This window comes from Pelobates fuscus, chromosome 5 (genome assembly GCF_036172605.1).
Source record: "Pelobates fuscus isolate aPelFus1 chromosome 5, aPelFus1.pri, whole genome shotgun sequence".
Classification (NCBI taxonomy): Eukaryota; Metazoa; Chordata; class Amphibia; order Anura; family Pelobatidae; genus Pelobates; species Pelobates fuscus.
In genome coordinates, this window is record NC_086321.1 from 84,853,828 (window position 1) to 84,925,916 (window position 72,089).

At 40.3% G+C, this 72,089-nt stretch overlaps 1 protein-coding gene across 2 annotated transcripts; it reads right to left on the reverse strand.

Annotated features, from left to right (window-relative positions):
- Positions 1-21,170: 21,170 nt before the first annotated feature.
- LOC134612509 (granzyme A-like) lies at positions 21,171-34,733 on the reverse strand. 2 transcript variants are annotated; one of them, XM_063456888.1, is made up of 5 exons: positions 34,668-34,733; positions 28,700-28,841; positions 27,030-27,171; positions 24,082-24,351; positions 21,171-21,451 (listed from the first exon to the last, which is right to left on the reverse strand). In XM_063456888.1, the coding sequence occupies exons 1-5, from the start codon at positions 34,717-34,719 to the stop codon at positions 21,299-21,301; spliced, it is 759 nt and encodes a 252-aa protein (XP_063312958.1). In that variant the 5' UTR covers positions 34,720-34,733; the 3' UTR covers positions 21,171-21,298. The 2 variants fall into 2 exon arrangements, with proteins under 2 accessions (XP_063312958.1, XP_063312959.1); XM_063456889.1 differs by lacking the exon at positions 34,668-34,733 and adding an exon at positions 29,177-29,430.
- Between the last annotated feature and the right edge of the window lie 37,356 nt (positions 34,734-72,089).

The window sequence follows — 72,089 nt, forward strand, 5'->3', positions numbered from 1 at the left end:
TTTCCAACAGCCGATGTCCAGTTGTCTAAAGGACTGTTTTCCTAATTTATTGCCACAAGGATCTGTCACGCTTCACCTACATTAAAACAAAATATATGAGCAGCATCAATACAATGTCTTACATCATCTACAACTAAATTGTATTATTATTATACAGTTTAACATTGAATTACATGCACTCCAAAACATTCTCATTTCTTCTAATGAGATCTACCATCTTGTGTTCATTGCATTTATGCCATGTGATGTTGTATAATCTTTAAATGTCCTTTATATCAAAATATCTTTCTACACATTTCAATTTTCAAAATTCTTTACTAACCATACTCCCCTTTTAAACTGTTTAATAATCTGGAGGTATAACCTAAACATATGTCATATATTATCGACAAACATTGTTTCACACTATACTTTAGCAATAGTAGCCACCAACGGTACTTAGTCGTCAACGCTGTGGAACTAATTTCAGACACTCCAACATGCAGTTCAGACATGCCAGGAGAGCACTAATTGGGGTAAAGACACTATGGACTGTGGGGAGCAATCGCTCAGTAAGAGCAAGGGGGAGTCCCTTTTATTCACGTACAGGAACTTCCAAAGGTTCACTGGCTGAAATGCATTTTTCTCATGGAACTATTTTAGGCATTAACCACGTTTATGGCTGGTCAAAACTTTACTATTTGGACAACTTGATCAGGGGCATGGGAATTTAAGACATGTTGGGTTCCTGTATAATTTGAATATATTTTGTGGTACTTTTTATGTTTTTATGTTTGGTCCTCTGTAACTGGGAGTTAATTGATTTATCCGGCTTTGACTCGATTATCTCCCAGACCCAGAGAACTCTGTATCATCCAATTTCTGGAGAGGGATAGAGAGATTCACTTTTCAGCGCCTTGTTCCAGAGTTCCAGTTCGTGAAGGATTCAGTGGAAAAGGTCCTTGTCAGTACTAGAGCTCGGGGGTTTATTTAATGAAATAAAAACTGTTTTTAGCACACATAGTAAGCAAGATAAGTTGTCTTAACTGTAATTTACCTATGAGCTTGAAGTGACTCTTATACTGCTTTACAGGTTTGGTCAAGTTTATTTAGTTGCTCACCTTATAAATGTCAATCTAAAAATATACTTCCTAATACTATACTGTTTACTAAGGATAGAGTATATGTATAGAGTAATATATATTATCCAATTGTATTTTTTTTAAATTCTTTATTTTGTAGGTTTTTAGAAGTTTTTAAGTTTACATTGTAAACAAGCCATCATCATGTACCATGATTAATTGGAATCTGTACCGTACTTATCCATTTTGTGCTATTTTTTGCTGTAAACTTTACGGCAACAAATCGCACAAAATAGGTAAGTACAGTACAGATTCCAATTAATCATGGTACATGATAATGGCTTGTTTACAGTGAGGTGTGTTACAGTGCAGTCCATGATGGGAATCGGAAATGAAGTGTAACTGCAGCCTCTCAAGAATTAACAAAATAGGAGAGAGAAAAGATAGAGAAGACAATACAATGTCAAAACTGGGTGACCTTTATATAACAACCTTTGGAAGCGTGGGAAGGTGGGAGATCAGTAATTAAGATTATGTAGCACAGTAACAATGTTTTTGGGTGGTAATCAGTATTTTTAATTAAATACATCGTGCAACTTCCTAAGCATCGTGTATTCCAGGGAGTGGTAGAGAAAAAGCTAAGGAAAAAAAAGGTTAAGGAGAAGGAAATCCAGGTATTGATGACCTAAGCCTAAATCTCGTGTGTCATCTGACCAGTAGTGTGAGGGGTGGGGCTTATTGTTTTTAGTTTGTGTCATAGGGTGTAATGATATTGATGTTACAAAGTTTTGGAGTCCAGTAGTCAGATCAGCAATGTTTTCTGCCAGAGGTAGCCACTCGTTACCCAGGTGGTTGAGCCCCTGAGCCTTGAGTGGCCTTCTGGTCTTAAGCAGAGATGGGAGACTGGAACAGAGAGATGATAATCGTAGTGAGGCAAGCCGAGGTCAGTTGGAAGGAGAAGCAGCAAAGTCAAAACGGTCCAAAATCAGCAACAGGTAGGATAAACAGGAACAAGCTTGATTAGAGAGTACAGGAACCACAATAATCTGGCAAAGGTACAGAGACAGGAAGTTTTATAGGCCAAGAACCAGACACATGACCAGACACAGCTGAAGAGACTTGTCACTGATACCAATGCTTGTAGAGTCAAGGTTACCAGATCTCAGGTACATTTGCAAAAGGCAGGCTGGTGTACTGGTAAGGAAGAGGTTTAGCAGCATGTAAACCAGGGTTTGAAACCCAGCAGAGTCAGTTCCTCACATAGGGTTGCAACACATGTTTTTGGGTTACTGTGAAGTGTAGTTGGATGTAGGTTTGAGGTGTGTTTGTCTCCAATTTTCTTTTCATCATCAACTTGGTTTAATTTAAAATTTATTTTGAATTAACTTTCAGTGCCAAGCAAAAAACATTTTATTGGATAACCTATATAGGCCTCAATGTAATATTGTTGGATACGCTTTCCAAATGATTTAATATTTTTAGATAACTTTTAAAATGATTTAATATATTTTTTAAAAAAGTCTCTGCTTATTGATACATTTTTAAATATGCAATATATTTTTTTTATATTTAAATGTGTTGAAAAAACCAGTTTAAAAGTTTATCCAAAAATATTAAATGATTTGGAAAGCTTATCCAATGATATTACATTGTGGCCAAAGTGTTTTATAAATGCATTCAAACTCATTAATGAGCTGGGTTTGTGGAAACTGGTTCATGTCATTTGATAAAAAAAATCTGGGTCTAATAGACTTTGTACAGTACTTTTGGGTTGTTTGCAAACAAAATCAATAACACAAGGTAGATTATTACACGGCATACTACAGAGTTTTGTGATAGTGGATCCAGTGAAAATGACCAATATTTTATGGCTGCAGAGAATATAAAATACACCTATATCATAAACACATTTTGTGAGCAGGGAATAGTACCACTGCTGTCTTATACACAACGTGTTACCATGTTTCCAATTAAGGTGTTGAAGGGCTGAAGTCGGATTTTCATCTAAGTTATTACTAGTTAATTTGAAAAAAAATTCAGAAACCCATGACCACATTGGTTTAACTATAGGACACGTCCACCAAATATGTATATATGTTCCAACAAAAGAACCACATCTCCAACAAGTATCCTGTACATGTGGAAACATCTTTGATATTCTAGACGGGGTGTAATACCATTTATATACCAATTTAAAATGACATTCAACCAAATTCAAACTGTGAACGTGCTTTGTCATATTGGATAATGAAGTGCACCATTTATTTTCTGTAATTACTATATCTAGTTCATTTTCCCAAAGCTCTATAAGTTTACAAGGGGTTTGATTTAACTCATCCAACAGAGAATTGGCAACTGATGTAATTTTTTTAACAGTTCTATAACAAAAAATAGTTTCTAGATATTAAGAGATTGGGGATATATTTTCAAAAATAGAAATATCTAGATAATGTTTAATACGTAAATAAGTAAAGATTTATCTCGGTGGTAATTGTCTACCAATTACCTACCATAATTTCAGAAATGTTATCTATGCCGTGATTAATCCATCTAGATAGTGATAAGTCATCTACATTCTGTTCGATTATGGCAAGAGAACAAGTCCTTGGTATAGTAGATTTTATTTGGGCAAAAAAATTTGTATTGCCCTGTAATTCCTTCCAAATAAGATATTGCAATTTATTAGGCAAGACAGACTGTGCTTCAAGTATATACCAAGGTTCGTCAACATATTGTGGATCTTGTAAATGATAAATGTGTCTTATCATAATTGCATAGTAAATAGAGGTAATGTTGGGAAAATTTAGACCTCCCTTTGAATAATTTTTAGACAGAGTTCTAAAACTAAGCCTCGTTTTTTTGTTTTTCCAAATAAACCTCGAAAAACAACGATTGGATCATGGTTAGCCAGATCTTAAGAATCTTAAGGGGTACCATAGAGAAAAAATAAGACCATTGGGGTAATATATAAGAATTAATAATAATTCTCCCTATCCAGGTTGTCTCCATATTTTTCCATTTTTGTAACTTATAATTAATATCTTTAAGCAGTCTCAAAACATTTTTCTCTACTGTATCTCCAATATACATCGGTACGACGATCCCGAGATATATTAATTCCGTATTAGTCCAAATAAAATTATATCTATGAGATAGTCTATCGATCACAGTATCTTGTATATTGTTATACATAGCAACAGATTTGGAAATATTCAGCTTAAAATTAGAGATTGCACTATAAGTGTCAATTTCTTGTATAAGGAAGGGCAGAGATAACTCCAGCGAAGTAAGTGAAATTAGAGCATCATCCGCATGTAGTGATATTTATATATATATTTATATTTCGTAGGGAAACCCTTAATATTTGGATTGTTCCTTATGCTAATAGCGACAGGTTCTAACGTCAGAATGTATGGAAGCGGGGATAAAGGACACCCTTGTCTAGTACCATTTCCAAGAGAGAACCATCCTGCAAATCCAGCCCTTTAGGCCAAAGGCCTGTAACACTTCCTCTAAATATCCCCACCCAAACCTGTCGAATGCCTTCTCGGCATCCAAGGACAGGGTTAGGAGGGGAATATCATTTCTATGGGCCATATCTAGTATGTCCAATACTCTTCTGGTGTTATTTGAGGCCGACCGACCAGGGACAAACCCAATTTGATCTGGATGGATCAATTTAAAATAACTCTTTTTAATCTATCAGCTATAATTGCAGAATAAATCTTCATATCAACATTTATTAGAGCTATAGGTCTGTAATTTATTGGGTCAGTAGGGTCCTTGTTAATTTTTAAAATAGGTATGATAATAGACTGAAGAAGTTCTTTGGGAAATTAATTATTGTCCACTATTTCATTAAACATGTCCCTTAGAGGGTTCACTAATACAGACTTCATATGTTTATAAAATGCATTTGTATAGCCATCAGGGCCGGGGGTTTTATTCCAAGATAATTTTTCAATTTGTATTGAACTTCCTCACAGGTAAAAGGTGTATTCATAAGGGCTAATTCTTGTGACAAATGTTTTGGAAACTGAATATTATCGAGGTATTTTTGGATATCTATCTGTTGAGGGGTATACTTAAGATTATACAGTTGCTCATAAAACTGGTTGAATTTTTTGCCAATTTGTGATGGGGTGGTATATATATTTTGACTGTCTATTAATTTTTCTACCCTATTTCTAGCTTGATGGATTTGTAATCTTTTTGTTAGGTTTTTAGAAGCTCTATTTCCCATATGGTAATGGTTTAATTTTAATTTATTTATATTTATTTTAATTCTCTGTTCTTCTTTAAGATGAATTTTATTTTGTATTTCTTTTAGTAAAGCTCTTGATTCCAGAGAAAGTTGTTTTTATTTAAATTAGAGAGCCTATAAAATTCTATATACAATCCGATAGGGACTGCCCATTATTTTTCTTATAAATATGCCCAATTTTAATTAAATAGCCTCTGGTCACAGCTTTTTGTGTACACCAATTAATCACATTAATCCACAAGTATCTTGTGGATGATTTTCTTCAAAAAAATATGTTAATAAATTCATTAGTTCCCCTCTATTCTTTTCATCTTCCATTAATACATCGTTAAGTCGCCAAGTGGTAGTTCCAGGAGAGAAAGTGCCCCCTATTTCCATTCTAATGAAGCTATGATCAGCCCAGAGATTTTCCTTTATTTTAACTGTTTGAAAAAAGTTTTAGTGAGTTTGCATTGGTTAAACATAAATCAATCCTTGAATATGATCCATGGATGTGTGAAAAATGAGTGTAATCTCTCTCCAAGGGGTAAAAAGTACGCCATACATCAAAAAGATTGTGCAATTTACATATTGTACTCAATCTTTTGGCTTGTTTATATACTCTTTTATCTATGCCCAATACGGGAGATTGTTTATCCATATTTGGCTTTAATACGCAGTTAAAATCTCCTGCAATGATCAGTATTCCCTTGGAAATTTTAGCAACCTTGGACATTATCTTGGAAAAAGTAGTCATTGGATATACATTAGGTAGATATAAATTGACCAAAGTATAAATCTTATTATCAATACTACAAACCAAAATAATATATCTAGCCTCCTTATCCCGTTCACAATAAACAATGTCCAATTTAAGATCATTTCTAAATATAATAGCAACACCTCTTTTTTTCTATCTACTAGTGAGGCGTGAAAAAATCATTGGATAAATGATTGAAAAAACCAGTTTAAGTGTTGAAAAAACCAGTTTAAAAGTTTATCCAAAAATATTAAATGATTTGGAAAGCTTATCCAATGATATTACATTGTGGCCAAAGTGTTTTATAAATGCATTCAAACTCATTAATGAGCTGGGTTTGTGGAAACTGGTTCATGTCATTTGATAAAAAAAATCTGGGTCTAATAGACTTTGTACAGTACTTTTGGGTTGTTTGCAAACAAAATCAATAACACAAGGTAGATTATTACACGGCATACTACAGAGTTTTGTGATAGTGGATCCAGTGAAAATGACCAATATTTTATGGCTGCAGAGAATATAAAATACACCTATATCATAAACACATTTTGTGAGCAGGGAATAGTACCACTGCTGTCTTATACACAACGTGTTACCATGTTTCCAATTAAGGTGTTGAAGGGCTGAAGTCGGATTTCCATTCTAATGAAGCTATGATCAGCCCAGAGATTTTCCTTTATTTTAACTGTTTGAAAAAAGTTTTAGTGAGTTTGCATTGGTTAAACATAAATCAATCCTTGAATATGATCCATGGATGTGTGAAAAATGAGTGTAATCTCTCTCCAAGGGGTAAAAAGTACGCCATACATCAAAAAGATTGTGCAATTTACATATTGTACTCAATCTTTTGGCTTGTTTATATACTCTTTTATCTATGCCCAATACGGGAGATTGTTTATCCATATTTGGCTTTAATACGCAGTTAAAATCTCCTGCAATGATCAGTATTCCCTTGGAAATTTTAGCAACCTTGGACATTATCTTGGAAAAAGTAGTCATTGGATATACATTAGGTAGATATAAATTGACCAAAGTATAAATCTTATTATCAATACTACAAACCAAAATAATATATCTAGCCTCCTTATCCCGTTCACAATAAACAATGTCCAATTTAAGATCATTTCTAAATATAATAGCAACACCTCTTTTTTTCTATCTACTAGTGAGGCGTGAAAAAATCATTGGATATTGAGCCCCTCCCCACTTTTGTTGAGAATCTCTAAGCCAGTGAGATTCTTGAATAAATGCAACTTGAATTTTCTCTTGGATTAAGGAATGATACAACCTATTTCTCTTATTGGTCGTATTTAACCCCTGGACATTAGAACACATGCATTTTAACATATATACAATTCAAAATTTGACTGCCCACCTATCTCACTCTGAAAAACACACAAACAACATATAAAATATACAATTCGGAGTGGCCAGACCACTAAGGGTTTAGCACACCCAGAAAAAACAACATACCGTCGGAAACTAATTCCAATGTATCCGTTAGAGTGCATAGTGCTCTCCAAAAAAAAATTTGTGTAACTACATCTAGAGGGGAAACCTCTGCGGGGCATCAAAATGGCATCTCGCCATTAGAAATAAAAACATATATATATATATATATATGTATATATATTACATTATTTATTATTTATCCCATACTCTATTATGTAGGATTATTTTTTTCCAGGGAGTAAGAGTATGGTTTTATTTATATTCACCCTATAGAGTTTATGCATAATTAAACAGGGTTATTTACTATACTGTTAACTGTCAGGTATTCCAAGTAAATTCAAAGTAAATGCAACATAGAAGAGTCAAAATAGCCAAACTAGAAAAATCAGTTATGCTTTCAGTTTGTCTATCTACAATTAGAAATTCACTTTAAATTCACTTTGGTGAACATGAAAAGGTCTCTCAAGAACTTTCACAAATTTTCCTGACTGCAAAGTTGATGGTGCATACAGATCCATGAGCCAACTCTAAGCTTTGAGAGTAGCTTAGTACTAAAATGATTTGTGGGATAAGAGTCTTTTATTGGTTAGAGTAGAGTCTGCCTGTAGCTACATGGGTTGGGGAAAATACTATAGGAATATTGCCATGCTGTTATAAGTAGAGTTATTAATTAAATTGTTTATGGGGAATATACGTATTAGCATTAATGGGATATTTACTATATTAAAGGCACATTATCACAGTCAGCATACAACAGAGATGAAATGATACATTAATAGAAAAAATTAATATAGAAAATAAATTATCATTAATAATAAGAAGGTATCACAAACAATGTAATGAGGTGTTATCATTTCATACAAAATATTTATGTTGGGGTGGTTACAAATCACATAATAATTTATATGTAGGGGTCATATATTATATAGAGGGCTGTAAATCATAGTCACACAATTTTAAGCACAAATATTATACTCTATAGAGTTAAGAAGTATAGGTAATTAATTACATAATGGGAGTAACTATGGTCACGTATCAAAAAATGTTTGCGTATAGATTATGGTAATTAGACATGTGCAATTCGTTTCGGTCCGAATTAAAATTCGGACGAATTTCGGTTAATTCGGACATTCGGGTGCTTCCGAATGTCAGAATAGTTGAATTGCCGAAGTGGCGAATTGTCGAAGTCCCGAAGTGCCGAAATTACCGAATTTCCGAAGTGTAGTAGTGTCGAAGTGCCGAATTGCTGAAGTGCCAAAGTTGCCGAAGTTCCGAGGTGTCAAAGTGCCGAAGTTCCGAAGCACAGTATTGCTTAAGTACTAATATACTTACCCAGTGAAAGAAGAAGAATGTTACATTGTATACAATTTCAAATAAGAAGTATACAAACATAGACAAGATTTAACTGTAAGCGTTTGCAACACTTACAACAATCAAGTAACATACATTCATATAAAATGTAAGTTACTTAGCCAGTCAGTGTAATTACAGGAATGAATAAGTAGATAACTCTCTAATTCCCACGGTATTATGGAGCTATCTACTAAAAGGCTGAAAGACCTAAATTGGTCTTTCAGCCAAATTTACTAATACTAAGTAAAGATTACTTAGTATTAGTAAATTATGCCCCTACTTGCTATACCGAGGGTGGGTGGGGGGTGGGTGGGGGCTCTAAATACAAATGGGGGGATCTAATGTCCTCCCCCCTGGCCCTAACCCCTGAATGGTGGGTGGGGGCCCTAAACAAAAATAAGGGGGGACCTAATGTCCTCCCCCTTGGCCCCCACCCCTGAGTGGTGGGTGGGGGCCCTAAACTAGAATAAAGGGGGGACCTAATGTCCTCCCCCCTGGCCCCCACCCCTGAATGGTGGGTGGGGGCCCTAAACAAAAATAAGGGGGGACCTAATGTCCTCCCCCTTGGCCCCCACCCCTGAGTGGTGGGTGGGGGCCCTAAACTAGAATAAAGGGGGACCTAATGTCCTCCCCCTGGCCCCTACCCCTGAGCGGTGGGTGGGGGCCCTAAATACATATTTAACCCCCCTCCCTCCAGGTGACTAGGGGTCCCCAAACCCCTAGTCACCCCCTCAACCAAAAAAATAAACTCCTACCTACCCCCCTCACCCTAAAAATAATGAGGGGGGACCTTTAATTAATACATGTAAAAATAAAAATAAACTTACCATGCAATGTTTTCTTTCTTCTAAAATCTTCTTTTTTTTCAGCCCCAAAAAAGGGCAAATAAAAATCCATAATAATCGACGCAATAAAAAAAAATGAGTGCAAAAAAAAAATAATCCATCTTCACCCATGGAGGGCTCCGAGCAGACTGAGTTCTGCAGGGCAGGGGAAGGCTTATAAAGCCTTGCCCCGCCCTGCAATTAGGCTCAGAGCACTCTGATTGGTGGGTTTAAGCCATCCAATCAGAGTGCTCTGACAGGTAAATTAAGAGACTGACAGGTAAGTCTCTACATTTACCTGTCACAGCACTCTGGTTGGTTGGTTTGAAATCCACCAATCAGAGTGCTCTGTGTCATTTTACACAGTGTGGGAAAGTTCTTTGGCCGGTGGGGAGGACAATAGGTCCTCCCCCCTTTTTTACTTTAGGGCCCCCACCCGCTCAGCGAGGGGGGATCCTTTTTTTTTTTTTAACAGTGAGCAGCCACAGGCTGCTCACTGTTTAATAGACATGCCCCTACTCGCGGTATAGCGAGTAGGGGCACAATTTACTAATACTAAGTCATTTTTACTTAGTATTAGTAAATTTGGCTGAAAGACCAATTTAGGTCTTTCAGCCTTTTGGTAGATAACTCCCTAATACCGTGGGAATTAGGGAGTTATCTACCAAGCGGCTGCAACAAAAGTCCCAAAATGCCGGAGTTCCGAAGTTGCCGAACTTCCGAAGTTGCCGAACTTCCGAAGTTGCCGAACTTCCGAAGTTGCCGAACTTCCGAAGTTGCCGAACTTCCGAAGTTGCCGAACTTCCGAAGTTGCCGAACTTCCGAAGTTGCCGAACTTCCGAAGTTGCCGAAGAGCCGAAGTTGCCGAAGTATCTAAGATCCGAAGTTCCGAAGTGCCGAAGTGCCGAAGTGCCGAAGTGCCGAAGTGCCGAAGTGCCGAAGTGCTGAAGTGCCGAAGTTCCGAAGTGTCGAAGTGCCGAATTGCCAAAGTCCCGAATTGATTAAGTCCCGAATTTCGGAATGCTGAACCAAGCCGAATATTTTCCCCATGCACATGCCTAATGGTAATATATGTAAAGGCAATGTACAAGTATACATAGTGGGAAGATTAGGGTAAAATAAAAAAAAAGTCAAATATATTTTTAATCAGCATAGGGTAATAGTATATATATATATACATATATTTGTGGTCGGAAATATATTAGTAATATACATAAATCGGGTTAATACAAAGTTGGTTGGGGTGTGCCCTAACCAACGTACGGGTAGGCCTGTAATAAAAGAGGGCCCACCAAGAGTAAAGGTGTTAATAAAGGTATTAAAATAAAGCAAATGGGGTGAGGTGGGTGGGATCACCTGAACGAGAACAGCCCAGGTAAGAGGGTAGTGGGAGTTTTTATAGCATAAGATAGATTCAAACTCCTCCCACAAATACAGGCCTATGGCCTTAAAACATGTGCTCGGAAACATATTAGTAATATACGTAAGTTGGGTTAATACAAAGTTGGTTGGGGTGTGCCGTAACCAACGTACGGGTAGGTCTGTAATAAAAGAGGGTAAAAAGTTATCAAAGAAGAACACACATTATTGCATCATATTTAAAAGGCCAAACATTTAAAAGCTTTCCTCATTTCTTTCCGGGATGAGGTATGTACTGATTGTAAACTGAGGATTACCATCTACCCATTTTTTTAAGGATATATACTGGAGTATCAGTGCTGAAAGTGGCTGGAGCTGCCCCTATTCTAAATAAATAACCCGAAAAAGAGTATGGGTTGAAACCCAATCTTAAGAGAAGTGTTCTAGTGTAGAATATGAACTTAGCAGTAGTCAGAGAGATTCCTGGAAGTGAGAGAAGTGGTGAATTGTGTGTGACATGACTGTATGTGGGTAAGGAGGCATCAAGTATTTTAACTGGGCACCACTTGTTCTCGGTGGAAAAAAGTGGTATAGCGGATGGATGAGTCATTTGGTTTGTTTTAGAGGTTAGTAGAGAGAGTATATTTTGATCACGATGTTTAGTGATATCAGATATTTTTAATCTAGAGATGATGTCTGTCTGCCTAGCTACTGTAAACTCTCGGGTCTAAAAACCATAGAAAGCCATATAACAAGTGGTTTTAATTACTTGATCTGTGGGACTGTGGAATAGCGGAATTCTGGATGGGAACCTGTCTGATGTGGGGATTGAGAGCATGATGGTGAGAAAGAGGGGAAAATAATTAGAGACATTCCAGGAAACAAGAAAATGTTGCCACATTCATAAATCAGCTAAGGCAGGGGGTCGAGGAGAACGGTCACATAATCAGACAAGCCGGGAAGTAGAAAAAGAAGCCTTGAAATGAATGCCCCTCTGAGCGGGATGATTCGCATGGCAAAATTGAGTGACCCAAGTAAGAACTGAAGCTCCCTACATGAACCAGCCTGCAGGAAATGGTCCACTTCCTCACTAATGTGTGCCAGCTTTTCCTCTGAAAGGCTTGAAGGCTGAAAAATGACTGTGTCCAAGGTTTTGCCCAGGAACACCAACCTAGTGGAGGGGCTAAGAGTCTTATCAGGTGAAATAGGCAGTAGTGCTGAAAATACTTGAGGTGTCTGTGTACCAGTTTCTACCAGGAGAAAGTTGTTGAGGTACTGAATCACCATGGGACATCGAACAACATTGAGAAGCAGCCAGCAGAGTGTTTTTGTGAAGATATTGAACAGTTTTGGACTGCCACTAGAAGCAAAGGTAACTCTAGTGTAAGTAATAATTATCCGTCCACTTTACACCATGAATATGCCATAGGGACGGGTAAATTGGTAGCAGCTTGAAAGCTTTTGAGATGTCAGTTTTGCTAAGCCAAGCGTGCTTACCTGCGTGTAAAATGGCCTGGATGGCGTAGTTGATGGTGGCGTAATGGAGGAAAAATTCTTCAGCAGGAATGAGAGAGTTAATGCTTGGTGTGTGTGAAGAACGAGGAGCTGAAAGATCAATGATCAGCCTTTATATTTGAACATTTGTGAGTCTAAACACCGATGGGATTAGTGCGCCAAGTTTTAAAAGGTGAATGAGAAATGAACCTAAGACAAAACCTAGATGGACTTATTTGTTCAGTAGAGCATCTACAGTTAAGGGATTGGAATAGGGTGATAATAATTAATTGGGGCATTCCAGTGTGCCTGAGGGAAGTGCCACGAGACCTGTATGAAAACCAATTGAAAATACAGAAACCAAGAATTCCACCAAGTGGGGTGAGGGGTGGAAGCGTAAGTGATAGCTTAGATTGGCCTGATTAACCTCCATAAGTCATTTCTTGGGAAAGAACTTGGAGTGGCACATTGAGTTTGCATGTGCCCTGAAACATATAGAGCAGTTGTGCAACAATCTACAGGCACTGTAATTGCAGGTACCAGCATTAAAATTGTTGCACACCTGTGCTTTTTCCAAGAAAACTAGGGGTCTGCCCAACTTGTCCTTCTGACCCCAATCTTGACCCACGGAGGAAAGGAGAGTGGTACATGCAGGGGTGGTGGATATGGATGGGCCAGCCTCGCATGGGCAAAAGTTGAGGGAATGGGAGGAGGATGAACAAACTGCACAAGCTGGGGGCTTCAAGCCGGCAAAATGCCTGCAGAACAGCTTAATATCCAGTCAGTTTGAATGTTAAACTGGGTTAGAGCTGCCGCGGCTTTAGCTGACACCGACTTGTGATAGTCATAAAGAGAAAAGCCCCCATACTTGTACCCTAAATGCACCAACTTGTGTAAGTAGACATCCAGTTCCTCTCGCCTCTGGGGATACACGGAACATTAGATGTCTCTGTAGAGACCAAAGGTGAGTACGAGCTCGGGGATTGATCCCTCGCTTGAGGGCCCCTGACAAATCCCCGTAGTTATAAGTCCTGTTCTCTACAATGTCCTGCTAAGCAATCAGTAGAGATCCAGAGTCTGATCTCGGGAGGGGCACTTGTAGATTATTTAAAGAAATAATCCATGCACAATAACCACTACAGCTCTGTGTAGTGGTTATGGTGCCAGGAGTGTCGGGACTCCCTCCCAGAGTAAGTAGTCAAACCATTTAAGAACAGTTTAACAACTTACCTGGGGTCTGCTGGGATGGGGGGGCAGTGTGTGAATGTGTATGGTGTGTGGGGGGGCAGTGTGTGTATGGGGGGCTGTGTATGTGTGTGTGCGGCAATGTGTGTATGAGGGGCAGTGTATGTGTGTGTCGGGGCAGTGTGTGAATGGGGGGCTGTGTATGTGTGTATGGGGCAATGTGTGTTTGAGGGGCAATGTATGTGTGTGTGGGGGACAGTGTGTGTATGGGGGGCAATGTGTGTGGGGGGCAGTGTATGTGTGTGTGTGGGGCAGTGTGTGAATGTGTGGTGAGGAGGGTGTTTTTTTTTTCATTTATTTATTTTTAAATACAAATTAATTTATGTCCCCTTCCCTTCTTACCTTTACTGAGGAAGGAGGGGGGACATTTCTCCATCCCTGGTGGTCCGGTGGGGAATCCCTGGTGGTCCCAGTGGTGAGAGTGAACTCAAGCCCGTAGCTCCAGGGCTAGAGTTCACTCTCGTGAGATCCGTAGCGTTGCCATGGTAACCACGGCAACACTCCATGCTCGCGAGAGAAGGACCCAGAGGAGCTGCAGGCTGAGCTCCCGGGTCCTCTCTCACTCCCTCCCCTGCCGGTCAGTGAAGGCACATTGCAGGGCTGGCGCTTGGACAGTGCTTGGACAGTGCCAGCAGAATTGCCCCCCCCACCGGATCCGTCAATGTCCTGATGAAGGTGGGGATTAAATGTGCGAATGTGACAATATGAGATGTGGAGTGTGGAGGGAATGAGAGAAACTGTGCTCAAGCTATTTTGTGAGATTGCCACCGTGGGGGTAGTAACCACTGCAGGACTTGCTGCAGTGGACTAGGGAATAGGGTGAGCTATTTCAAGTAATGTCAGCTGATCGCTTATGACCTGCATGGAGGCAATCAATATGGACATCCTGAACTGCACTTTCCCCATGCCGTCAAACCTTCTTCCCTGAGAACTCGTACTGGGTCTGGGGTCATTGTACTGAGTGGATTGGAGCTAAAAGAGTTCCGCCTTCCTTTCACTGGCAGGGAAGAGGAGGCACCTCCTGCACAGCATGGGTATAGTCCATGACCTCAAGGACCCGGGAGTGGCAGGGGTTAGTGACTCAGTAGGGGAACTAGGGCAAAAGGGAGTGCAGGGCCTAGCTGGAGTTTCAGGAAGAGGCAGGTCATCTTAATGATCAGAGGCTTGAGACATGCTAAAATGAATAAAATAAACAATCAATGACCCATACCACAGATTACCGACTTATAGAACAGGCTGGCTGATATAGTGCTGTTAGGCGAAGAATTATTTTCTACCCCGTGATAGGTGAGACCCTGCTAATTGAGAGGCTCTAGCTAGGATTTGGCACGATGGGAACGTGGCCACCGAAATGTTGTGGCAGGTTGTTGGCCTCTCGGTGATGTTAAGAGAATCAATACGTATGGCCGTGATAGGTGACTTCTAACTAATTAACACCCTAAAGAAGGGCCTGTGAGACAATAACTATAACATGGGGTTGTGTGGGTAAGCCTCTGGTATGAGGCAGGTTGTCTGGCCTTGCTAGTGTGAGACCAAAATGAGTGAGAAAAGGGAAGGTTAGCACCTGAAACCTATAAGTCAGCTCACTTTCCCTAGGCGTGGGCTTGACTATTATGAAGCGTAATGTGTGAGGATAAGACACGAACCTTTAAATAAATAACGTAGCCTAGTGACAAGAAAAGGATAAATACAGGGAGTATACACCTATAAAAAGAAAATACTTAATTATTGAGGGGTAAGTAAAATAGAAAGTAAAAAGGAGGCAATAGGACAATTCACCTACCAAAAAGGTGTCAGAAGTATGCTTCTCCTAGGAAGCAGGAAAATATTTTGAATAGAGATCTATGAGGAAAAGTAAAACGTATACATATGAGTATAATGATAATACGGGGGATAATAATAAAATATATATTAAGGGAGCTGGAAATACCTGTGAGAAACTGAAATACACTGTTCCTATAATATCAGGAAAGTGCTGCCATTCGCATGAACGAACACATGGGAAATCTTGTCGCAGGCGGCGGTATTCGGACGTCGAGTGCATGGAACTAAAATCCGACTGACTATCTTGCGAACACCGCTGAACATGCACCACCGCCTGCTTCTTTTCTAGACGAGCAAAGTGAGCGCTCTTCGGGCAAAATGTTCAAACAAACGTAAAGAACATTCGCTCACTGAAACCAGAACCGAACATTCATTTGTATGAATAGAGGAACTCCCGAACAGAGACCGGCCACAGCCTATTTCACTCTGGAGCTCTTTTGGGCTCCGACCATGTGGCTGGTCGGTCAAAACTTTACCAGGATGGCCTTCCCATTCCACTAAATGGATCTGAGCGCTATTTGGACAACTTGGGCACTCGGATCCGGGCTATCCGGTGATATAGGACTTGTGGGGATTCCTGGAAAAACTGAATGTGTTTTGGCGTGTTTTTTGTGTGGGTCCCTGAAACTGAGAGTTACCGGTCTTGTACTCAATTATCTCCCAGACACAGGGAGTCCAGGGATGAGTTTATGTTGAACTGTATGGAGACGCCCTGCTGGGGGTCTGTGTATAAATTGCCCCATTAAACCAGTTCACTCCCAGCATTAAGTCTCGGCTAATGTCTGTGGGGAAAAGCTATAATCACACAGCGTTGCTATAATCACTCAGCAGCTATATAATCACTGAAGTCGGCACAGTAGAGATTCAGAGATGGGGAAAAGGACACTCTTGGCGGCGATACCCATGTCCCTATCTGGTTGGCCGCCACATAAAGTCACTAACGACCTAATCGCCGGTTAATCCAAAGGCCACTACTCCATACCAAGTCTTATTGACTTCTTTGCTGCCTTTGATACTGTTGATCATGTTCTCTTTCTTCAAACTCTTCAATCATTCGGTCTCTGTGACACTGGAGGATTTCCTCCTATTTCTCCCAATGCTCATTCAGTGTCTCCTATTCTAATGATACCTACTACCTTTGTCCTGTCTTGGTTGGAGTCCCCCAAACCTGTCCTTGGTCCCCTTCTATTTTCTCTTTATACTGCCTCTCTTGGCAACTTATTACCTCATTTGAATTCCACTACCACCTGTACACCGACGACACCCAGACATATCTCTCCTACCCGGACCTTTCCCATGACATCCGGTAATGTGTCACTGCTTGCTTTTCTTCCATCTCTGACTGGTTGTCCTCCCATTTTCTGAAACTCAATCTCTAAAACGGAGCTTGTCTTTCCTCCTCCTAATACTGATCCTCCTCTTTCTCCCTCCCTTCAAGTTAGTGGTACCCACATCTGCCCATCCATGCAAGCGCTGTCTTGGCATTATACTTGATTTTGGCCTCACCCCTGAGCCTCATATCCAGTCTGTTACCAAATCCTGTAGATTTCACCTTAAAAACATTGCCCACATCCGCCCCTTTCTTACACAAGATGCTACTAAGGAGCTTGTCTCACATGGATTGTTGTAACCCTCTCCTAGTTGGTCTTCCCAGAAGCCATATTGCCCCACTACAGTCTGTAATGAATGCTGCCGCCACACTGGTTTTCCTCTCCAGCTTTTCCTCTCACACCTTATCCCTCTGTCAGTCCTTACATTAACTTCCAGTATCAAATAGGAGTCAATTCAAAGTACTAATCCATACCTATAAAGTACTGAACAATTCTAGCCCCTCATATATCTCTTCTCTGATCCATAAGTATGCCCCTTCTCAGTCTCTCCTCTCTGCCCATGATATTCTCCTATCCACTGCTCGCACCTGTACGGCTAACTCATGCTTGCAGGACTTCTTGTGGGCGGCTCCCTTCCTGTGGATTAGCCTGCCCATCACCATCAGATTCTACCCTAGTCTTCAATCATTTAAAAAGTGCTATAAAACCCATCTCTTTAGGTAAGCTTATGGCCTCCAAGAGTAACCTCTACTTCACATACCTGTCCCTTGGTCTCTCCTAAAGGGCAGCACTCTACTCTCTGCTCCAGCTCTGCTTCAGTTCCACCTTGTTTGATTGCTATCTCCTGTCCTATTGTGTTTCATACCCCATTTCCTATAGTTACATAGTTACATATAGTTACATAGCTGAAAAGAGACTTGTGTCCATCAAGTTCAGCCTTCCTCACATATGTTTTTTGCTGTTGATCCAAAAGAAGGCAAAAAAACAGTTTGAAGCACTTCTAATTTTGCAACAAACTAGGAAAATTCCTTCTTAACTCCACAATGGCAGTCAAATCAATCCTTGGATCAAGAAACTAATACCACACATTGGAAACTTATATCCTTGAATATTCTGTTTTTGCAAGTATGCATCTAGTTGCTGCTTGAACATCTGTACGGACTCTGATAAAATCACTTCTTCAGGCAGAGAATTCCGCATCCTTATTGTCCTTACAGGAAAAAAACTTTTTTTGGGGCTTAGACAAAATCTTCATTCTTCCAGTCTAAACGCATGACCTCGTGTCCTATGTAAAGTCCAGTTGTGAATAGATTTCCACACAATGGTTTATATTGGCACCAGATATATTTGTATAATATTATTGTGCCGAAAGCACCTTTGTCACTGGGATTTGGAGAGGCCTGCTTTCCAGCCTCTTGCCATAAGACTATGGGCCCTGCAAAAAGACAGGCTAAAAAAATTATTTCCATGGGAAAATGTGCCTCTTCCCCTCCCCCTTTTTCCTGTCCTATTGTTCTCCAGCAGGGCATTGCCCCAGGGACACTGCCAGACCAGTTGAAACTGGCTGCTTTGTCCCTCCTCAATCTCTCATCAGCCCTTGCTAATGTTTAACCCCATGACGATTTGACTGTGTTCTTGGGATCTGAGCGGTGTTCGGCTATATTGAGTGCTCAGATCCAAGCTATCTGGGGATAGGTCAAATGTGGGGGTTCAGTTCTGTAGAAAATTAGTTATGTATTTTAATATGTTTTGTTACAGTTGTAACTTAGTGATATTTTCTGTACCTGGAGATAATTGAGTTTACTACAGTGACTTAAGCCAATTATCTCCAGGATAAAAGGGAGGGATTTTACTGTGTATGTGGGAGTGTCAGACATTGTTGTATTGTTTGGATTGGTTTGTGTCCTTTGTATGCCTGTGTACCATCAGGTCCAGGGGGTGTTCCTCTGGCCTGGGGAATTGTATAAATTGTGAGTGCATGCTTCCATTAAACAGACCTGCTTTACCCCTTCATGAAGTCTTGGCTCATGTTGGAGGGATGGGATAACTACACTCTTGGGGATTGCTATATCACAATACTCCCCTGAGCATAAGCTCTTGTAAGAGCTTGTTCCTGGTTCCTGATCTCTGGATTCTAGGAGAGGCTTACCTACTGGAAGCTGGACCCTGGTTGTGGGTCCAGAGTGGGTGGAAGACGGCAAGACCCCAACCAAGCTGCGGCGGTTCGTGGGGTCTGCAGTGGTTATGGTGTCGAGTGGAGTGCTTGGAGCCCTCGGTGAGCACTAGAAGCATCCGTCAGCGGAAGGTGCCCAGTCGGGGTGCCAGGCGTTCCGTTACAATTATCATATCCCCTCTGAGGCGATGTTTTTCTAAACTAAAGAGGTTTAAATTTGTTAACCTTTCTTCATAGCTGAAATGTTCCATTCCTTTTATTAATTTTGTAGCCCGCCTCTGCACTTTTTCTAGTGCCATAATATCCTTCTTTAGAACAGATGCCCACATTTGCACAGCATATTCAAGATGTGGTTTTACCAGTGATTTATAAATAGGCAAAATGATATTCTCATCCTGAAAATGAATGCCCTTTTTCATGCATGACAATACCTTACCTGCCTTAGCCACTGCTGATTGACATTGCACATTGTTGCATAGTTTGTTGTTTATAACAATTCCCAAGTCCTTTTCGTGTGTTGTTCTCCCTAATTCGCTTTCATTAAGGATGTAAGTTGCTTGTGCATTCTTTACACCGAAGTGCATAACTTTGCATTTTTTAACATTAAATTGCATCTACCATTTGAGTGCCCAGTCCCACAGTCTATCTAAATCCCTCTGCAGCAAAATCTTGCACACATTGTACTACTTTACAGAGTTTTGTGTCATCTGCAAACACTGAAACATGACTGTCAATGCTCCTCATAGAGATGAATTGAATCAATGCAGCTCTATGGGGAAAGTTCAGTGTCTGCATGCAGAGGGAGGAGATACTGATATGTTGTGATGCACACTAGTCAAGCCTGAGATAGGAAGCAGCTCTAGCAGTCATCTAATGAGTGGCCAGTGGAGTTATCACTAGGCTGTAATGTAAACACTGCATTTTCAACGAACATACTGTGTTTACAGCAAAAAACCTGAAGGGAATGATTCTGCTCACCAGAACAAATGCAAAAAGCTGTAGTTGTTCTGGTGACTATAGTGTCCCTTTAAATCTCTCCCTCTTATAAGGTAGGTTGCAGTAGCATTGTGTAGAGATTTGTAAACAAGTACCCAAATTTAAAATTGAGCCCTATATCTAATGGGTAGTCAATGTAGGGACTGACAGAGGGGGGAGGTGTTGGAGATGTGGCCGGTGGTGGCCTTGCCGCTGCATTCATTATAGACTGTAATGGGGCAAGGTGGCAGCACATAAGATCACTGAGTAGCGGATTGCAGTAGACAAAGCGAGCGATGATGACGGCATTGACCAGCACCATAGTCAAGTCCAGTTAAATACGTGCCATGTTTTTGAGATGGAAATGGCAGGATTTCGCAATTGACTGGACATGTGGGGCAGAGGAGAGGTCAGAATCAAAAAGAAATCCTAAGCTGCGAGCCTGCGAGGTAGAGCTGATGGTAGTGCCATTGACTTGGAGGCAGACAGACATGGGAGTAGCAACACTTAAGGAAAGAAAGACCAGAAGTTCTGTTTTGGACATGTTATTTTTAAGGAAGTGAGGAAGTGTGCTAAATCCATGTTTTTGTGAAAAGATACTCACAACTTCTAATTACCACAAGTGTATGGGCTCATGCAAGTGTGTGCAGTTTTAGTGTTGTGGAGTTGCTATGTAGACTGGGTGCAAATTGCAGGGGTGCATTTGTATAAAATGAGTTTGTGAGAACACAGGCATGTATGATGGAGGGTTGTGGAATTGTTATGCAGAGTGAAGTTTTGTGCATAAGTGGATGAAATTGTGTAAAGGCTGTGTGCAAATTAAGTTTAATTACACAAATTCTACATTGCGCATGGGTGTGTTTGGCAGAGATGTATTTTAGCATTGCAGGTAATTTTTGGGTCTTCTTAGTCTTCCGAACTCACAGGTCTGTATCTCCGCATCTCTTCAAATTATTTTTTTCCTCAGTGAGTTGGAGATTTACTGAGAGGGACTGCATATTGGCATCCATTTGGACTTTTATTATTTGCATAGCATTTGCAAAGCATTGTGTCATATTTTCATTTCATACGATAAAACATGAATATTCCAGTCATATAAAAACAAGCTGTTAAAGCTGATATAATGAATGAGTAACATAAGACAGCCCAGATAGAGGGAATACTGAGATCTGAACTAATAACAGATCAAGCAATTAATAAAGCTTTAATCAGCACGATTAATAATGTAATTTATCCAGTTGATATAATTTGTCAGTCTTGTGTATACTCCTGGTATACCAGGTCTGCCACATCCAATACCGAAAGACACAATTCCTCTCAGTTTACCATCACAAATGAGAGGTCCTCCAGAATCACCCTAAAATAAAAAAAATATTTATAATCAAAGTGCGGATATATTCCTCTTTTTAACCAACATAAATCTACAGAAAGACAAACTATTAAACAAATATTATTGTATTGCATCAAACTCTCCTTGTATAACATTACAGGCATGACCACCATCAGGGAGTACAATCAGCACTCCTGTATGCGGCCCAGCCGAATCCGGGGACCCATTAATGCAATGTGCTCCACTTGGGGAGATATAAATATCTTCCATAATTGCCCCCTTACTGGAGTGCACTAGCACTAACAACCCTCTTCCCACACCTGTAAGGCAGTAGTAGGAGAAAGTAAGTATCACATTATGCAATAGGGAGCTGTGCAAAAAAGGCAAAACAGACGAGTAGCTGAAAACAGCATGTATTGCAATATTTTTAGGTGAGTTTATATGCATAACTATGTAATCAGATGTGACAGGGTATCAAGTGTATCTGTGTGTGTTTATTTGTATCAGGCAGTAGCTGTCTGTGTTTGTGGCATGCAATGTATTTGTGAGTAAGTATGTGTATCTTTCAGTTTGTATTTTTATGAGTGAGTCTTGCAGTGTGCGATTTTGAGTGAGAGTGTACATCTGGTAGTGTATATCTTTCTGTGTGCATATAGCAGTGTGTATATCTCACAGAATGTATTGTTTGTATGTACAATCATATATGTGCATGTTTCCTGGAGAGTGTACCAAGGGGGGGCTATGTCAGTGGTTTTGTAAAGGGTCCTTGTAATCTGATGGCAGAATTTATTACCATAACTATATTAAAAGCACTATGTCATAAGATCTGTCATCACAAAGGTAATTACGCATATACTAGCTAACAAGGAATTAACCTCCTTCCTCCCAAAAAGTGTATGCTAACGTTAACTGTTGTTTTCATTGCAAAACAAAACAATGCAATATAAAATGTAGGCCATTACAATCACTTTTCCTCCAGATTTTGCCATCACCCTGCAGAGAAATGAACTTATCTGCCAGATTCCATTCAGTCCATTTGCATCTCTGCAGAGTAACGGTAAATGATGACCCCATTTCTTGCAATCTATAGCATTTTTTGGAATTTAAAATTCATGGTTTTATTCTAGCAGTCAGAATGAGAGAAGAAGCAAGGAGATGACAGAACACAATAAGTACTTGTGACAGATCCATCTGTATAGACTTATATTGCTGGTTCGTCTGTTTGCCTTGATTTCGTTGGATTTCCTGTCCGTATGCCCCTGTTCGTGTGTTTCCCCAATACCGATTGAAACTACCAAACGGACGGCCACCCAGGAGAGGAGTGTGCTGCTAGTTAACCTATTGGCCTCAATTAGAACGTTGCGGTTAACCGCAGACACCTCTCCATTCCATTCGTATGGGTGGTCGTCGATCGTATGTCGACCACGAGGCGGCTGCCATTTTGGGACACGAGGAGAATCAGCGGTGTTCGGTGCAAATTCTATGGAACTAAAAACGGATACTTTATCTGCCGAACACCGCTTGAAGCTGCCGCCCGCCTTCTATTTCGTCGAGGCATACGAACACCGGTCAGTTCGGGAGTTTCTATCATTCGTATGGACTTTACCCAGGTAGCCGTCCCATGGAGTCATTCGTATACCGAAGGACTTGTGAAAGACTTTGACTCCATGGCGATTGAACTAGGTACATCGGATCTGAGCGCTATTCGGTAGAAATATGCACTCAGATCCAGGCTATCTGGGGATACGTTACACGAACCATATGCATTCGGTATTTCTGAACTTATGTATTTTATTGTATTTTTCTTATTATGTTTTAAAATGGCATTTGTCTCTATCCTGGGAGATAATTAGGTTTCTTCCTAATTATCTCCGGGATAGAGAAGAAGGATTTATGGGTAAAATGGGAAGGGCTTATATTGAAGCCACTGCGATTGGCTACTGTCCAATATATTGTACAGTCTTCCACAAGGTCCCCTAGGGGAGTGTCCACCTTGTGGAGACCCACATAAATACCGGGCAGGTAGCCCCCATTAAGCACATTCCTGTTTGACCTTCAAGACGGAGCTTGGTCTCGTTTGTGGAGGGATTTATTATTGGGACAGTACTTTTCGTTATTTCTAGCTGTGGAAGGATTTCGACTGAATTGCTGATCGGGAGTTGCCGCGTTCGTATGCTCCGTTCGGGAGTTTGACGATCGGCTGGATTAAAACTGCATTTCTGGAGGAAGGGGATTATTCACTAAACGGCGGCTTCATTCCCCAGGCGGTGAGTGTCGTAACAGTACTGTTTATGTATTCTCGGCAGAATGCCATGGGGCTGTGCTATGCCCTGTATTGTACTGGTGCTTGTGTTACTGTATTTATGGCTGTAAGTACATCCTGATGAAAATCCAGACATATGCTATTTAAAAAAAAAATACTCATAAGCAGATTACACTCCATTTTATATATATATTTGTCACATTAACTTTACTTGTCAAAAATATTACTTCTGCTTCTATTTCTTGTATGAAATATTATATTAAAATATAGTATGCCATATATTATATACAACTTTCTATAGTTGTATACAGTTTGGAGTGAAGTAGTTGAATGCTTTTTTAAATGTTCATTTTAATTTTTTTAATTTTTTTTTACTAGTGTCAGTAATCCTTACCTGGCATGAGTCATCATTGCTTTTAGCTCCTTGTGCACAAAGCATATCAGTGGTTATTTCAGCGCCGATTTTCTGATAGACTGCTTTGCATTTATTTCTATCAACAATTTGTAGTATAGCTTCTCGAAGAACATCTGATGATTTCTTACTGCCTTCTTCAGTAACTCCCCAGCCTGCAGTGGTACATATGGTCCCATTTTTCAAATCGTTTTCAGTGTTTTCAATTGAAAGAGTTTTTATATTTCTGTTCAGCTTTGCAGTGCCATACAGCTATAAATGATGACAGAAAAAAAATGATAACTTTCTATCCCACTTAAGTACAATGTTTATTATCAGAGTTATTTACTTAAATCTAAATGTCCCTAGCCTGGATTTGTAAAAATAACCCAGGACATTTGTCACAGGATTTATCAATGTCCTGGTTTTCCGAAATGTTTTCCTAAAGAATTAAAGTCTTAAAGTAGTGTGGATTTCAACTTGTCTGGATAAAACTGAACTGCTGAAACGTGGAATCAAATTATACAAATCTGAGTTGTAAAAGTGAATTGTAAAAATTCAATAAATTAAATATGTTCACCTGGCAAGCTCTAGGTATTAGCTGCTTTGAATAATTTTAGAAAAAAGAAGAAAACAAAAGAAATGAAGTTCATATGTTACCCATATTACTATGAGAGGACAAAAGCGTTCACTCAACAGGCTTCGGGTGACAAATGTCCCTTGAATGGACACTCCAGACCCCTAGCATGCTGTCCTCTTTTTTTTACTTTTTGCGAAAAGAACAGATTGTAATAGAAATTGGAACGTTTACAAATAAAATGTGTTACACCTCCTGGCTGTCAATAAGACAAGCTGTTGTTTTTTTGTTTGTTTTTTTTGTGCTTGCTAAAAGGAGTGTCTGTACAGTGGGATGGAGAATTATTGCATACATGTTTTCAGTTGGGGATATATCTAAAAAACAATGGCACAGTGTGCTGGATACAATAATAAGAATAAGGGGGACATGTCTCTGGAGCTCTTTCCTTCCCGCCAGGCCAGCAGACAGGGCCAGACTGGCCCATCTGGAAAACTTCTCGGTGGACCAATGTATGTTGCTGTAGTTGGGGTCAGCTAGTCGCTGTTTTAATAACATTGGTGGGGAAGTGAGAGGAGCTATAGCACCTAGCTGTTCATAATGCTGCACTGACCTGTAGGCCACTGCAATACAGTATGATGTCTTATCCCAGTGGTCGAGAATCTGTGCATGAAGGAGTGTACACTGCATGTGTATATTGCTCAGTGTTGTGAGATCCAGCAAATGTTCAAGAGTGACTGGCGGGCACTACCCATGGATGACGTACATTGGGAGTCTATGTCTCCCTGTCACCTAGTTGCCCTATGGTCAACATTCCCCCTTCTCTGCCTAAAGGTGGTAGTAGTAATGCAGGAAGTGTTGATAGTGGTAGTTAGTTGCACAGAATTAGATACAGCACCAGTGAATCTACGTCCTTCCCTAGTACTTTCTCTCTCTGCTTCTTCCCTCAGTAATACAGATGTAGCAGAGCTTCCTGTACCCCGACTGGGTACCTCCGCCAAAGGGACCGCTTCCTAGCTGGAACAGGGAAATGGATAGGGAAACTAGCTCTCTTAGTCCTTACAAGGACTTTCCCCGCTGTATCCCCTGCAAGCTTCGAACAGCATACACAGGGGTTAAATCTCCCTTCCCTCCAGTAACTAGACGAGACACAGTTCTGGAGGTACAATTTCTGATAATCTTTATTTGGAACACCTAGCTTTTATGCACAGACCTCCATTCAGTACAACACAATCCCAGGGCAAGAGGGGGCTGGGTTACAGATAGCCATCTCCCACTCTGGGAGATACCAACAGCACAGAAAGTTACACACATTAAAACATTTGACATACAGGGGGGAACTTAGGAGCTCTGCGCACCGGGAAGGGAAGGCATTGCATAGATAAAACACACATCACTAGATAGCCCTAGGTCCCAGCTGGGATCCCTGCAAATAGCTGGGCTATCGCATGATGGAAATACTTTCATATATCGTATTAACCAAAGATAACACAATCTAAGACCAGGGAATACAAATAGTCTAAATAATGCATTAAACGTCATTTTTCTTTTTAATATTATTTTCCCATTCACCCCACTTCTAACATGCAAGAGGGCACTCGGATCTAGTGTCCTCACCCCTGGCTCTAACCATAGGTGATGGGCAGAGCTCCTTATAATAATAATAATAATGGGAAACGGGGGGGGGCAGAAAATAATATTAATAATAAAGGGGGGACCTAGTGTCCCTCCTGATCCCCACCCATAGGTGAGGGGTGGAGGCACAAATTAATTATAAAATAGGGCGTGGACAATCTTTCGCCCCCCAAATAATAACATGTTTCACAGATAGCTTGGGGTTATCCTAATCCTGTTTCACCCTCTAAATTAAAGTCCTTACTCAACACCCAATGGCTGCCCAGTCACTATTCTTATACATTTATTAGCTATGCCTCCACCTGCCATAGGACAGGTGGGGGCATTTGGAGGTTAAGAACCTCCATTATACCATTATAATAATATGAGGGTCTTATTGAATTCTATTGGATTTGTATTTGGTAACTTCTTTTCCTGTGGCGGCTGGGTAGCAAATGAAATCGAGGCCAAATTTTTGTTTTTGTGAGCCTGATTTACAAAATCTGATCATTGATTTGCATGTAATACTTTATCCTTATCATAATTAATATGCATATCTAGTACTTTTGATTACTGTGATATATGACTCAAGTATTTCTTAACTGTATACACAGTTATTTCTATCTAATTAATAAAACAATTAATGAACTAAGCTATGACAGCACAGTGAGAATATTGATTTTTATTATCTTTTTTTCTTAAGAGACTATTAGTAATTAAAATAAAAGCACACAAACTATATCTAATTAATAACGTTACTTACCTGTACAAGTTGAATATCATTGTTATTCGTTTCAAAATTATATTCAGGATGTCGAACTGCTCTTAGAATTCTAAATTTTCTCTGTTCTTTTTCCCTTTTAAGCCTGTTGTGAGCACCCAGCACAACTATTGTTTTGTCAGTCCTGAAAGTGAAACCATTTTCTTTTTAATGTATAGGTTTAGTGTACACAAGCATGCAACTAGTTATCATAGAAAGATATCAATTAAAAACGTGTTTCATTATATGAATGGCAACAAACACCCTATGCAGATTCTTTTGGCAATTCAGGTTAGTAAATTACACAAGGATGAGAACAAAGACTCCATTAAGGATTATTAGTAAGTCAATGATAGCTAACTTCTGTAACGTTTTGGCTTTCTCATCTGTGATCTTGAAAGGTATGTAAACACTAGACAAAAATGGTGGTTCTTATACATTTTTCAATAAAATGTTAACATACTAGTGGTTTTCTATTCTCCCAATTGATGAGTGATGGGGAATTGTAGGTAAAATGTACTTGGGACACCAAGTAACCTGTTTAAGGCCTGCGGTGACTGTCCTTCTAAAAGTAGGATATTTGAGAAAAACTATACTAATCAAAGATCTTGGGATGTCCCTGAACTATCTTCTTCCCCTGGGGCCTACACTAAATATAAAAAGGGCAGGAAGCTTGAGTCTTTCTGGTTCGGTTCCAGTTTTACTGATCCAATTTATTACACACTTTTCCACATAATTAGGTCCAGGGACTGTTCAGTTTCCAGTCTGAGGTGAATCCTCTTCTCCATAAAGGATATGATAGTAACAGACGCCATTCATAGTCTGCTCTAAACAGGAGCAGTTTTGAAATAAACATTATAATATTAATTTAAATACATTTAAACCTGAAAAACACAGGTAGAAATAGAAACATTTTCTAAATGGATTACATTGATTTGAAACACAAATATCAATCTTACACTTTTTTTTTTTTTTTTACATTAGCACCTCTTTAATTTGTACTCTGGCACTCAGTGGGTTATAAAGCTAAGGGAGCAACTATAAAACAGCTATCAAATTAAAGTTGTGTAAAGATTTTATCAGAGAGCATAGAAACCAAAGTTGTAAAATGTAGAGTTTTGTCAGGTATAGGAATTTGCATGTACACCAAACTACATTGCGATTCATACAAATTTTTGGCAATCAGTGGTTCTTCTGAATGCTGTCAGTCTGTAACAACTGTCAATGGATGAAACGTTTGATTTGGTTTGTGAATCAACGATCCATCTGAGATGAGTGGCAAGAGAACAGATGATTATTAATCAATGGAGAATTTTTTTTAATACATATTTACATATTATATATTTAATATGAATATTATATAAATATTTAAATATTAACTTGTGAAAAAATGCATATATTTATAATATGTATATATTGTGTAGCACACTGACTGGTCCATTTTTACACCCTTTTGGTCCATCTAAATAGTTTTTCCTGAAACAATTATAGGGATGAAATTTATCTGAATAAAAAAGCACCGTGGACTAATCCCTAATTGAAAGACACAAATATATTTTAGATTAATTGATTCAACTAAACCAAATATGTTCACTAGCCTGTGAGAAAAATCACAACTCTATAAAATGTACTTTATAATATAAATCTCATGGTCTGCTGACAAACATACTTACATGCAACAATGAGCAGCAGTTAATATCCAGTTAGCTTTAATCAATGTCCCTCCACACATGCTATTGCTTGTGTTTAATAATGCCATGTATGGTCTACAGTGAGGTTTAACTTCATAACCTCCAATTATCTCCATGCAATCACCTGTAGAACAGAAGAAGGAATTAATATCAATTATTATCCAAATACTAACACAAAATCCCACAATTGCCATATATAAATCAAAAGCAGTGTTTGTCTACTTAATAAAATACAAAATAAAAAATAAATTCAAAATTGATCTTTTATTTATTGACGCCAAAACTATTATTTTGCCAGTTCATATACAGTTAGGTCTGGAAATATTTGGACACTGGCACAAGCTTTGCTATTTTAGCTGTTTGCCAAAATAAATTCATGTTACAGTTAAATAATAGTGTGTAACTGTGTGGGAGAATAGCATGATGATAAATGAGATAATGAGACAATTGAACACTCACACTTTCATGAGCTAAAAGACTTAGCTCTAGTGGAGACAGCTTGCAGGTCCGTGGAGGCGAACCTTCCCTTCTGTATACTGGAAACTTTCTTAACATGTCCTAGATATTGGCTCAGAAGAAATTTGGACATAGGGTAATACAGTTATATACTGAGAATTCCCAACAAGTACTTCACAAATGAATACTCACAAAGGTGGAGCCAATTCCAGGCTCCATAGGCAGCGCAGTGTGTGGTTAAAGGACTGCACTCCCTTCTTTCTCCATAGCAGGAGCAAGAAGTGTTAAAAATATGTAATTTATTAAATTTAACAACAATTATTTAAAAAGTAGATAAATAAATAGACTCCCACCATTGCGAGGACGCGTTTCACCACTTACAATCCGGGCTTCATCAGCTGGGCAATATGTGGTGAGAGTCTGGAGGTGCTTCATCCTTCTAATATACCCCCTTAATAGGGGGATAATGTATTTTCAAGTTCAAGCTTTCTCCCACTGTGCTAAGTGTTTTAGCAATTGAAAGTGTGAGTGTTCAATTGTCTTATTTATCATTCTCCTACAACGTTATACACTATTGTATATATTTTTTTGTTCATTTAAATGTACTAAGGTCTTTTTTTTTAAAGCACTCTCCCATTGAGGTTTAAACAGATATCTCAAGGTACACTGTTGTTTGTCCTTATTTAACACTTTTCTATTGGTAATAAGCGCTGCACTGTTTTTTTGTTTACGTTTTCGCTACTGAGGTGTGCATGGGAAGATGACACATCCCAGTGTGAAAGCAGCTGAAATATTTAAAATGTGATACTCACACGTGTATAACATTTCTTCTAAGAAGCAGTAGTACGCATTAATATTAGAGTTAAATACTAAATATGTGCTTAAAGTTCAGTCTGTCGGCTTTAACTTGCGGTTATTCATACCCAAATTGGAGAAAGGGTTTAGGAATTAAAGCTCTTTAGTATGTGGTCCCCTATTTTTCCAAGGACAAAAAGTATCGGAAATTGATTCAACAGCTGTTTCATGGACAGGTGTGGCCTATTCCTTCAATATTTTTTCATCAATTTTTTCATCAATTAAGCAAGTAAAAGGTCTGGAGTTGATTCCAGGTGTGTCATTCACATTTTGAAGCTGTAGCACACTGACTGGTCCATTTTTTATATCATCTTTGACCGCATGTTGTGAACTCACAACACGCGGTCAAAGGAGCTCACAATGCAAATAAAACACAGGCCATACTTGGGCAGCAAAAAAGAGATCCCTCAGAGAGATAGCAGGAAAATTAGGAGTGTCCAAATCAACAGTTTAGTACATTCTGAGAAATAAGAGCGGACTGGTGAGCTCTGCAACACTAAAAGGACTGGATGTCCACAGAAAACAACAGTAGTGGATGATTTTAGGATCATTTCCATGGTAAGGAAAAACTCATTCACAACATCCAGCCAAGTGAAAAACTCTCCAGGAGGTAGCCAAGTTACATAGTTACATAGTTACATAGCTGAAAAGTTCAGCCTTCCTGACATATGTTTTTGCTGTTGATACAAAAGAAGGCCAAAAAAAACAGTCTAAAGCACTTCCAATTTTGCAACAAACTAGGAAAAAAATCCTTCTTGAACCCAAAATGGCAGTCGGATATCTTCTGGGATCAAGCAGCTTTTACCCCACTATCACAAAGAGAAGACCTCACAAGAACAAATGCAGAGGGTTCATAAAACATCTAAGAAGCCAGCCCAGTTATGGAACAACATTCTTTGGACAGATGAAACTATGATCAATTTGTACCAGAAAGATGGGAAGAAAAAAGTTAATGATCAGAAGCATACGAAATCATCATTAAAACACGGTGGAGGCAGTGTGATGGCATGGGCATGCATGGTTTCTAATGGCAATGGATCACTAGTGATTATTGATGAGGTGACAGAATACAGAAGTAGCCGGATGAATTCTAAAATGCATGGGAATATACTGTCGGCTCAGATTCAGCCACATTTTGCGAAATTACAGATGGACAATGACCCAAAACATACTGCGAAAGCAACCCAGGAGTTTTTATTAAATCCTAAACAAAGTATTACAAAATAACATTTTCTTTATGATTGTGTTTGTGTTTATTTGTTTAATTACATTTGAGCCCCTGAAATAAGAGAACAGTGTATGAAAATGGTTGCAATTCCTAAACGTATTTCATATGATTTTTTTTTTCAACCACTTGAATTAAAGCTGAAAGTCTGCACTTATTTAGCATCTTGGTTGTTTCAATCCATTGTGGTGGTGTACAGAGCCAAAATTATAAGATCCAAATGAACGGAGAGCACTCCAGGGTCTTTGTATATTATAAAAAATAACTTTTAATTCATAATAAAATAAAAAATAACATCAACGTTTCGGCTCACATCTGGAGCCTTCTTCAGGATACAAACATAACACATATGGACATAACAGTGCACTAATTCTCTCAAATAGACTTAAACCAGAAAAAAAAGAGAACATAAAGAAAATTATAGAAGGTAATAAAACTCATCTTTCTCCTCATCAAACAAGTAATGCTGTTGCAAACTATTACACCTCATTATATAACCTTCAAAAAACAGCTAAATTTATACAGCTAGAACTCACATCATTTCTTGCAAGACTCATTCTTCCCTCTATTAAACCTGAAAAACGTATTGAACTAAATAAACCTAAAACCAGTAAAGAAATAAATGAAGTAATTATGAACCTTAAGAATGGCAAATCTCCCGGCCTTGGCGGATATACCGCTATCTTTTATAAATCTATCGAACCAATTATTACCCCATTATTATGCAAACTTTTTTGTGAACTAACTCAATCTAAGAAATTGTCGTCATACTTACTGAGTGCTACATTCTCCCCTATTCTAAAGCTTAGAAATGATCCTTACTATATAAGTAAGCAACCACCGCCCTATCTCTTTGCTAAATCTGGATAGAAAAATGTTCTCAAAATTTTTAGCAGGCAGACTTGGTCAGGTTATTCCTTCTTTAATCCATAGTGATCAATCTCGATTCATCAAAGCAAGATCGGCTGGTGACAATGTACGGAAAATTGTAAATATGATATTGAAGATAAATAAAGAGCAACTTTTTTCTGTCCTTATTGCTGTCGACACTAAAAAGGCGTTTGACAGAGTTAACTGGTCTTACCGAGCTGAAACATTCTCAGCTTTCGGAATAGAAGTGACTTTTAAAGACCTGGCAAATGCTCTTTATTCTTATCCTAAGGCAAAAATCAATGGAAACGGGCTAAACTCGAAATGGTTCAATATTGAAAATGGTACATGGCAGAGTTGCCCACTTGCACCCAAGCAGTATATTCTTTCAATTGAACCATTAGCAGCCTATATTAGACAGTCAACTAAAATATCAGGATCATTCTTGGTAATCAGGAACAAAAAATAACATTATATGCGGATGATATTATTTTAACCATAAATGTACAAACCTCAGGATGATATCACCTACATGTACAGGTAGGAAGGAGGATAGAGGGAAGAGATGATAAAAAAAGGAGTGAACAATGTAAATAAAGGGTAACTATCTTTATAAATAACACTGATTTTGCAAGAGGGAAGATCGATGGACAAGAGAAGGGGAATGTAGGAGAGGTGGGAATAGTGTGGGAAGGAGAGGTGGGAATAGTACGGGATAGCATTGCAAAAGAGGAAGAGAAACAAGAAGAGAGGTGAGAAATGCAAAGTGAAAGGGAGAGAGTGTGTTAGAAAGGTAAAAACAGCAATGAATAGAAGTGAGAGAGATAGCAAAATAAGAAAGAAGATCAGAAAGAAAGAAAATGAACACTGGGAAGTGGGGTGAGACCTAGAAAACAAAAGTGACTGATGAGGAGATATAGTAAAAATAGAAAATGAATCCAGGCACTCCAAATGAATTCCAAGAAAAAGGCAATTTATTGGAACCAGCAGCTACAAAGCGACATTTCAACCCCTAAGGGTCTTTATTAGCTTGATAAAGACCCTTAGGGGTTGAAACGTCGCTTTGTAGCTGCTGGTTCCAATAAATTGCCCTTTTCTTGGAATTCATTTGGAGTGCCTGGATTCATTTTCTATTCTACTATTATATTTGGTCCATCTTGGTACTGGGACATATCCAGTGAAGCACCCTGGATTCCTTGGCAAGGGGTGGAGTGCACTTCCATCAATTTTCTACATTTATCTGATGAGGAGATATAGACTGATTGTAGGAGATCTATGAACAGAGGGCAAGATCTGAATTCAGAATTAGAGAGAAATAGAGTACTGAATATTGACAGTTCTTGAGTCTACAATAAAGAAAGCTGAAGTTCAGAATGCTGTGCAAGAGGCCAAGAAAATTCGGCATAAAGGGTAAGACATAAAGGAACTGAAGGTAAGATACCTATGGAGGTTAGAAAACCAGAAGAAAATAAGTTTTGATGCAATTTAATAGATTGAGGGTGCACAACATTGATAAGGACCAATGAAACCAGGAGATGCAGTGATGTCAGACCTTCTACCCATTATGTCCTTTGGTGCACAATTTAAATATGAAGAAAAAAGGCATTCCCTGTTTAGATCTTTGTTATATCGGGTATGATAACATGTTGTTTTCTCCCAATAGAGTTTGCATGTAATAGAATACATAAGCAATTATTTTGATGCGGGTTAACTCACCTTCAACCCAACTCAACAACAAAAGAATTGTAAAAAAACAATGTTATTCGGTTTAGGAGCTAATTGTTAGATCAGTTATAATCAGCTGGAATTTTAATTAGATCTAATATATTTCCTGAAAAAATATATATTTAAAAAAAAATCTGTGAAAAATCATTCAGAGTCATAGATTTTCATTAGATCAAGATATATCAAGTGTTTTTTTTGTTAGATGCAAGATACATTCACAATTATTTTTTGAATCGAGAAATGGGATAGCTACCCACAACTAAAATTATCACAAAATCTATTTCATTTTGTTAGGAATACATTATTTCAGGTATGACCAGCCAAATATTTGGTTAGATCTATACTAAATCCAGAAATATTGATATATTTTTTTAGGTGACATGAAGACAGGTTACCCCCACTCAACTAAAATTAACACAGATTTTTGTTTGGTTAGATCTCATCACCCATTTATATTGTCTGCTCTAGACAGGTAATATCTCGGGAACTGGGTTAGACCTAACAAACACATCCAGTTGATATCACTGATCTAATTATTAGCTACCAAACTGAATAATATATATTTCCATTTTTTTGTTGAGTGTTAGCTGATAATGGGTTAGCCCCCTCAAAATAATCAATCTAATAAATATCTAAACAGGTAAATAATGTCATTCATTATTTTTAAATCGGGGGCTAACCCATTTTAGGGTAATTAAAGAGAACTGAGGACACAACAGAGGTTAAAAGACCTGTGATTTTTAAAGAAGTGGCATAATGCTCACAAATATTAAGGACTACCAATTTAGGGAGGCAGTAAAAATTGTGATATATGCTTACCTCTGAAAACGAGAAACAGGAAAAACACAAACCAACTATAGAGCAGTTCCATTGTTGAAAGGTAGAGTAATGCTGTATATGTTTGTTAAGGATAGTCTACTTATATATGCAAGGAGTGTGTCTATAAATATATAGAGACTGTGGTTTAAGACTTCCAAGAATCAAAAGCTAAAACAGGAACTGATATTTCTTGTGGTTCATTTGGGTTTGTCATATATTTTATGTGGTGATGGTATTAGCCACATGAGTCTTGAAACAAACTCACTAACCTATACAAAATATGGTCAAACCAAATAAATCCCTGTGCTTGAATTCCCACTACTCTTGGGTAGACGCAATGATTGCAGTATCCATCATACACATAGTACAAAACAAAGAGAAGGAAAATAGAGTTACATTTGTAAAGTGTAAAGTGGATAACTAGCTTTTAGAACACCTTTTTTTCTTTTTACCAAGGTTAAGGAATAAGAAGATATAATCTTTGAGGACTAATAATACATACATGGGCAATTAAAAAATAGTTAGAGCAGAAGCTAAAAAAAGTTACCTGCATACTATTTCAAATCCCTGTGCACATTTAAATAACAGGAGGATTGTAGGATCACTACAACAGCCTTTTAAACGTAAATTCACTTGCCTTGTTTAGGCAAACCTCTATAGGTGAGTCCTATACTGACAAATCTATACTAACAGAAACATATATTCTTCCCCAAACTCCAGCCCTCCAGATGTTGCTGAACTACAACTCCCAGCCTAGGTTTCTCAGCCTATCTATTTTATTCATAGAATCATGGGAGTTGTAGCTCAGCAACATCTGGAGGGCCGGCGTTTGGGGAAGCCTGCCCTAAAGGGACACCAACTATAGTAATCGAAGCAACTTTAACTTAACCCCTTAAGGACCAAACTTCTGGAATAAAAGGGAATCCTGACATGTCACACATGTCATGTGTCTTTAAGGGGTTAATGAAGCCGTTTTGTTGTATAGGTCATGCCTCTGCAGACTCACTGCTCAATTCTCTAACATTTAGAAGTTAAATCACTTTGGTTTCTGTTTATGCAGCCCCACTCTCCCCTGGCTGTTACTGGCACAGCCTGCATGAATAAAAATGATTTACATTTTTAAATACAATGTTACTTACTTTAAAAGTTTTTATCTCTGCTCTGTAAATTAAACTTTAATTATATACAGGAGGCTCCTGCATATAATGATCCTGTAGTTTTTATCAAGCTATTAACAGGGTAGGAGATGAATTCTGAATTAAACAGATTTTGTAATAAAGGAAGTGTAAACATTAGATGCTTTATTACAGCACGTGTTTAGGAAGGCTGTGTGAGTCACATGCAGACAGGTGTGGTTAGGGTTGTATAAACAGAGTGATTTAATTAAGCAGTGAGACTGCAGGGGCATTATATGTACACCAAAACTGCTGGTTTGAAATAGACCTTTGGTCCAGTATCTGACACTGGATGTCCTCATGCTCTGAATCTGGATATCCAGCATCAGAATTTTCCCATAGGAAAGCATTTATTCAATGCTTTTGTTTTGGGAGGTCTAACGTGCTTGCCGTGGGACGTCGTATGGGGCGGAGTGTCAGCCCAGCAGCGAGGGATATCGGCGCTGGGATAAGGTAAGTAAATAAAAGATTATAACGCTTTATCTACCATGATGGGAGGGTGGGAGGGTGTGAGGGAGGCGTGGGGGAGCGAAAGTGCCAGAAATACAGCTTTGTATTCCTGGCACCATAGTATCCCTTTCAATCTGGTTACTATTGAAGTAGCTTCTCTTTATTCCAATATTGCATATGACCTTGGATTGGCGGCCTTGCAACATTACTTGTCTGAAGATCTCCTATTACCTTATAGTCAAGCACAGAACATTATAAAATTCAGTTTTATTTTAACTCAGAAGTAGTGTAGCACAATGGGGGACAGTTTTTCTCCTTTGTATGCCAACGTCTTTATGGACTTTTGGGTTGGAGTAACTATTTGGTTAAATATTCACTGAATTGGCAAACTGGCGCTCTATCATCGATACATTGATGACAATATCATCATTTGGGATGTGCAAGCTGATTTTCTCGCTTATTTAAATAATAGTTATTTTGGTTTGTCTACCGATAATATGGGAATTTTCATAACTGCCTTTTTAACTTTGACCCTAAGAAGTTATGGTAGTAGAGTAACTACTTATACATAATATAAAGAAGTTAGTTATTATTATTGGTAGTATTTATATAGCGCCAATGAATTCCGCAGCGCTTTACAATAATAATGGGTACATCCATGTCACTAGTGGTCATCATCTACAGTGGATTCATAATTTCCCCTTTGGTCAGTTCACAAGATTAAGAAGGAATTATACATCTATTTTAATAATGAATTCTTGATACTAACTTCTCGAAAAAAAGTCTTGGAAAAAGCTCAGAAAGTTTTAGATCCTCTGTTTTCAAGAGGATTCAGAATTTCGGTGATATATTTACAGTTTTTTCTCGTAAAAAGATATGTGGTTCAGTATAAAAGGAAATACCAATATATATATAAAAATGAAAGACAATCATACAAATTACAATTATCATTTGCACATCCTTCCCCATACTAATGACATCCCAGTCTTTGTTACACAATATAATAGATGTTGTGCTAAAATTACTGGTATTTTAGAAAAATGGTGGCAGATCCTATACCATGATCCTTGGCTGGATCATTCAAAACCCAGATTAAATGTTACTTTATTAAAAAAAGCACTACATTTAAAAAAAAAACTTATAGCTCCTACCGAATAAAGACAGCCATTTAACAGTATGACTGATCTACATCCTCTGTTCAGTTTGGCTACCTTTCGTGGTTCTTAATTTTACATATTCACATATGCTTGATGGTGCTAATTGTTTTATATCTAATTCTTATTGTCTGTTATTTAATATTCAACATCATATGAATTGTAATACATCTATTTCAGTTTATTGTCATGTGGATGTGGCTTACAATACATTTACCATATCTCAGGGTCTTTTAAGGTGAGGTTTAGGGAACATAGGTTTGCTGTTTTAAACCTGAAGTCCAATAATTCTGTTTCTGTTCACTTTAAGACGTATCATCAGTCAGATCCTACTCCTCTTTTGGTAGTGGATATTGATTGAATACCTCTCCATATTGATCTGGCCACTCTACTTTGATTGTTATTATCAGCAGAATCTAAGTGGATTTCTCATTTGTACAGTTTAACCCCTAAAGGGCTTAATGGTGAATTAGATTCCAATTTACTTTAGTTAATTCTATTTTTTTTTCACATTTGATTGTTCTATTTATTTATTTTCACTTTTTATAATGCTTTATATTTTAAATATTTTCTATTTGTGTTGTATTAGATGTAAGTGCAGGCTATTTCAGCTGCTGCCCATTCTCAGTATTCTCTTGCGCCCTGTTTTTTGCTCTCCACAAGTTTAAAGGGTAATCCAGACGTGGACCCCTTGCTCACGGTGCCTAGAGAGATATCAGCTATGCCTCACTGACGATGCCTAACAAGGCTGAAACGATCGTCTGGGGTTGCTGTGTCTCTCGTGCAGAGGGAACTTGCTGGCATTTCGGATCTGGACTGTCCGTACGGTTGGGACCAGTTTGATATGTTTCAGAGATGTTCTCTCTGTAATGGCACAAGATGAGCTAAAACCAGCTTGAGATCTGAGTGGGGACCCACCGAAAGGCAGGCTATTTCAGCTGCTGCCCGTTCTCAGTATTCTCTTGCGCCCTGTTTTTTGCTCTTAGATGGATATGCACTTAACCTACAACTGCAGTGGATTGTTTCTTTTACCCCTTTTTTAATATATATATATATATATATATATATATATCTATATATGTATATATAGATATCTATGTATATATATATATATATTAACTTTTTATTAATATCTTTATTTTATTTTTTACTTTTTCTTAATTTTTTTAGATTATATTATTTTTCACCACTTTTTCACTTGGTGGTTTTCCATTTCCCCACCAGATGGCAATGTTGTCTTGTACTATATAGAGGTAGTGTTCCACTCTGTTTCTTTATCACTTTGTTTTGTTCAAACGCTGTCTTTGATAAAATTATTTTTGAACAAAATGCGTCAGAAGCACTCATGTGAGGTCACTCCTTTTTTACCCACTTCTGGGCATCATCAGATCAGAGCATAACTGTGGCATTAGCTACTCAGCTCACAGCCTTCTTTTAGATATCGGATTAATTTCCATCATGGCTACAGGCTATGAAGGATTCCACAATTTTTGGCAGTCTTGACTTCTTATTGAAGGTACTTAATATCGGACTGGACTGTTTTTTGTCTCGACTATTATTTTTTAATGCCATTTTATGTGTATGAACTTTATCATTTATTGGCTACTTTGGGTTATTTATTAACCACCTCCAGACAGTGGTGGCTATACAGATGTGACCTAACTTGCAATTCATCTTGCAGTTGTGTTATATATGGGATATTATATATATATATATATATATATATATATATATATATATATATATATATATATATATATATATATATATATATATATATATATATATATTTTTATTATTTGTTTCATTTTATTACTGTCATTTTTAGAGCATCCATTTCTCTTCTTTTGTTTCTATTTGTGTATATATTGGATTTAGCCTTCATTTGTGGGTAGCTGCTTTATCTGGTAATCAGAGTTTCCATGTATGCAGTCTTTATTATTTTTAGGAAGATTCCTGTCGTTTTGTTTTTAGCATATACATACACGCCTAATTTAGGAAACATTAGTAACATTTAAATGTGAAGATTAGGTTTCTTTAAAAAAATGCACTCTAGGCAAAGAAACTACTACACATTGCTGTAGTGGAGTCATGGGTTTGGAGTGAGTTGGCTCAGTATGCAGAGATTTATACGGGCACAGTCACTGAATTAAAAGGTTTTATTTTTGAAAAACAAATGCCGCCATTCTTTCAAGGCGTGGATTATAGCCAATAATTCCCTATACCCTATCTCATATCTCTTTCCCGTGTCCTTCAGTTTCTTAGAATAAAAATCACAAGGATGCAAGGGTTCATCAGGGCTCTTTCTTTGGGACAATACTACTTCTACCCTTGTTTCAGAGGCATCAACCTCTAACAAATAAGGCAATGTGGGATCTGGATGTATCAATATCAGGGCAGTGGGAAATTACATTTTCAAGATTTCAAAGGCTTCCAATGCGTCTTGTGACCAGTGTTTGGGATTGGCTTCTTTCTTGTATTTGTAATTGGAGCTATTATGGATGAGAAAACTTTAATGAACCTCCTGTAATAGTTAGAAAAGCCTATAAACCTTTGTATGGCCTTCAGTCAGTTAGGCAGAGGCGATTGAAGAATGGATTTTAGTTTAGTAGAATCCGTAGCAAACTCTGTATCAGAGATTATGTATCCTAGAAAAGCGATTTGCTTTTGATCAAAGAGGCACTTTTCTAGTTTGCAGTATAGGCCTTTTTGCAGTAGTCTGGTTAGTACTTTCTTAACATGAACCTGGTGCGTTTCCTTATCTTTGGAATAAATCAAAATGTCATCCAGGTAGACAATAGCACACTCATGTAAGAAGTCCCTTAGTATGTCATTAATCAGATCCTGGAAGACAGAAGGAGCATTGCATAAACCGAAAGGCATAACGGTATACTCATAATCTTATAGCAGCCCTTCTAGGTCTTTCCCTAGTATTTATTCTCTGTCTCAACCTTTTGTCTATACGAGACATGTGGGTAATGAGTTCCTCCAAATTCTTAGGTATCTCTATGATAGCAACTTTGTCAAGAAGGCTATCAGAAAGACCATTAAGGAACACAGCTACATAGGCCTGGTTATTCCAACAAACTTCTACAGCTAGGGATCTAAATTCTAATGCATACTCAACCAAGGAACGATTACCTTGTCAAAGACGCATAAGGGTTCTTGCAGACTTAGCTTTCCTACCTGGAGGATCAAAGGTCCTCCTAAAGGCCTCGAGAAAGGCAGCATAGTTATAAATTATAGGGTTAGAATTCTCCGACAAGGAATTAGCCCAAGTCAATTCCTTATCTACTATTATATGAAACCTATCTTGGCTCTGTGGGGTAGACTCTGGGTTGTAACTCAAACAGAATGCTTATTTGGTTTATGACACCGCAACAAGCTTCTGGTGCTCCACCATAGCATAAAGGTGAAGTCAGATGCGCAGTGGCACCATAGAAACATAGAAACATAGAATGTGACGGCAGATAAGAACCATTCGGTGGGGACGGCTTGTGCCCCATCATATGCAAACCTGCACTTAGGTTGGTGGGAGGAAACAATCATTGGATCAGAAAAATTCACATACTTTTCATCCATGATACATCTATGGGCAAGGTACATAGATGATATCTTAATTGTATGGAAAGGTACATCCAATGATTTTGATTGTTTTGTGAATATTTTAAATGAAAACAACCTCAATTTAAGATTCACCTCTGAATTTGGTGGAAAAGTCCTGAATTTCAATTGACAGTTGTAGGTCCATTCAGACAACCCTTTTCCGAAAACCTACAGCTTCAAATAGCCTCCTGATTTGGGACAGTTTCCATCCGAAACCATTGAAACAAGGAATACCTATCGGCCAATATTTGAGGGTACGGAGGAATGGCAGTACCCTCCAGGAATTTAAAACCCAAGCAAATATCCTCCGACAACAGTTCAAGGATAAAGGTTATCCTAACCGGTGCTTGAAAAAAGCATACAAGAGAGCTCTGGAGTCCGATAGTGGAACCCTTCTGACTACCAACATCCCCTCTACACTTTTAAATCCCCCTCCACGTATGATTTCAACATACGATGCAGGGTGGGACAAAATTAAAATGGGCATTCAAAAATTTTGACCCATTTTAACCAATGATATCCATTTCAAAAAGATCTTGGGTCCAAATGTAGAAATGACAGCACAAAGAGGTAAAAATCAGAGAGACCTCTTAGTCCCTAGTCATTTCCAATTAAAAGGCTCCAATAAAAAGACTTGGTTGAATACACCCATTTTTAGTTCTTTTCAATGCGGGCGCTGTGTGGCCTGCAAGTACATTAAACATGACTCTAAAATTGTATCTGACAGTAAAAACAAGCATCTCTTCAATATCACTTCATTTTTCAATTGCAACACCTCAGGTCTAGTATACCTACTTACCTGTGAATGTGATTGCAAGTATGTAGGCAAAACCTTTCGTCCTTTCAAAGAAAGGATAAAAGAACATGTCAGGTCACCCAAACTTAGTGTTGAAACTCCGATTGCGCGTCACCTGAAGGAACACCATTCAGGTAAACCAAATGGCCTACGGTTCTGTGGCTTGGAACTTGTGAAACAGGATAAAAGAAGGGGTGACTATGACAAGTTCTTTAGGCAACGCAAGAGTTTTTGGATCTATAGACTTAACACACTACAACCCAATGGGTTGAATGAAGGTTTCTCTTTTGCACCCTTCATCTAAATTATTTACGATATCTCTACCATTCATGGACCATAAATGGCTACCTAGTAGTGACTAGTTCATCCTATTTATAGCCTATTCGCTTAATTTACACTTTTGTTGACTTTGATGTCCAATATACATTAAATGACATCCTCACTTATTATACACATATAGTGTTGTCGCGAACCTGAAATTTTCGGTTCGCGAACGGCGAACGCGAACTTCCGCAAATGTTCGCGAAACGGCGAACCGGGCGAACCGCCATTGACTTCAATGGGCAGGCGAATTTGAAAACCAACAGGGACTCTTTCTGGCCACAAAAGTGATGGAAAAGTTGTTTCAAGGGGACTAACACCTGGACTGTGGCATGCCGGAGGGGGATCCATGGCAAAACTCCCATGGAAAATTACACAGTTGATGCAGAGTCTGCTTTTAATCCATAAAGGGCAGAAATCACCTAACATTGACACCTGTCCTCAAAGCCCCTGATACACACTGACACAGAGCAGAATAGAGACTGTTCCCCGTCCACAGAGACCATGATACACACTGACACAGAGCATAATAGAGACTGTTACCCCTACATAGGGTCACTATGTACCTGGATTGACACCTGTCCTCAAAACCCCTGATGCACACTGACACAGAGCAGAATAGGGACTGTTCCTCCTACATAGGGTCACTTGGCAGATATGGATTGACACCTGTCCTCAAAACCCCTGATACACACTGACACAGAGCAGAATAGGGACTGTTCCTCCTACATAGGGTCACTTGGCAGATATGGATTGACACCTGTCCTCAAAACCCCTGATACACACTGACACAGAGCAGAATAGAGACTGTTCCCTGTCCACAGAGACCATGATACACACTGACACAGAGCAGAATAGAGACTGTTCCCCGTCCACAGAGACCATGATACACACTGACACAGAGCAGAATAGAGACTGTTCCCCCTACATAGGGTCACTTGGCAGGTATGGATTGACACCTGTCCTCAAAGCCCATGATACACACTGGGGGGAGCTACTGTCCTCCCCAACCCCTGCGCGGTGGGTGGGGGCCATAAATCACAATGGGGGGGACCTACTGTCCTCTCCCCCTCGGCCCCCACCCCTGCGCGGTGGGTGGGGGCCATAAATCACAATGGGGGGGCCTACTTTCCTCCCCCCCAGCCCCCATCCCTGCGCGGTGGGTGGGGGGCATAAATCACAATGGGACGGACCTACTGATAGGAGTGGAGTATTGTTCATATCAGTTTAATACCTTCCGCGTCTCCTATCAGTGGACGTGTATATGGCAGCCATTTTAGGAACCGCACACCTGGGACCCGAGAAAGGTCACCTCGTTCAAGCTGCTCTGGTTCCTTGATGAGCCAGCTGCCCGCAAGTTAACATGTCCCGTGGAGAAGCACTCTGTCCTGTAAAGCCTCACCACAAAAAAATTAAATAAATAACAGCACTCGGAGTGGTGAGTTTAGTAAATGTTCATATCAGTTTAATACCTTCCGCGTCTCCTATCAGTGGACGTGTATATGGCAGCCATTTTAGGAACCGCACACCTGGGACCCGAGCAAGGTCACCTCTTTCAACAGGCGACAAGATTTGGCCCTGTAAAACTCTCCTGGATATTATGTACAATTTCTATGGATATGGCATTGATTTATTTAACAGGGAGATGGAAGAAGATGCTTGGTCGGTCCTCTTACTTGAAATTTGGGGCACTGCGTGGGCAAGCTAATGTGCCACCAGATAGGAGTGGCGAGTTTAGTATTGTTCATATCAGTTTAATACCTTCCGCGTCTCCTATCAGTGGACGTGTAAATGGCAGCGATTTTTTAATTGTGGAATCACCTCCCCTTTTTAGGCCAAGGTGGGAAGATGCTTAGACCACTTGTATATTGGTGCCATCTTGGAGTATTTTTTTTTTTGGTTTGGTTTTTGAAGCCACAGTGCTGCACCAGTGGGCCTAAAAATTAGGCATGTACACATGCCTGAAAAATTTGGTATTGTTGCTGTAGCAGCGGCCAGAAAAATTGATGTTTGTTTCACAGGCAGAAAGTGCCCTAAAACATGGCGGCTTGAACCCTAGTTGGTGGCGGATAAGTCACGCAAGTCAAACGTCATTCAGAGCTATATTAGGAAAAGGAAGATGGCTATAGAGCTAGAAAGGTCCAGCTCTGGAGCCAAGGCAAGGACTAAATGGGCAACAACTAAAGGGCTTACCCCAACGCAATAAGTATTAGAAAATAGAATAAATCCCAAGAATTGAGGTGTTCAGAGAGGAAAGCAAAATCCATCTACCAGAACACACTCGACTGAGGGTGTGCCCACAATAGGGTATTCACTCCCTTGGTGTGCAGAGTAATAGATGTACAGAGTAAGGAAAATAATAAATCTTTAATAGAAAAACGTACAGAGACTAAAAAAAAATCATGGGGTATAGAAGTGGGGGTTGGTCCATATGGCTGTACTGACGATGGGGGAGTACTGGACAGATCACTGTAGAGAGTACTGTACCACAACCCCTAGAGGCTATTTGCTCATACTAGCATACGGTAAAAGAGTATCTACCTAAATGTATAAAGCACCAGAACACAGATCAACCCTATAGTGTCAGAGTGTCTGCATAAAATGTAGCCCAACTGTATATTCTGGGGGGATACCCCAGACCCCAGGGTGTCCTTCCCTGGAGTATATGGTAAACCGTGGGGATGCTGACTGCACTGGTGAGATAAATCGGGATCAAAGGCATACAGTGTGGGGGAAAAACAATGAAGTCATAATAGAATTGGAAAACTTCCCCCTGTATGTAAAGATACCCAAGTAGGTCGATTTAACTGAGTAGTAGTCAGCCCCAAATTACAAAGGTAGTGGATTGCTTATACAAAAATAATGTAGACAAAGTAGCTGGGATGATCTGTTAGTGCTTATTGATAGAACGCTAAGGTCCCAGAGTAGTGCTATTAGGGAAAGATACAAAGTTACAATAGTATGAAGTTGCTAGTTTGTGAGCTTTCCCCAGAGACACAGGAGCTAATCCTGTCTCTCAGATGCAGGGAATGTCTCCCATCCAGCCAGGACTCAGATGCCCACTTATTCCCAACCCCTTGTATTGTAAAAACAAAACAAAATACGAGCTCAGCCTAAGTCTAGGTATTGGTAGAAAAGTGGATGCCTAACTAGGCTGGAAAACTTCGCGAAATAAAAGTGGAAATCAAAAGTTCTATCCCAGCCTAAGTCTAGCTTCTAAGTAACAAAGTAGCAACCTGTCTAAGCTAAGCGTCTTCTCATTCAGAGCTAAAATACAGCAGCGTGTGGACCATTTTTAGCCCAAGGCAGCTCATCTCATCAGGCCTTTTTTAATCGAATGTATCGCCCAGTGTCAGTCCCTTCGGGATCCATCCCTCATTCATCTTAATAAAGGTGAGATAATCTAGACTTTTTTGACCTAGGCGACTTCTCTTCTCAGTGACAATACCTCCTGCTGCACTGAAGGTCCTTTCTGACAGGACACTTGAAGCGGGGCAGGCCAGAAGTTCTATCGCAAATTGGGATAGCTCAGGCCACAGGTCAATCCTGCACACCCAGTAGTCAAGGGGTTCATCGCTCCTCAGAGTGTCGATATCTGCAGTTAAGGCGAGGTAGTCTGCTACCTGTCGGTCGAGTCGCTCTCTGAGGGTGGATCCCGAAGGGCTGTGGCGATGCGTAGGACTTAAAAAGCTCTGCATGTCCTCCATCAACAACACGTCTTTAAAGCGTCCTGTCCTTGCCGGCGTGGTCGTGGGAGGAGGAGGAAGACTTCCACCTCTCCCCCTGTTAGATTCCCGTTGTGCTGTGACATCACCCTTATACGCTGTGTAAAGCATACTTTTTAATTTATTTTGCAAATGCTGCATCCTTTCCGACTTGTTGTAATTCGGTAACATTTCCGCCACTTTCTGCTTATACCGGGGGTCTAGTAGCGTGGACACCCAGTACAGGTCGTTCTCCTTCAGCCTTTTTATACGAGGGTCCCTCAACAGGCAGGACAGCATGAAAGACCCCATTTGCACAAGGTTGGATGCCGAGCCACTCATTTCCCGTTTCTCCTCCTCACTGATGTCATTGAAGGTATGTTCTTCCCCCCAGCCACGTACAACACCACGGGTACCAGATAGGTTTCAACGAGCACCCTGGGATGCCTGTTGTGTTTGGTCTTGCTCCTCCTCCTCCTCATAGCTACAATCCTCCTCTGACTCCTCTTCCTCACAATCCTCTTCCAGCGTTGCCGCAGGTCCAGCAAGCGATGCTGATAAGGCTGTTTCTGGTGGTGATGGTGACCACAACTCTTCCTCTTCCTCTTCACGCTCATCTACAGCCTGATCCAGCACTCTTCGCAGGGCACGCTCCAGGAAGAAAACAAATGGTATGATGTCGCTGATGGTGCCTTCGGTGCGACTGACTAGGTTTGTCACCTCCTCAAAAGGACGCATGAGCCTACAGGCATTGCGCATAAGCGTCCAGTAACGTGGCAAAAAAATTCCCAGCTCCCCAGAGGCTGTCCTAGCACCCCGGTCATACAACTATTCATTAACAGCTTTTTCTTGTTGGAGCAGGCGGTCGAACATTAGGAGTGTTGAATTCCAACGTGTAGGGCTGTCGCAAATCAAGCGCCTCACTGGCATGTTGTTTCGCCGCTGGATATCGGCAAAGTGAGCCATGGCCGTGTAGGAACGCCTGAAATGGCCACACACCTTCCTGGCCTGCTTCAGGACGTCCTGTAAGCCTGTGTACTTATGCACAAAGCGTCGTACGATCAGATTACACACATGTGCCATGCATGGCACATGTGTCAACTTGCCCAACTTCAATGCCGCTATCAAATTTTTTCCGTTGTCACACACCACTTTGCCGATATCCAGTTGCTGCGGAGTCAGCCACTTTTCCACCTGTGCGTTCAGGGCGGACAGGAGTGCTTGTCCGGTGTGACTCTCTGCTTTCAAGCAAGTCAAACCCAAGACGGCGTGACACTGCCGTATCCGGGATGTGGAATAGTACCTGTGGAGCTGGGGGGTGCCGTTGATGTGGAGCAAGACGCAGCAGCACAAGAGGACTCAGCCGAGGAGGTTATGGAAGAGGATGGAGTAGGAGGAGTAGAGGAGGTGGCAGCAGGACTGCCTGCAATTCGTGGCGGTGTCACCAACTCCTCTGCAATGCCACGCATTCCTTGCTTGTCAGCCGTCAGCAGGTTTACCCAATGTGCAGTGTAGGTGATATACCTGCCCTGACCATGCTTTGCAGACCAGGTATCAGTGGTCAGATGGACCCTTGCCCCAACACTGTGTGCCAGACATGCCATGACTTCCTTTTGCACAATCGAGTACAAGTTGGGGATTGCCTTTTGTGAAAAGAAATTCCGGCCGGGTACCTTCCACTGCGGTGTCCCAATAGCCACAAATTTTTTGAACGCCTCAGACTCAACCAGATTGTATGGTAAAAGCTGGCGGGCTAATAGTTCGGACAAGCCAGCTGTCAGACGCTGGGCAAGGGGGTGACTTGGTGACATTGGCTTCTTACGCTCAAACATGTTCTTGACAGACACATGACTGTGGGCAGATGAGCGGGAACTGCTCAAGGCGGGAGACGGAGTGGCGGATGGTTGAGAGGGGGCAAGGAGGACAGCAGTGGTTGACGTGGCTGAAGATGCTGGACCAGGAGGAGGATGGCGGCTTAGAGTAGGCGTGCTGCTTGTACTCATGTGTTGATCCCATAGGCGTTTGTGATGTGAGATCATGTGCCTACGCAAAGCAGTTGTACCTAGGTGGGTGTTGGACCTCCCACGACTCAGTTTCCTTTGGCACAGGTTGCAAATGGCATCGCTGTTGTCAGAGGCAGACACACACAAAAAATGCCACACTGCTGTGCTCTGCAATGACGGCATTCTGGTGGTGGGCACAGCATGCGTTGATTGGCGTGCTGTCGGGCTGACCCCGGGTGCCGATGCATGGTGTCTGACTGTGCCACTAGCTCCTTGCGACGACCCCCCCCCTGCTTCCAACTCGTCTCCTCCTCATCTCTGTCTCCCCATCTGAACTTTCGCCCTGTTCTTCTTCTTGCCGAGCGGGCACCCACGTGACATCCATGGACGCATCGTCATCATCAACCGCTTCGCTTGTATCTGACAACTCAGAAAAGGAAGCAGCAGCGGGTACAACATCATCATCATCACACCGTACCTCCATGTGTTTAATGCTGCCTGCCTGAGACATATCCCTGTTATCTACATCCTCTAGCAATAATGGTTGCGCATCACTCATTTCTTCAAACGGGTGTGTGAATAACTCCTCTGACATACCAAGTAAAGCGGCTGTGGTGCTAGTTTTGGTGGTGGCGGCAGGTGGGTGAGTGGTATCTTGAGAGGTGCCTGAAGCTAAGCTGGAGGAGGATGGTGTGTCAAGGTTCAGAGTGGAGGCTGTACAAGATTGGGTGTCCTGTGTTAGCCAGTCAACTATGTCCTCTGAACTTTTCAAGTTCAGGGTACGTGGCTTCTGAAAACTGGGCATTATTCTAGGGCAAAAGGGAATCACAGCACCACGACCACGACGGCCCCTGCGGGGTGGCCTGCCTCAGCCTGTCATTTTTTTGGGGATTAGTGGTACTATGCGTGCAGGCTACTGTGAGACCAGATATGATTGGCAATGTGAACTGTAACAGTTCTGCAGAGCACACACTGTAGGCCTGACACACCCGCTTGAAGACAAGTAACTGCTATTCAATCTATAACAGTGAAAAACAAATTTTGTTTTTAAAAGCACGCTATAGAGACACCAGATATGATTGGCAATGTGCACTGGAACAGTTCTGGAGAGCACACGCTGAAGGAAGGACTGACAGAGCCGCTTGAAGGACACTGACTGGCTGCTATTAGCTTACACTAGAAACCTTTCTTCTTTGTAAAAGCACGCTATAGAGACACCAGATATGAGTGGCAACTGTCAAAGTACGCTGGCAGGGTTGTGCAGGGCACACACTGAAGGAAGGCCTGACAGAGCCGCTTGAAGGACACTGACTGGCTTCTATTAGCTTACACTGGAAACCTTTTTTCTTTGTAAAATCACGCTATAGAGACACCAGATATGATTGGCAACTGTCAAAGCACGCTGGCACAGGTCTGCAGAGCACACGCTGAAGTAGGCCTGACACCCAGACACTTGCAGACAACTAACTGCTCTTCTATTACAGTGAAAAAAAAAATTATTTCTTTTAAATCTAAAGCTTAACCTATTGTAAAAACAGATATGAGTGGTGGCACTGGGCAAGTGGGCACAGTATCCAATGTGAACTTCACACAGAAGCTGGCAGGCAGGCACCTGTAATTACATTACACAGGAAAAAAAAAAAGCAGCCTGATGTTATAGCCCTAAAAAGGGCTTTTTGGGGTGCTGTCCTTACAGCAGAGATCAGATGAGTCCTTCAGGATTGTAGTGGACACTGAATACCCTAGCCTAGCTATCAATTTCCCTATCTAATGAGCAGCAGCTAAACTTTCCCTCCTCTCACTAAGCATGCATCTTCCGAATGAATCGAAAATGGATGCTGGGAGGGAGGTTGGAGGGTGTGGAAGGGAGTGCTGCTGATTGGCTGGAATGTGTCTGCTGACCGAGAGGCACAGGGTCAAAGTTTGCCCAATGATGACGAATAGGGGGCGGATCGAACTGCGCATGTGTCCGCCCGCCGTGGCGAACGCGAACACGCTAAGTTCGCCTGGAACTGTTCGCCAGCGGACAGTTCGGTACATCACTATACACATACATATCATCATCATTTTAATTTCATCCCCTGTGGGATCTCTTTGATTTACATTGACTATTTAGGATTCTATGGACAATGACAAGTCCACTATAATATACACTCTAGAGCTACCTACCCTTTTGTACTGAATCCCAATATCATCAGTACATTTTCTTTCTAGGTGCCTCATTTCAATTTGGTATATACTCAAATACATCTGTATATACTCTTTAGTCCATGCCTCCATTGTCATTCCTTTACATAGGTTATGCTTTTTGATCAGTTTAAAAATGTTTTTTCTTTTGAACTACATCTTCTTACGAATTCCCTCTTTAGGGACATTCTGTTCAGTTTTATTAGTCACATCAACGTTGTGGCAATGAAGGGACTCTCCCTTCATGTAACAGATACGCTCTTTTCATCCTCTCAATAGTTACAGTACTATTCTGGCACTGAAGGGGTTACTCCCATTTCATGCTGCTTCTCCGCTTCTCCGTTTTTCGCAACTCCCATAAGCCCCGCCCACTATTGGTACGTCATTATGGCGTCATGTAAAATGGGCTGGCACTAGGGGGGTTTAAATTGTGGCGCCAAACACATAACAGGTTTAGCTCTTGACGCACGTTGAGCAAACCGCTTTACATTATGGACTATACTTAGAATTCTGCTTCTTTGCATTACTTTCGATTACGTTTTTGGGTTGGGTTGGGTGATAATTTCTTTTCTGGTAGATTTTCTTTAGGATTTAGGATTTAATTTTTACCTTAGAACTTTGAGGGTTTAGTCAGCAGCCTGACCCTCTGGTCTATCTATTACAACTTAGCAACGTTGTAGACAAGATATTTTTTACATTAAGGCTATCTTTTTCCAATATCTATATCTACCTACTTTTTAAACTCTCTATGCAGTGTATTGACTTTAAGTGAACTTGTAGGCACTTTCTAAGGAAGTCTTATCTGTCTCCCTAGTGTGCATAAAATTAGGGCAACTTACCAAGCATACTGATGGGATTTCTTGCTAGTAATTTACTAGCTTAACCCTCTAAGCAATTACTAACTTTTGTTACCCATCTCATGCATGCTTTATTTGGGAGTTTCCCAACCTTTTACAGCATAGGTACGTGCTGGAGCTATCCCCTCTAGGCAAAACTACAGAGTTGTATCTATCTGTATAACCAATCCAAGCTAGATACTTTGTATCTCTTTTCTCTCTTTTTTTCAATCTGGTTTTGTCTTTATCTCACTGTCACTAGTCTATAGATACTTTATAATATTTAAAGCTACTGATACACAGCTATTTCTAAATGGCAGTTAGACATTGAGCATAATTACTCTATTGTAAATGGCAGTTAGACATTGAGCATAATTACTCTATTGTAAATTAGCAGAAGTATCCATTTTAAACTACATAAGTTTTGTATTATTTATACACTTTAATTTTTACTACACTTCATTGTTATTGGTATTAAAAATGTATTATTTTCTTTAGTTCTTTCTTTATGCTCTATGATAGCACATTTGTTGCTTCACATCAATAGAGCACTTTCCAGCAAGGGTATAGAGACTGACTTTGGGGATACTTTGCTTTAGTTAACCATTTTCAGTCTCTTCTCTTTCCATTCGGACCATCTAGTCTGCCCAATTTTCTAAATACTTTCATTAGTCCCTGGCCTTATCTTATAGTTAGGATAACTTTATGCCTATCCCACGCATGCTTAACCCCTTAAGGACACACGACATGTGTGACATGTCATGATTCCATTTTATTCCAGAAGTTTGGTCCTTAAGGGGTTAAACTCCTTTACTGTGTTAACCTCTACCACTTCCGCTGGAAGGCTATTCCATGCATCCACTACCCTCTCAGTAAAGTAATACTTCCTGATATTATTTTTAAACCTTTGTCCCTCTAATTTAAGACTATGTACACTTGTTGTGGTTGTTTTTCTTCTTTTAAATATAGTCTCCTCCTTTACTGTGTTGATTCCCTTTCTGTATTTAAATGTTTCTATCATATCCCCCCTGTCTCGTCTTTCCTCCAAGCTATACATGTTAAGATCCTTTAACCTTTACTGGTCAATTTTATCCTGCAATCCATGAACCAGTTCAGTAGCCCTTCTCTGAACTCTCTCTAAGGTATCAATATCCTTCTGAAGATACGGTCTCCAGTACTGCGTACAATACTCCAAGTGAGGTCTCACCAGTGTTCTGTACAATGGCATGAGCACTTCCCTCTTTCTACTGCTAATACCTCTCCCTATACAACCAAGCATTCTGCTAGCATTTCCTGCTGCTCTATTACATTGTCTGCCTACCTTTAAGTCATCAGAAATAATCACCTCTAAATCCCTTTCCTCAGATGTTGAGGTTAGGACTCTGTCAAATATTCTGTACTCTGCCCTTGGGTTTTTACGTCCAAGATGCATTATCTTGCACTTATCCACATTAAATGTCAGTTGCCACAACTCTGACCATTTTTCTAGTTTCCTAAATCATTAGCCATTTGGCTTATCCCTCCTGGAACATCAACCCTGTTACATATCTTAGTATCATCAGCAAAAAGACATACCTTACCATCAAGACCTTCTGCAATATCACTAATAAAAATATTAAAGAGAATGGGTCCAATTACAGATCCCTGAGGTACCCCACTGGTGACAAGCCCAAGCTTCAAATATACTCCATTGACTACAACCCTCTGTTGCCTGTCACTCAGCCACTGCCTTACCAATTCAACAATATTGGAATCCAAACTTAAATATTGCAGTTTATTGATAAGCCTTCTATGTGCAACAGTGTCAAAAGCCTTACTGAAATCTAGGTAAGCAATGTCTACTGCACCACCCTGATCTATAATTTTAGTCACCCAATCAAAAAAATCAATAAGATTAGTTTGGCATGATCTCCCTGAAGTAAACCCATGTTGTCTCTGATCTTGAAATCCATGTGTTTTTAGATGTTCAACAATCCTATCCTTTAGCATGGTTTCAATCACTTTCCCCACTACTGAAGTAAGGCTTACTGGCCTATAGTTGCCCGACTCCTCCTTATTACCTTTCTTGTGAATGGGCATTCACCATTCGCCAACTTCCAATCTTCTGGGATTAATCCTGTTATCAATGATTGGTTAAAAAAATCTGTTAGTGGTTTTGCTAGTACACAACTAAGCTCTTTTGATAGCTTTGGGTGTATTCCATCAGGTCCCACTTCTAACTCAGTAAACACAGGAGTAGCCTGAGGATTTTGCCCTTCCATTGGCAAAGTTGATGGACATGTTTGCAAGGCCAATTTGGTCTATATAACGGACCATTTCCTCAAATCTATTATCATATGTCGCCCCTTGAGGGCTTTCACCTGCAGGGTCCATTGGCCCTGTTGTAATGTATCTATACCCAGTGACCTAGTATATGATAATAGATTAGACAACGTGTACCTTAGAATGGTCGGGTTAGATGTTAGATTAAAAATGGACAGGGATGAGCCGAATCAGGGAAGCTAAAACCAATAGCCGAGTCACAGGATTACAGAACGAATAGTCAGGGAAAGCCGAGATCAATACACAAGGAAAAAAACAGAATATAGTGGCCTTATTTATATAAATAATTCTATAATTTAATTCTATAGCCACACACAACAAAACGTGACATGGCGCATCATAAAAAGGAGCGGAGCTACAGTGGCCAGCAGCGGAACCGCTTAGGAAATGAGGGACCGTGGGAAGGGTCCCTTTCCCCTTAATGTATCACAGCCTGGGTATCAGAAGGTAATGTGACACACAGATTTTTATAAAGTATGACACCCAGAATTAAGAGCCCAATTATGATGGGCCTAATCACAGAATCTTATCAACAAAAAACACTAAAACAGTTATACCACCCAAGCGTCATGTATCTGGTGGAGGTGGTGCTGGAGGGAAACTCACAGGATATAGCTATCAAAAAACACATACCCTATGCTAATCTCTCACTTTCATCTTTCTAGTAATTCCATACCCCCTAACAACAGTGTCCAGTGAAGCAGGATTTTAGCGGGTGGGGTAAAATGGTCGACCTCCCATGTGAATCACATAACCAGAACTGCTTAACCCCTTAAGGACCACACTTCTGGAATAAAAGGGAATCATGACATGTCACACATTTATATAGCGCCAACAAATTCCGCAGCACTTTACAATGGGTGGACGAACAGACATGTAGTTGTAACCAGACAAATTAGACACACAGGAAGAGAGGGGTTGAGGGCCCTGCTCAATGAGCTTACATGCTAGAGGGAGTGGGGTAAAGTGACACAAAAAGGTAAGGATAGAATTAGACTAATGACAGTTGCAAGAGAGGAATCAGTCAGGAGCTATTAACAGTTTAATTGATACACTTTTATGAAGAAGTGGGTTTTTTATTAATTTTTGAAGAAGTGGAGACTAGGTGAGCATCTAACGGAGGAGGGAAGCGAGTTTCACAGGAACGGTGCAGCCCTCGAAGTCTTGAAGGCGAGCATCAGAGGTGGGAGTGCAGACAGAAGATAGATGTAAGTCTTCAGCAGGGCGTAAGGGCATAGACAGGACATACTTGTGTATTAGGGAGGATAGATAGGTGGGAGCAGAATTATGTAGAGATTTGAAAGCAAGAACCAGAATTTTAAATTGAGCCCTATATCTTACAGGAAGTCAATGTAGGGACTAACAGAAGGGTGAGGCGTGGGACAGGAAGATGAGCCTCGCCGCCGCATTCATTATGGACTGTAATGGCGAAAGTTGGGAGCACGTAAGACCCCTGAGAAGCGGATTACAGTAGTCAAGGTGAGAAAGGACAGTGGAATGGACCAGCACCTTAGTCGCATCTAACGTTAATTAGGGTCGGATGAGCGCAATGTTTTTAATTTGGAAACAACAGGATTTGGCGATAGACTGAACATGGGGCTTGAAGGAGAGGTCGGAGTCAAAGAGAACACCTAGGCAGTGAGCCTGCGTGGTGGAACTGATGGTAGCACCGTTGACTTGGAGGAAGACAGACACAGGAGTAACACTTGAGGGAGGAAAGAATTTCAGTTTTAATCAAGTTGAGTTTAAGTAAGTGGGCAGCCATCCAGTTAGAAATAGCAGAGAGGCAGTCAGAGACACTAGTCAAGAGGGACGGGGAGAGATCAGGAGAGGACAGGTCGATTTGCAAGTCATCTGCATAGAAATGATATTGGAAGCCAAAGGAGCTAATGAGTTTACCAAGGGAGGCAATATAGATGGAGAACAGTAGGGGGCCAAGTACTGAACCTTGGGGGGCACCAACAGAGAGGAGTTGGGGAGAAGAAGCAGAGCCAGAGAAAGAAACAGTGAAAGAGCGCTGAGAGAGGTAGGAGGAGCACCAGGAGAGAGCAATATCTTGTAGACCTATATTGCGGAGAATGTGAAGAAGCTGTTGATGATCAACAGTGTCAAAAGCCACAGACAGGTCAAGGAGAATTAGGATAGAGTAGTGCTTAGTGCGGAAACCAGACTGAAGGTCTAGCAGAGAGTTGGACTCAAGGAAGTCTGTCAATCTCGCATACACAACTCTTTCAAGGATCTTGGATGCAAAAGGCAGTAGCGAGATAGGACGGTAGTTGGATGGGGAATTAGGGTCAAGGTTGGGCTTCTTTAGAATTGGGGTTATTGTTGCATGTTTGAAGGGCGATGATGTACTGAGAGAGTCTAGCATTCGTTCTGCAGATTGGTATCAGTTTGTACATTTATTATTTGCAAAGCAATTACGAAGCTTTGTGCAATATATGCATTTCATAAGATATCAAATGAATATCACAGGCATATAAAACACCTTTTGCTTAGTTGTTAAAGCTGACATTATGAATGATTAACATAAACAGTCCAGATAGAGGGAAAATGAGATTTAAACGAATAATTCAAACAATTAATAAAGCTTTAATCAGCACGATTGATAATGTTGTTTATCCAGTTGATATAATTTGTCAGTCTTGTGTATACTCCTGGTATACCGGGTCTACCACATCCTTTACCAAAAGACACAATTCCGCTCAGTTTACCATCACAAATTAGAGGTCCTCCAGAATCACCCTAAAATAAAATATATAATTAAAGTAAGGATATATTTTTATATGGAATTCCTCTTTATAACCAACATAAATCTACAGAAAGACAGACAATAAAATAAATATTAATTTACAACATTGAATGTCCATATATCATTACAGGCATGGTCAGCATCAGGGAGTACAGACAGCACTCTCATATGAGGCCCAGCTGAACCTGTGGGCACATCAAAGCATTTAAATGATATGTTGTAAGAGCATAGTGAATATACATAATTCAAAATAAATGATCAATGCAATTTTAAAAATGCAGTGTCAAAACTATTATTGTGATAGACAATAGCTTTGACACTGCATTTTTTTAATTGCATTGATCACATTAATATTGGTGTATATATATATATATATATATATATATATATTTATATATATTTATATATATTCACAATGCTCTTACAACAGATTATTTAAATACACTTTAGCTTGTTTAGCAATAAAACTATTGAATTTGTCTCCGTATTAGTGTAGGACCAACCGATACTGGGGTACTGTGAAGTAGCGGTGGTTTTAACACAATTTGGCCATATGGTGAAAATAAATCCCCATATTTGTTTGCTGGGATAGATGATTTTGAGTAGCCTTAAAAATGTAAAAATGTATTTATGTCTGCGCTGTTTCTTAATCTGTATTATGTAGTCCATTTGGGAGATGTAAATATCTTCTATAATTGCTTATTACTGGACTGCACTAGCACTAACACCCCTCTTCCTACACGTGTGAGCAGCAGTAGGAGAAAGTGATGTAATTCAAATCCAGCACTAAGGAGGTCAGTAATCCCACAGCTCTCGCTGTGTAAAAAAGGTAAAACAGGAGAGTGGCTAAAAAACAGCATGTATTGCAATATTTTTATGTGTGTATATGCGTAACTAGGTATGATTGGGTATCAAGGAAATCTGTGTGTGTGTATGTGTATCAGGAAGTTTCTGTCTGTGTTTGTGACATACAAATACAAAAAACAAGTCCTGCACTCAAACTCCCACTACTCTTGGGTGGTAGCAACGACCATAGTACACATCAGCCCCAATACATACAGTAAAAACCGAAGGAAAATAGTTACCTGCACTCTTCCCAAACCCCTATTCATATTTAAATAAATATAGGTTATTTAGTAAATTCAGTGATGTGGCAGGTGGGCTTCCATCTAATGACCATTGGAGTAACTAAATTACCTAAATTTGTTTAAATATGCACAGGTAATTGGGAAAAGAGCACAGGTAACTTTTTTCACTCGTTTTTTTTACTGTTTGCATTGGAGCTGATGTGTACTATGGTAGTTGCACCCGCCCAAGAGTAGTGGGAGTTTGAGCACAGGACTTGTTTTTTGTATTTGTATTCACTTTTGTATCTCACAGCTATGTGACAATGCTACTGCCCACCTCATGTGTTCAGGGGTTAATAAGTATGTAGGGGTTTAGAAAAATATCCCTCTCTGTCTCATTAGAGTTATCTTTGCCCAAGGAACCAAGGTGAATGGTCAGTGTAGGACCCACCTAAGAGGTTTACCTTGACGTGGCAGGTGGGCTTCTATCTAATGGCCATTGGAGTTACTAAATAACTTTAATTTATTTAAATATGCATAGGGATTTGGGAAGAGTGCAGGTAACTTTTTTTCCTTTGGTTTTTACTGTGTTTGTGACATGCAAGGTATCTGTGTGTTATGGTCAGTGGGAATCTGTATGAGTAAGTCTGGTAAAGTATAAGTGTGTATCTGTATATATCTAAATCATGCAGAGTGTCTGAGTGTATGTGTGCATGTGCATTTGTGTGTGTGAATGCGAATGTATGTATTGTAGACCTGGACAATCATATTCGCACAAATGTGTTTTTGGATGAAACTTGTAATTTTCGTCCATTTGTCCAAATAACGAACGGGGAGAGGATTGAAAGAACAAACAAACGAATGGGTGCTGAATTAAATTCTTCCATGTGCCATTCATTTGTTTGTGGATTCACAATTCCCATTCTGCCTTTTGTCTGTAATTCAAAAGGCTGAACGGTTCATCTAAATGTACAAATGGCTCATTCTTTCGTTGAGCCATTCTTTCTTTCTGCTCACTCCCATCATATCTGGGTGTTGACTAGGGGCGTGTGGCCCTTAGTCACTGGGCGGGGGGGTTATTTTTTACTATTAGCCCCCATCCGCCGCTAATGGATAGGGGCTGGGGGGAACAATAGGTTCCCCTCAATTACTTAAGGCCCCACCCACTGCTAATGGGTGCATGCTGAGGGGGAACAATAGGTTCCCCCCATTATTACTTGGGGCCCATACCCTCTGGCACTGGGTGGGGCTTGCGGGGAACAACCAATAGGTCCCCCAGTTATTACTTAGGGCCCCACCTGCTGGCAACTGGTGAGGGCTGGGGGGGGTAATATTAGGTTCCTCCTAATTAAATAGGGCCTCCAACTACAGGCAATGGGTGGGGGCTGGGGGGAACAATAGGTTCCCTCCCTTATTACACATGCAACGGGTGGGGGCTGGAGAGGGGAGGAACAATAGTGTGACGAGACCAATCTCGCCACATTGCATTGGAGGAGCCTGGTTGCCCGCCTCTTGTCCTGTGACTATGGACCCTGGTAGATTTGGCCCATTCAATTCAGTATGATAGGAGTTATATATTTTTGTATCCTTTCGTGTTTTACTGGTAACATGTGCTCAGTGGAGTCTGCCTCCATCCCTGGATATAATTGGATTATTTTCCCCATTGACTCCAGGATAGAGGGCTCTGTAAAACCGGTTTGGGCCAGATAGCCATGCTGCCAGTCAGGCCCCAAAAGATACTTTACTAACTTCTGAACCCCTGGTCTGATTCATGCCATTTTTTTATATGTTGTTTCCCTGAATGGATTGTGAATATATAATTTTTTATGTGAATGTGATGTATATTTTATAAGTTATGAATATGCTGTAAAAACTGTATTTTTCCTGCCTTTGATAAATTACATTAACCCACTGTGTTCAGTAATTATATCACAGGCAGAGGGGAGGATTTTATGTGTTTGTGCTGGGTGTGTTTTATGTTTTACTGTACGGGATTGGCTACATGTTGTCCCTCCCTGTGGGATGTCCCCTTGCATGGGGACTTGCATAAAAGTTTGTGAGTGTTAATTAAAACAGACCACGGCTTGACCCTCAATACGGAGCTCTGTCTCGTTTTTGGGGGGATTTACTGTATGCTGTTAGAGACTGATTGCCAGGAGTGTAAGCTGATTGTCTGCTTTTCCTGTTCGTCTGCTAGCAGCTATTTGTGAGGTTCCAGTTCGGGAGGTGAAGTGCTATTTTGTATCCAGTTTGGGAGTTTGGTGTTCTGCAGTAGCTGTGCCTGTATCTCTGTATGGGGAAGATCTACTAAACTGCTTTAACCCCTTTTATGCCTGGGGTGCCGTTACAAATAAGTTCACCCTTTCTTTTTTTTTTTTTTTTTTACCTAGGGCCCCCACCCCCTGGAAATGGGTGAGGGCTGAGGGGGACACTAGGCCCCCCATTTAGTTTAAACGCCACCACTCATGGGGCACGGGTGGGGGCTGGAGAGGGACACTATGTCCTCCTTTTTAATTATTTTTGTGTTATTATTTAAGTTTTTTTTTTTACATGGCCCTACTTGTGGCATAGCGAGTAGGGGCTTAATTACTAATACTAAGTATTTCTTACAAAGTATTAGTAAAGTTGGCTGACATTTCGGACTTTCAACTTTTTAGTACATAGCTCCCTAATAAGTTTGGGATTTAGGGGCCAAGATGCAGTCGCGGCCCGGATTGGAATTTCATTCCCCAAATGAAATTCTGAACCGAAAGAATGACCAAACGCGCTATTCGAAAGGAAAATAATGAACAAATTAAATCCGAAAACTAATGAGTTAAAGGTTAAAATTTGGTTCAGATAAAACTATTTTTTTAAATGCATTCTAACGAAATGAAAATATCTCCCCTGCCCACAGTGAATCACAGTGTGTGTGTTTATTTTTTGTGTATTTGCACGTGAATTTTCTGTGTGTGTAAGTGTGCGGATTTCCCCAAGTGAGTAGCTCATTTAGTAGACAGTTGGCAGTGAGAGTAGGACCTGCCAAAGATGCAGGGCCGGATTAACATAGGGGCTGATGGAGCTGCAGCTCCAGGCCCAGGCCCATGGAATAGGCCCATTGGTTTAAAAAAAAAAAAAAAAAAATTTTTTTTTTTTACATTTTTTTTTTTTTTTTTTTACACACTACTCTTAGGGTTGCCAGGTATTTCTCATGTATTTCTTAGGGTTGCCAGGTATTTCTCAGAAGTATTTCTCAGGTATTTGAGGCTGCCTAGCCGGTGCCGGTATTGCAGTAATACCGGCAATACAAATGTCTGTCTCAGTATAAACATAGTTTATTCTGCAATACCAGCGCCGGCCAGTAGGGGTCGCTGTTTGTGTGGAGAGAGGCAGTGATAAGAAGTTACGGCATCTCCCTCCCTGCATCTCTCTACTCACTGATCCGCGGGGACCAGTTCTGCACAGAGAGTCCAGACAGCAGCTCCGAGACATGGGGACGCTGAGACATTGGGACACTGGGTAACATGGGGACCCTGAGCATGGACGTCCGCAGGAATTTTTCCGGGGGGGAGGGGGGACATAATTGTAATGACATCCATGCTTGGCCCCTTTTTGACAGTGTCATGAAAGGGAAGGAGCATAGTCATTTTCACATAAAGCCAGGGTGAATAGCGTTTTCACAACTATGGTGTCAGGAATATATGTTTGTATTCCTTACACTATAGTGTTCCTTTCATCAAATTACAGGAACATTCTGGTCACCATAACAACTTTATCTAAATGAAAATGATGTGATGCAAGGAGGCCCCTGGGTGCTCTTTCTTTGAAGGGGTTAAACCGCTCTCAAATGGTTTACCCCCAAAGGCTTCCTTCAGCTCCAGATCTCCAGGTCGCTCAGTGGTATTCAACTTCTGAAACAGAGTGTCAGGAAGTGCAGATTGACGTCAGGCATGGGTGCTGCAGATTGGCTAGAGTGGTCAGCTGACCCTCTAAGCCAATCGCTAGGTCCCGATTCATAAAAATGTTTTACGTTTTTATGAATGGGGAGCTACTGATTGGCTTAGAGTGCTAGCTGACCCATCTAGCCAATCAGCGGCACCCCTACCCAGCGGCCCTCTGTGTTTCCTGACACTCAGTAAATAAAAGTGAACACATTAACACTGATATTGTTTGTTTTTACCTGGGGAGATGAGAAGGTCCAAAGTTTCCCTGCCAGACCCAGGTACCAACGCCTAATGATGTGGTGTCCAGAATGAAGTGCTCCAATCTCATTTTCTTCTCCTTCATTTGACACAGTCTTCTTTGCCTTCTGAGGCTCCTTCTGCTCCTTTACCTTTCTGCTACTTTCTGCTTATTTTGCGCCCTTCTGCTCTCTTTCTTATCCCTTTCTGCTCCTTGATGGCCCTTCCTGCTTCTTGATGGCCCTTCCTGCTTCTTGCATACCCTTCCTGCTTCTTACTGCCCTTCCTGCTTCTTTCTGCCCCTTCCAGCTTCTTGCAGCCCCTTGCTGATCCTTTCTGTTCCTTCTGATTCTTCCTGCCCCTTCCTGCTCCTTGCTGCCCCTTCCTGCTCCTTGCAGACCCTCCCTGCTCCCTCTTCCTACTCCTTGCTGCCTCTTCCTACTCCTTGCTGCCCCTTCCTGCTCCTTGCTGCCCCTTCCTGCTCCTTGCTGCCCCTTCCTGCTCCTTGCTGTCCCTTCCTGCTCCTTGCTGCCCCTTCCTGCTCCTTGCTGCCCCTTCCTGCTCCTTGCTGCCCCTTCCTGCTCCTTGCTGCCTCTTCCTACTCCTTGCTGCCTCTTCCTACTCCTTGCTGACCCCTCTTGCTCCTTGCAGACCCTTCCTACTCCTTGCAGACCGTCCCTACCCCTTCCTGCTGCCCCTTCCTATTCCTTGCTGACCCCTCCTGCCTCTTGCAGACCCTTTCTGCTCCTTGCTGACCCCTCCTGCTCCTTGCTGCTCCTTCTACTTTACCCTCCTGTTCCTTGAAAACCTTTCGACCCCTTCCTGCTTCTTGCTGCCCCTTTCTATTCCTTGCTGGCCCCTCCTGCCCCTTGCAGAACCTTTCTGCTCCTTCTACTTTACCTTCCTCTATGCGGTCTCCCCCACCCCCCATCCCTCACTTACCTGCTCTGTAGGCTGCCTCTGTGCTGCTCCCCTGCGGTTTCAGTCATGAGAGAGAGGCAGGGATAAGCTGTAGCTTCCTGCCTTTCTCCATTCACAGCGCCACCTACTGGCCAGCGCTGGTATTGCACTGTATTCTCACACTAAAACGAAAAATAGCAGCACAAGCGGAAAAATCCGGGGGGGCCAAGTACCCCCTTTACCCCCCCCCCATTCGGATGCCCATGACCCTGAGACACTAGGGACACAGTGGCCCCATGTCTCCCAGTGGCCCCTAGTCTGTGTCCCCATGTCTCCCAGCCACTGTCCCTAGTGTCTCAGTGTCCCCATGTCTCCCAGTGTCCCCATGTCTCTAAGTGTCCCCTAGTGTCCTAGTGACATCAGGACACATGGAGACATGAGGACACAGACTCAAAGGGACACTGGGAGACATGGGGATACAAACACTAGGGGACACTGGGCGACATGGGGACACTGAGAGGCATGGAGACACAGGGAGACATGGGGACACTGGGCGACTGAGACATAGGAGACATGGCAGTGTTCCCATGTCTCCCAGCCAGTGTCCCTAGTATCTCAGTATCGCCATGTGTCCCTGGTGTCTCTCAGTGTCTGTAGTGTGCCAGTGTCCCTAGTGTCTCAGTGTTCCCTAGACTCCCAAAGTCCCCTAGTCTCCCAATGTCTCTGTGTCCCCTAGTATAAAAGAAAAAATCTCAGGCACTCAATGTGATAGATTTAGGCAGGTTTATTGGACACCGCAACGTTTCGACCTGTACCCAGGTCTTTATCAAGTCTCCAATGTCCCCTATGTATCAGTGTCCCCTATGTATCAGTGTCTCAGTGCCCCATGTCTCTCAGTGCCCATAGTGTCTCTGTGCCCGTAGTGTCTCTGTGCCCGTAGTGTCTCAGTGTCCCCTAGTATAAAAGAAAAAAATCTCAGGCACTCACTGTGATAGCTTTAAGCAGGTTTATTGGACACCACAACATTTTGACCTGTACCCAGGTTTTTATCAAGTCTCCAGTGTCCCCTATATATCACAGTATTTCAGTGCCCCATGTCTCCCTGTGTCCCCTCGTGTCTGTCACCCAGTGTCCCCAAGAGTCTCAGATTTCCCAGGTCTCCCAGTGTTCCCTAGTATCTGTGTCCCCATGTCTCCCAGTGTCCCAATGTCTCTCAATGTCCCCTAGTGACATGGGGACACTGGGAGACATGAGGACACAAACACTAAGGGACTGGGAGACATAGGGACACAGACATTCCCCCTTTTTGTGTATGTACGCCCTTTCGGACGTTCTGGTTATGTGATTTGTGTCAGTAGCCCACCCTTTTACCGCATCCATAGACTTCCTGCTTTACTGGACACTGCTGTTAGGGGGTATGGGTTTACTTGAAAGATGAAAGCATGAGATTAGCAAAGGGTATGTGTTTTCTCATAGTTGCATCCTATGAGTTTCCCTACAGCATCATCTCCATCAGATACATGACGCTTAGGAGGTAGGACTGTTTTAGTGTTTTTGGTCAATAAGATTTTGTAATTAGGCCCATCATAATTATCAGCACCAGGCCCACTGGGCTCTTAATCCGGCCCTGCAAAGATGGGGTACATTGACGTTTGTGGCAGGCTTATGCAATGTATGATCATATAGTGTAACTAAACCCCCATTATTTTTTGCCTAGATTAGGTGTTTTTAATAAAACTAGTCAAATCTGTCAGCATCAAAGTAGCTGTTTAGTTGATAAGTGAGTGTGCTGGATTTCTATTTTTAAGTGTGCGTATCTGTCAGATTCTATTTGTGTTTGGACCTTATAGTGTGTATCTTTGTGTGAGTATGTATATATATATATATATATATGTTTGTTTATATCTTTATGGGTGAGTCTTGCAAAGTTTGTGCGAGAGTGCATATCTGGAAGTGTTTATCTGTGTGTTTATATTTTGCAAAACGTATTGTATGTGTGCAGGAGCATATATGTGTGTGTGTCTTGGAGTCTATCAAGGGGGGCTCTGTCAGTGGTTTTCTATAGGGTCTTGTGTACTGATCGCAGTATTTGTCACCATGAAAAACATTTTTCATAAAGATCTGTCATCATAGAGGGAATTGCACATGTAACAACTAACTAGGAATTAACCTCTTTCCTCCCACAATGTGCATACTAATGTCAATTTTTGTTTTCACTGCAACACATTGCAATATTAAATTTTAGCCATTATGACCTAATTTTAAAAATCACTTTTGCTCCTGCTTTTTCTATCGCACTGCAGAGACATGAACTTATCTGTCAGATTTCATTCAGTTCTTTTGCATTTCTGCAGGGTAACTTTAAATGATTACCTAATTTCATGCAATCTACAGCAATTTTGGGAATTTAATTGCGTATGTTACTGTATTTACTGTATGTGAGTACATCCTAAAGAAAATCCAGAGAAATACTATTTAAAAAATAGCAGAATGGAAAATGGAATGCTTTCCTTTTTTTTTTTTCAATTTTACGTCTGCTTCTATTTCTTGTATGAAATATTATATTAAAATATAGTATGCTATATGTTATATACAACTTTGTGTAATGCTAGACATAAAAAAGTTTTTGTCGTAAAAGGAGTGAAACAGTGAAATACTAGTAAAATCGGTAATTACCTGGCATGAATCCTCATTGTTTTGAACTCCAATTGCACAAAGCATATCAGTGGTTATTTCATATCCAATTTTCTGATAGACTTTTTTGCATTTATTTTGGTCAAAAATTTGAAGTTTAGCTTCTCGAAGAACATTTGATATTTTCCTACTGCCTTCTTTAGTGGCTCCCCAGCCTGCAGTGGTACATATGGTCCCATTTTTCAAATTGTTTTGAGTGTTTTCAATGGGGCATGTTTTTATATTTTTGTTCAGCTTTGCAGTGCCATATAGCTGTGAATGACAGAAAAGAAAATATAACATTCTATCACACTAAAATAAAAATTTTACCATCAAGGTTATTTACTTAAATCTATATGTCTGTAGTCTGAATTTGCAACAAATAACCCAGGTCTGTTCTCACAATATTGGACATTCCTGACGAGATTTATCAATGTCCTGGTTTTCCTAAATATTTCTCTAAAGTATTAGATTTAACCCCTTAAAGGACCACTATAAGTACCCAGACCACTTCAGCTCAATGAAATGGTCTGGGTGCCAGGTCCCTCTAGTTTTAACCCTGCAGCTGAAAACATAGCAGTTTCAGAGAAACTGCTATGTTTACACAGCAGGGTTAATCTAGCCTCTAGTGACTGTCTCACTGACAGCCACTAGAGGCCGCTTCCGCGTCTCTCACTGTGGAAATCACATTGAGAAGTTGCTGACGTCCATAGGAAAGCATTGAGTAATGCTTTCCTATGGGGCGTTTTTAATGTGTGTGCGGCTTTGGCCGCGCATGCGCATTCGGCTCCACTCGGGAGCCAACGTCGGAGGGGGAGGAGAGGTCACCAGCGCCGAGGGAGCCCGGCTCTGGATAAAGGTACGTGGCTATAGGGGTTTAAACCCCTTCAGCCCAGCAGGAGGGGGGCCATGAGGATGGGGGAGGGGACATAAGGACTACATAGTGCCAGGAAAACGAGTTCCTGGCTCTATAGTGGACCTTTAACCCCTTAAGGACTGAGCCAAATGTACACGTTTTGATCAAAATAAAACGTAAACAAAACATGGAATTTGACTATATGTCTGTTCAACCATAATTCACCTCTTTCATATTAAGTGCACCGACACTTATTATATATCATTTTATTCAGGATAAATATGGCTTTCATTTCACATCAAATATTTAGCTATGAAACATAATTTTATATGAATAAAATATAAAACAAAGGGAAAAATTAAGAAATTTTGTTTTTTTTAGTTCTGCATGACATTTTAACTGTTAATGTCATAATACTGTTTTCTTTTACTGCAATAAAATACACATATTTGTATTCAGCGATGTCTCACGTGTAAAACAGTACCCCCTATGTAAAGGTTATAGGGATTTGGGGAAGTTACAGAGTCAAATATAGCATGTTACATTTTTCTGTTTTGAAACACTAATAATTGTGGTCAGCGAAGTCTCCTGAGTATAACAGTACCCCTCATGTACAAGTTTTATGGTGGTTTCAAAAATTACAGTGTCAAATATAAGACTTGCGTTTCAGTTTTTTCACATTGCAATTTGCCAGATTGGTTACATTTGAGACCGTATGGTAGCCCAGGAATGAAAATGACTCCCATGATGGCATACCATTTGCAATAGTAGACAACCCAAGGTATTGCAAATGGGGTATGTCAAGTCTTTTATTGTAGCCACTTAGTCACAAACACTGGCCAAAGTTAGCATTAATATTTGTTTGTGTGTGAAAATGCAAAAAAAACTAATTTGAATGCCAATTGTGGAAAGTTACAGGGTGCTAGCAAATGAAATTCCCTGGACTTTATTAATTGTAATTAATACAATGACCTAATTATGTAAAATTATTACATAAATATATACGTAGAATTATTTTTATATATATATATATATATATATATAAATAATTTTTAATTATTTTTATTTATATAAAGGTGTATATATATAGTGATATATGTATATACTTATGTATATAGACATATATATTATTTCGTTCTAAATGTATTTTGATATCAATATATATATATTAATTTAAAAATACAATTAGAACGAAATTACAAATGTTATTATTTTTTTATTTTATTTTTTAACGTATTTACATATATTTATTTTATATTATATATAAATATATATATAATAAATATATATATATATATATATATATATTTGAACAATATCATTGTACGTGTATTTTGATATTAATATATATGTAATTTTATATATATTAATATTAAAATACACTTAGAAAGTGTATGTGTGTTTGTGTGTATATATATTATTTGAATAAAAAAATTTGTTTTAAGTCCGGAGAGCAGCCTTTTCTATTGGTTTTTTGCATCACTTGGAGCTCTGGTGGTGCGCCCGGCATTGGATTGTCTTGTATGCGTGAGTGCAGGGGATTTTTATTTTTATTATTCCTTGGGGGAGAGTGGGGCTCTACCTCCCTACCCTATTGTACCAGCCCGTAGTGTATATCAAGTTGCACCTTAATATATGAATTGAGCACGTTTAGCTCTTGCATGTTTGGTCATATAGTACCATTTATTTTTTGGTCTATTATTCGACATGGATGAATTTCTATTACTAGCTGAAACCCACACAATGAATGCTGAAACTTTACAATTTACACCTGAGGATGCTGCCCAAATTTTATGGGAACAGACCAGCCAGGAATTACCTAATCAGACTACAGCAAGGGACATTTACTTTAAACTACTACACCTGCATAAGAAAAGCGTGGATTTGGATTTACATGGCTTGTTTTTGTTGGATTATTTTAAAGCAAAAATGATTCCACGTGGCTTTAGATTATTGAGTATACCATTGATTGGAAGACAGAAAGCTACAGTCTGCAGGGATTGGACCCATGTATTGAACAAAGCCTCTTTTGAACTAATGCTTATCACCATTAAAGATGTAAAGAGTGATTTAGTGGAAATTAAACAACAAATCCTTGTTTTGGAAACCGAACAAGCAGTCCTGCTAGCTTCTGCCGAAGGTTTAAAGCTACAGCAACAACTTAGAGTTGAGCTCTTGAAATACAAGAATGAGTTGGTGAGATTTAAAAAACAGAAATTCGAAATGGTCCAACAGGATTACAAGGACCATCGTGTTTACAGATGCTATCAGGGGACCGTCCACCAAGACCTAGACGTTTCTGTAAAAGGATTATCCGCCCTAAGATTCCAACGATTGATGTGACCTCTGATGTGAATCGATGTCTGAAAATGAGACACCCAGTGAGGTTCCACCTTTTTTAGGTCAGACAGAACCTGGCACTATCACCAGGAGCAAGGTCAGAGGCGAAGACCCTACAGAAACAGGAGAGGGCGCAAGGGTAAGGGTGGCACCGAGAGGCAAGCCACTTCATCGCAAGTAACTCCAGTCTTCAATCTCTCCCACAGATAGCTCAGTCAACAAGAAACCAATATTCTCAGTAAAGGACTCTCTTTTGTCCCCACAAGTTATGCTAATTCCTTTAAGTGGAGCACAGAGTTGTTCAAGATGGGCAGAAATATGAGACTTAAAGAATTTTTTCACATCACTCATAAGGACAAAACACAGAATATGCCTACAGGGTCTGAGAAGTTTAGAGTGAAATCCACTTTTGACCCTCAATCCACCAGAGCATCCATTAAGACCTTTTTGTCGACCACTTCCAAAATGACACAGGATGTTTTTTCTAAACCTAATAATAAGTTACACCACATCTCTAAAAATTAAAGTCTAATGCTTAAGAACCTTGCACAAGACCACTCTATAGTTATTCGCCAAGCGGATAAAGGAGGGGGCATAGTCCTCATGAACTATTCGTATTATTCTGAGGACCTGAAACAGCAACTCCGAGACATGAACACATACCGTCTTCTTCCCGGCGATCCCACTCAGGATATTCAAAGGAAGATTGAGGATGTATTGGAGATGGGGCTCAGAGCAGACTTCATTAGTCTTGACCTATATAGGTTTTTGTACAAACAATTTCCTCGTACTCCGATTATCTATAGCATACCTAAGATTCACAAGGACATTGAAAGACCAACGGGCCGGCCGATTGTCTCGGCCATTGATGGCCTTTTAGAACCTATAGCACAATGGCTAGACTACATTTTCAAAGGACCTGTTCAACAGTTACACACATGTATAAAGGATACGCTAACCTTACTACACAGAATTAAAGAATTGGATTTTCATAACACAGCTCCAATCTTTATCACTATGGATGTGAAAAGCCTGTACACTGTGATCCCCCACGCAGGCGGTATTGAAGCAATGAGACAGGTTTTGAGTGAATCTTCCATCTATCAAGGTCCACCTATCGAGTTTGTGTTGGAACTGTTAGCTCTTGTCCTTTAGAATAATCATTTTAGATTTGAAGATCTATGGTACCTACAGGTAGCTGGGATGTCGATGGGGTCAGCAATGGCCCCCATGTATGCTAATGCGTACATGTATGCATATGAAATGACCCACATTCTAATCCCTTATCAGAACCTGATAGTTGGATATTATCGCTACATAGACGATCTTTTAATCCTATGGCGTGGTACACAAGGGGAAGCGGTTGCTATGGTTGAGAAGTTGAATTCGCTCCCGCAGCCCATAAAATTCACAGCGAACATCAGTCAAGATAGTGTTAAATTTTTGGATTTGGAACTCTCTTATGATAACAATAGTGTTCAATATACACTATTTTCCAAGCCGACTGATCGCAACACGTTGTTGCATGCTAATAGTGCACACCCTGTCGCTTTGAAAAAATCCATTCCGAAGGCTCAATTCCAGAGGGTTATCCGGAATAACTCTGATAAAGATAAGGCTGAAACACAACTCAAGATCATGACCCAGAAGTTTTTGGAAAGAGGGTATGATGCTCAGGTGTTGGATGATGCACTGCTGAAGGCCCGTGTGGCTCCGGTGCTCCCAAGATTAGCTACTGAATCAAGATTGGTGTTCCCGATGACCTTCCATAATTCATCTAGTAAGGTATCAGCTATTGTCAAAGACAATTGGAAGATGGTCTCGGCGGATGACACTCTGCAGAAGATTTTTAAGGAAAGACCCCTTATCTGTTTTAAAAAGAACAAGAGCCTCAGACATTTTGGTCCATACTGATTCAGTTGAAAGTTATACTGGGACAACTATACGTAATATACGGGGGGGTGTGCGGTGCCTGGGGTGTGTGACTTGTGGACACATGATTCCAGCGAAGAAATTCAACCATCCACACAAGAACAAGGTATATGACATAAAACATACCATCACCTGTAAGACCCAGTTTGTTATATATAAGTTAGTCTGCCCATGTGGACTCCATTATGTGGGCAAGACTGAGACACAGTTATGCGAAAGGATCAGAGGCCACCGTTCGAGTATCAGACTAGCCTACAGGGATGGACAATCAGATAAGCCAGTTGCTCAGCATTTTCTGGACAAGAAACATCCACTGGCATCATTAAAGTTTATGGGTATAGATCACATCCCCCCCCCCCCCCTCGTAGGGGAGGTGATAGAGGAAAAATGTTGCTGCAAAAAGAGGCTTTTTGGATTCATCAGTTGAACACAGTGGCTCCTATGGGGCTGAATGAAAGTAACTCGTATCATTCTTTTGTATAAGGGTTTCTAGCTGGTTTAGTTTTATTATTATTGTTTTTAGTTATTAGAATGTAACAGGATTGTAGTATGATGTATATAGATATTGTATATATGGATAGCATGTTGTACAGTGATTTGTAATGCACGTTATCACTTTAATTATATATTTTTTTGCACTTGCACTTTACATATCTATTATCACTGATCATTAGATCCATTATATGATATGCACTGGTTTTTTTTATATGCATTACTTCAGCCCATTGGGTCTATCTATATGTCACTAAAGCACTAAGAGATATTTACACTCATATGGTATTTTACATTTGATCTAGTTATCAATTCACATTGATCTAGCTATCATTCCTATATGGCATGTCACATTGATTTGACTTTTATAGTCTAACTTTCATCCTTGCCTTGTTTATGGCTTTCACTGAACATACTGTAAAACGATCTGGTACTGTTATTTTATTAGATGTACGGTTCAGATCGCCGCACTGGTTTTGTGTTTTGTATACTTGGTTGCCGGGGTGATGGGGGAACTCATTCGCAAGCACGTAACGTAAGGGGCGTGACGCACATGGATGCGCGTGCATACCCGGAAGTGTACAGGGTGCTGGCGGGAATGCACGAAAACACACCTGGGTGAGTTTTTTGATGAAATATTTTGGTATTTACTGTCCATTTAGTGCATTGTACGTTGTTGTTGTCTAATCTTCTGACCCTGAAGAAGGTCCCGAGCGAAACGTTGGTCATATTTGAATATTATTTGAATAACATTTTTTGTTTTAAGTCCGGAGAGCAGCCTTTTCTATAGTTTTTTTGCATAACTTGGAGCTCTGGTGGTGCGCCCGGCATTGGATTGTCTTGTATGCGTGAGTGCAGGGGATTTTTATTTTTATTTTTTTATATATATATACATATATATTATTTAATTTTACACTGTTTTAATGGGTTTTTTTTTATTTTCAGGCAGCAGGGGGAGTACCTGTCATTACAGGCACTCCCCCTGCTAGCAATGCCTTAGACGGCTATGCCGTCCATGTGATCGCGAGGACCTCACTATCACATGGCCCAGGGGTGATAAAGAGGAAGGAGGGGGACTCCCTGGGCTCCCAGGTAAGTCCCCATACAGCGATTGACTGCGTGGGATCGCCGACGACTGGGTAAGTACATAGGCCGGCAGGGACGTGCTATGCCACACCCGGCGTTTAGAGCCAGGTCCCTAAGGACGGCATAGCACGTCCCCTGTCCTTAAGGGGTTAAAAACTTTTTAAACTTTTTAAAACTTTTCACCCCTAGCACTAGAATCCCTGTTTTCCCACTATCCAACCACCACCGCTGAAAAAAACAATCCGATTGGAGACTGCAGGCAGTGATCAAACGGTAGTTACATAGTTACATAGCTGAAAAGAGACTTGCGTCCATCAAGTTCAGCCTTCCTCACATATGCTTTTGCTGTTGATCCAAAAGAAGGCAAAAAACCTAGTCTGAAGCGCTTCCAATTTTGCAACAAACTATGAAAAAATTCCTTCTTGACCCCAAAATAGCAGTCAGATGTCTCCTTGGATCAAGCAGCTATTACCCCAGTAATTAGAAATGATATCCCTGTATGTTATGTTTTTGCAATTATTTATCCAATTGCAGTTTAAACATCTTTATAGACTGACAAAACCGCCTCTTGAGGCAGAGAATTCCATATCCTTATTGCTCTTACTGTAAA

Excerpts from the sequence above, each read along its gene's own strand:
- LOC134612509 (XM_063456888.1), bottom strand. The coding sequence starts at position 34,719 with ATGGAACTGCTCTATAGTTGGTTTGTGTTTTTCCTGTTTCTCGTTTTC. Across the intron at positions 28,842-34,667 it reads CCTGTTTCTCGTTTTCAGAG|GTGATTGCATGGAGATAATT; the intron begins GTAAGCATATAT and ends TCTGTTCTACAG. Across the intron at positions 27,172-28,699 it reads ACTGCTGCTCATTGTTGCAT|GACTGACAAAACAATAGTTG; the intron begins GTAAGTATGTTT and ends TTTCACTTTCAG.